The following is a 63,946-nucleotide window of genomic DNA, read 5'->3' as shown; positions in this document are numbered from 1 at the left end:
TTTTTCTCTAACATATGCAACATCAACGATTCAACATACAAATTATATGAAAATGGGATTTATTTTTTATGTCAATTAATCTCTATGACGACATGCCCAAAAACGTCCGAAAAGATTAGAGCATCCACTACGTTGTCCCCCCCACCGTCCTTTAACCGTCCCTTAAACTACTATTTGAGTGCCCCATTGTACTTTATTCCTCCATCCCTTAACTGCTCCGTCCCTTAACCGTCCCTTAAATTACTATTCATTCAATTTCATTTTTTATTTTTTTCCAACCCAATTCAATTAAAACAAGCACACTTTATTAAAAAACACACTTTATTAAAAAAAACACAACATAAAAAAAATACAACATAATTTAAAATACAAATCTGGAGAAAAAAAAAACTACTCCGCAGGCGAATCATCCTCCGGAGGCGGTCGAGGTGGAGGGGGAGTCGGAAGGCCAAGTCGTACTGCCATATGCAGGGGCGGACGCAGAAATAAACATTAGTAAGGGCTATATTTTCAAAATTTAGTTTGAAAATGTTTTTCTAGGTAATTTATGTGATTAATAAGGGCTTTAATATAAATATAAGTATAAAATAGGAATAAATTATAAAAACTTATTAAAAAAATGTCAAAAAAAAACAATTCATTAAGGGTTAAAGCCCCACCCTTTGTCTATGTGGGTCCGCCCATGGCCATATGCACAACTCCGTTCCACCAGGCCGCGTATTGGGAGGGCGAGTAGCGGGAAACGTCCGCCATTGTGGCGGTCATGTACACCGCCATAAGTGTGTCCGAGCCTCCCTGCGAGCCCGATCCCGAGGCCGCCTGGCTTGATTCGCCTCGCCCCTTCCTCGTTCTAGCCGCTTTCGCCGCCTTCGTCCCTTGCGGCCGACGGCGCCTACCTCCAGATCCTCCAGTATCGCCGACCGTACCCGCAAACTCCTGCGATTCAGTCTCATGTGGGCTGATGTCCTCTGCGGTGTTACCACCAGACGAGTATTTGCCACTCTCCGTATGCTTGGTGCGCTTCGAGTTTGAGCCCGAGCTGGAGCGGAGACCGCCGGCCCACCGTTCCTCATCCTTCACGGCCTGCCAAACATCAACAAATCTGAATTGTTGACGGGTGTCCTGGTAGTAGGCGCGCAAAGCGCACGTCAAAATGTCGGTTGCCGTGGCGCGGCTTTGGTAGCGCGCCGTTTCGGTCGAGTAGATGCCGCAGAATTTTTTGACCTGTCGGCCGACTCGGTCAAAGTGAGAGCGGAACATTTTATATTTGCGCTTGCGGAAGCCTTCCGGCTTTATCTGGTGGTAGACCTCGCAGACTTTTTCCCAGAAACACTTCCGGGGTTGTTGATTCCCGACGATGGGATCGTACGAGACGGTAATTCAGGCGTTGTACACCGCCAGCGTTTTGAGGTTGCTGTAAGGATGCCGACCTAGATCCTCTTCCTCTTCCTCCTCCTCGTCCTCGCCCGCCTGGGGTTGTACACGGCCTCGGCCACCTCCCGGCGTGGGATCAACGGGAAAATCCTCCCGGATCTGGGATAATCACTGCGAATACCGCGGGGCGGAGGGACGGGCATATGCATCAACGTCAAAATTGGGTGGTTGGTACCCACCCGGCGTCGCAGAACCCTGGGTCCCCGGCATTGACGAACTGGAACCTCCCAGTGTGTTGATCATGGTCTCCCAATCGCCGAAGGCGTTGAGATCCCACCCGCCGGAGCCGGAACCGCCGTAGTTGTCGTCGCCGGACATCTTGAGTTGTTATATGAAAATTTGAGAGGAAATTGAAATGATAGGAAGAATAGATGTATAGTTGTGTGTGAAATGAGGATGAGTTTAGGAGTATTTATAGAGTAAAAAAATTAATAAAAAAATAAAAAAAAATTTAAAAATAAAACAAAAAAACAAAAAAAATGATATTATTACCGTTAGATTTTTTTTCCATTTATTAATTTTTTTTAATTCGAATTTTGTAAAAAAATTATTTATTGCGTCTGCACGTGACGACGCCCACTCGCTGGCCGGCGAGTGGGCGTCACGCACGACGCCGGGGTGGCGCCACGTCGCCTAGGCGCGTGGCGAGACGGCCCGTCGCTTGTCTCGGCGACACGGGACGCGAGACGGGGCGCGGGACGGGACGGCGAGCTGCAACGCGTCGTGCGACGGACCCTTCTCTCCGGGAAGAAGAAGCCATGCTCTTAAAATACTCCCGGAAAGAAGAAGCCATGCTAGTATATTTATCAAAGGGATGCTTGTCATATAGTATACTTTTTTTGTTGACTAATGATCTATTCTGTGTGATTTATGAAATTGAAATATAAAATCATAGTACTTTTTAATTTTTTTTTAATTGTCTCACCATAGTAAAAAAATTGAAACTAATATGGAAATTCAAGTATGAAATGACATTCATGTTTCGGATATATAACATCTTTTAATTAATACTCAAAATATAACGATGCATAGTAATTTCTCTTAAAAATACTGTGTATATATATAATATATGTATGAACATGTAAGTCATAATTAAACTATAGATGTACATATTATATAATATGTAGAATAGACCACTGTCACATAACAGACGCGCATGAAACAAGTGTGTTGAGGCAAAAATAGATGATCTGCATGCATCATCAATGATCTTGTTTACTTTTTCTTTTTGGACGTAGTCCATCGTGCTTCACTACTTCATTCACATTTGCGATCATGCAATTTTCACTTTGCTCCTTTCATTTGTTTTCACTATAATATAGTACATGCATATATTCTAAATTAAACGTGTCAGAAGTACTAATTGGCCTGGTCAAATACATGGTTTTCTACTTTAGTACTACTATTACTGAGTACACATGTACATTGCTTTGACCCTTTCACGTTATTATTTTATAGCTTAAGTAAATAAAATTCTTAACCAACTTGCTTAAATTGAACGCACAAACTTATGTTACTTTTTATACATTTAGCCAAATATGAGATCTCATTACACAATCCATCCCCACCTCATCACATTACATAATTACACATTTTATTACCCCCAAAGTTCGTATCCAATTTTTGTTTTCATGTTGTTTACTTTATGTTATACCCAATATAGATTCCTCCAAATGTAGTACCGACCTTAATTTATGCTAGACATGTCAATTTTAATCGGAACAATGGTTGATCAACACTTTTGAACCATAACCATAACAAAAAATAAGATCGTCCTTTTCTAGTTCCAAAAAAATAATAGAACAATAAACCAATGGTTCTGCCACAGGTTAATTGCTAGTTCACCAAATATTTGACACAGAGGCAGGACCAGAGACGTAGCCAGGATTTGGATGCTAAGGGACTCAAACCACCCTTAACAGTTATGGGTACTTTTTTTGGAGTCGGCTTTACCGGAAGTAGCTCCAACATGGACGATAAGGAGCTTCGAAATAGATAGATGATGAGAGAGAAAGAATTAGAGGATTAGTGTTAAAAACTAGATATACATATGATGATGGTAGTTAATTAGAAGTAGCACCTACATTGAAAGAACTGGAACTGGAACTGGAACTGGAAGTGTAGGAAAACAACTGTAGCGTTGTCATAACTACTATAGGTGACACTCTTCCTTGACGACTAAGCATGACAACATCAAATAAATCATAGTATAATATCTTCCTATTTTCCACTTATCATAGTGATTCGAAATCCTATCGTATTGGGAGCATTATATATGTTTCTAAATATATCACAAACACTTCAGATTTTAATTAGAGTATTGACTATCCCTGACCCTGCCACCACAAGCCAACATGATGGCCACATCACGTACGATTTATTTGAAGTTTGATTTGGCATACATACATGTGTATTAGATGGACAATTATATAATCAATCATTTTCATATAGGAGTATATTGGATTATTGAGGCCCAAAACAGCCAAAACTGTACAGTTAGACAGTGAGTCCCCCCGTTTGGTGATGATGGCAAATATTAATTTAATCAAATGCTTAGGTACGCTTGATACAAAAATTGAGTGCCTCCAACTTTGACTTGTGTGCTTTCCACCATCACAACACTTATATATATACATGTCACAGTTTAGAAGACAAAATTCTTGTAAAGAAACAATATCCCATCTCTAACACAAGCTGAAGAGAGAGATCTAGAGATGGGAAGAGCTCCTTGCTGTGACAAGGCAAATGTCAAGAAAGGTCCATGGTCTCCTGAAGAAGATGCTAAGCTCAAAGAATACATCGACAAAAATGGCACCGGTGGCAACTGGATTGCTCTCCCTCACAAAGTTGGTATGCTTCTCCATCTCTTTGATCTCCTCTTTCTCTCTCTAACTTTACTAAATTGTTGGCTTCAAAATCATAGGGCTGAGAAGATGTGGAAAGAGCTGCAGACTGAGATGGCTAAACTACCTCAGACCCAACATCAAACACGGCGAATTCACCGATGACGAAGATCGAATCATCTGCTCTCTCTTCTCCACCATCGGAAGCAGGTACTTATACACACACACACACACATATATATATATATAGAGAGAGATCGAGGTAGAGAAAATGAAACTTAATTTTGTGTAAATGCATATTCAGGTGGTCGATAATTGCGGCTCAATTACCGGGGAGAACAGACAACGACATCAAAAACTACTGGAACACGAAGCTGAAGAAGAAGCTCATCAACATGGCTAACACTCACCACCGCCAACTCCTCCACCCGCTCCCAATCCCATCGCCATCACCATCACCAAACCCTCCATTCATTCAATACTACTCGGCGCCCTCTCCATTCCACGCACAAACACCCCCACTGTGTGACGCCTACACCAACCCCAATAATGTGTTGGCGTTTGATCAAGGCAGCTGCAGCTCCTCCGACGGCAGCCAGATCAGCCACCAGAGCTTCGCCTTCCAAGGAATTGACGATCACCACCAAAACCTCTTCTTCAACGACGCCGGCACCTCCTCTTCCTCCTCGAATTACGCCTGCTTCAACGATAATCCGCAGGATTACTACAGCAGCATCGAGGAGATCAAGGACCTCATCACGATCAACGACGGCAGCGACAATTTCAGCTTACTCATGGATGAAATCAAGGCGGAAGAGGAGGTTTGGTGCAATGATCTCATCGTTTTCAAGGTGTGAGTGAGTGATTGATTTCCAGATTTCTGAAATTAGGGTAATTAATTAGGCCTAAATTTATTTTTGTTTTCTTTTGCTATTTTGATATTGGGAGTTATTATTATTATTGATAATAATAGTATTTGATTTGATACCTGCTTCTTCCACAGGGAGTAATTTAATTTCTACATATATTTTTTTTGGGAAATTGACGTGCTTTGAATTACTGTCTTATTAATTAATTTACCTGCATTTTTCAGATGCGTGTTTTTATGGAAATTGGAGTACCACTTCCTCTGTGAAATCAAGAAAAATGCAATTATTTTCAAGTTTATAATTTAGTGTCGTTTTGGAAGTTTGCTTACAAATTAAGACATGAGTTAAATTGTGTAACACAGCCTAAATTAAGTAATGCAAATTGACAAACACAGCTACTAAATCTACGGAAACGGTGGATTAATTAATGATTATTGATTAGGAAGAAATGCCCAGAATTCGTCTTAACTAGAAACTATGTAGCAATCACTATCAGTTTATGTATGAATATGGATTCTGATTTTTTCTTTTTTCTGCTTTAGGAGTTTTTTAATTTTTTGTTATTTTTGAACATATATGAATATAGGCATCTTAATCCTAATCTTAGTCAGTTTTTTTTCTGACATTTAACACCACTATATTTATGTGATTGAGATGGCATGATTCTATAATTGATAAACTGTCCTTGTCCAAAGATCAAAGCAGATTTTCTTACTGAACAAAAAATTGCAAATAAGAAAAGAAAAGAGTTTTTTCACACGCAAGATAAATTTTCAGGCCCAGCAAAGCTGGCTAGCTGCGTTTGATTACGACATTTAATTAATTAAATCATTTTTTTACCGACCAAATTCAATTTTGCAATGAAACAAGATTTAATGGCGATCAATCATTAATGTAATCATTCATATATGTAGAGATACTTATCAAATTGAGATAGTAAAATTGGGATTTGAATTTAGTTATTTTATAGTAATGTTTAGTTTTTTTAATCTGAAACATATTTGAGTTCGAACAAACTTTCAAATAACCAATATATAATCAAATATCGATTTTTTTGAATCGGGTTATTGTAAAAAATGCTTATTTTAACTTTTGCACATGAGCTTTTGATTTCTCCAAATAAATTACCATTATTATTTTGTTTCTAATTTTTTCACAACTTAACAATTCAGCAAAATATTAATGTGTATATGTTTTATTTTTATTAAATGTTTTATGGCAAAAAAAGATATATACTATTATGGTCCAATAAGTGTAGTCGTGTAGACGTACCATGACTAAGGCGTCAGAAATGACCCATTGCTAAAGTTTACTTCATTTATATAAAGTGGGAACAAGCTTGACTGAAAATTGCAACAGTCAAATATAAAACTCCCCACTCGTAGAAAATTTTAAAAAGCAATAATTATGAAGTCATCTCAAATAATTAATGAAATACTACTACAATATAATGAAGATTCTTGCATCAACAAGAACAAGTCCAAAGCCTACAGAAAATCAAGAATTTTTTAAATGTGCTTTCTGCAATGATAGGACAAAACAACCAATTATTTACTTCCTTAAATTGATGATTTATAAAATTAATTAATCTATAGAAAAAAAAAATTAACCCATTGACCTCTTCACCATTTGTCCGCTCATGGATTTTTTTTTTGAAAATATCTCATATTAATAAATTATCTTTAGTGACAGCTGTTGCAAAAACAATAAAAAATTGATTTAATTTGATTTATAGTTTTTCATATTTTGTGGAGGAATGTGGTCCGGGAATGTCTGTTTTGGTATGATGCATATGATCTAGGAATGGACTGTAACAATTTCTGAAACAAGAAATGATGGAATTCTTTATTTATTTTATTTTGCTTTAATAATTAGTGTGTGACATAATATCCCTATTAATTATGTGGGATAATGTGAAATTGGAGTCATAAAAATTAGAAGTAGGCCAATAATTCAACTTTGGGAAATGGAAGTGGTATAAAGCAATCGTTGAATTAATCAAGCTTTCCCAAAGGCATAAAGAACCTCACTAGATAATTAGAGTACCCCAAACTTTTGGCAAATAATCCCACTTTCCTTTAATCTTTTGGGTAAAAGTATCTCTCCGATTTACAAGGATTACGTGCATTTACAGCCAGTGGCGGATCCAGGATTTTCAATATGGGGGTGCGAAAATAATTACAGCGACTTATTCGAATAAGCCTTTTTTTGTTCTCTTTGTCATTTTTTCTGAATTAGAATATTTATCTTTTATTTTTCATTAAACCCTTCATTGTAAATAAAAATAAATTATTTTCCTAGTGTTATTACTTAGATGATGTCTACTATTTAAAAAGGAGGTTCTTTATATTTTGAATAATTTAGTTTATGTTATCTTCATTTTATTTGAAATTAATGTGCTTAAATTTTTATGTATTATGAGAAATCTACTTCAACTCTGTTAGATTGTGTTATCTTTCAAAAGAATCATCTTTAAGTTCCGATCAATTTACTTTAAAAGTCCAATATTCTTAAACAATTAATTCAAATTGAATTCATCCATTATGAATGATAGATTCCGTAATTAGATTTTAATTTGTTTTTTCTTAATATTTTGTTTTAAAAGTATGAAAAAACATGTAAACTTTACTATTTATTAAATAATAGCTATATAAATAATAGTTAAAAACAAAAGTAATGAAACAAAATATAAATGAAAACAAAATTAAAGAAATTACACTTATTAATAATTTAGCTATATGAATATTTATCAATGAAAACAAATTCAAACCGAAAAAGGCAAATGAAATTAGTGTATGAATGAAAACAAACATAAATTTAAAAGGACAAGTCAAGTTATGTATCAATGAAAACAAATTTATATAAAAATTAGAGTACATAATAAAAATATAATTGAATTGAAAAGGATAAATGTGTATCAATGAAACATCGTGATGGGCCAATGAATTTTCACAAAAGTTAGAAGACATAATATTAAATATTGTTATCACAAAGAATCAAACTTGGAGCTGATGAAAAGAAGCTTTCAATCGCTAGGCTACTCATGCCAAATGTTACCTTGTCCATTAATACTACATTAAACCAAAATATTTTGGGGGTACAGTCGTATCCCCTTGTCCCAGTATGCATCCGCCACTGTTGCAGCTGCTAGTCTTCTTCAAGTTCCCGAGTGGGCAATGGTTTGACGAACACAATAAAACAACGCACGGATACAATAGCAACGGACAACGCACATTCTGACGTTATTTGTCAACATCTGACTTAATTCCAACAGTTTTTATTGAATGATTGGTGGACTTTCATTTGGGCTTGTCTATTTCCTTGGCCCATGTGATGATTGAATTGGGCTTGGCCCAATACTTACTCCTCATACTCCAGATGCCGCCATGTGTACTCCCACCCAGATCAAGGCTCTCAGCCGTTGGATGGCGATGTGTGCTTGTTATATGAGAGGTTAGACCTTTCGGTTCTGATCATTCACTCATTTACACTCTCTCACTTCTCTTGCGCTCTCTCTCGTTCTCCCCTTCTGCTTTCTTCTCCGACGGCTCTCCGTTGGTTCTTCTGATGATCTTGGACGGTTGAAAGTTCAAAGGATCTTGCTACAGTAACTAAGGAAGCAACCACTTCGGTTGCTGATGTGTTGGGCGAATTAGGGTTTCGTGTGTGAGGGTTTTCTGGTGAGATCGTTCTCAGAGGTGATAGATCTGGTGCTGTAGAGCCTGTTGTTGCTGGAATCTGGAGTGTGAGGTTAATCACCCAAGGATTCAGTTGTGCTCCCTTGGATCTGTGTACTTGAGAATAGGCTAGTGTTATCGGTGGGTGTCTGAGCCGAAGCAGTGTGTTTCAGTGTGTTTACTTGTGTAACCTTGTTAGATCCGTGAGGATCGGTTTCTTGTGTTACTGACTCGGTTGTTGAGTGTACAGGTGGAAGATACTGAAGCTTGAACAGGATTCGTATCTTGTGTAATAGTTAGACACCTATTCTGTATTCAATATTCAATTCCTTGTAATATCAGTCGCTTGGTTGGAGTTTGACTGAGCTCCCTCATAAAGAACAAAGAGGTCTTGGTAATTAGTGAATCCGATCTAAGTCTGATCCCTACAGTGGTATCAGAGCCACGGGGGGACTAGATCGGCACTCCAAGTCGCATAAGGAGGTGGGCAAGTGGAATCCTCCTTCGAGAGGGGATTCACTCTGGTAAATTGGCTGAAACCTGCTGGTATTTCTTTTCTGTTGTAGTGCCATTCATAGGCTTGGGATATTTGTTGCTGGTAGTTGGTTCTTGGCAAGAACTTAGGACTTAGCTGCTTTCTTGTGTTCTGTTGTTGCTTCTGCTGTTGTTTGGTGGTGCTCTGTGTTTCTGACCTCACTTCACTTGACCACCCAGCACTGATACTGCCAAAGTGACCCCCTGCGCCTTCCAAGAGTGAGTGATTACGAACTGGAATAGCCTTTGTCAGTGTGCTCGTGACAGTCATGGAATTGAGGCTGATTGTCTGTGAGAAAGTGTGTTCTGAGTACTTGTTGAATGTCTCTGTGCTTTAAGGTGTGTAAGGCTCTCTGTGTTTGTCTTGCTTCCTATGCTCTTGTGAAAATCTTTGCAAAAATGACTCAGCCTGTTGGCTTGATCCCTTTCAATGGTAAAAATGATTTTATGATCTAGAAATAGAAAATGAAATGTGTGTTGATTCAGCAAAAAGTGTTTAAGGTTGTGGATGGCTCTTTACCTGATGATACTGCCCAAGATAAAATTGATGAGATGAATGAGTTGGCTAGGGCCACCATTGTGTTAAACCTGTCTGATTCTGTGATTAGGAAAGTTGATCATATTGAATCTGCTTCTGAAATGTGGAAAAATCTTGACACTCTGTATACAGAAACCTCTATGTCTTCTAGGATGTATCTGCTTGAGAAATTGTTTAAATTTAAGCTTGACTTGACTAAAGATATAGATGATAACATTGATAGATTTCAGAAGCTTGTGCAAGACATTAAAAGATCTAGGGATAAAACCATAGATGAATACACAAGTATAGCTCTAATGAATGCCATACCTGACTCCTATAGTGATGTTAAAGCTGCCATTAAGTATGGCAGGGATTCTGCTCCTCTGGATTTAATTGTAAGCTCCTTAAAATCTAAAGAATTGGAGTTAAGGGAAAGGGCTGCTGATAAGAGTGCTTTTAATAGGGCTCTAAATGTAAGAGGAAGATCTCTAACTAGAGGAGGCAAAGACTCCAATAATGGATCAGGTCCCAACTCAAATTCAAAGAAAAAGCATAGATCTAGGTCCAATAGCAGGAATCCTAAATCTTTTAGAAAGTGTTTCAATTGTGGGGAAGTAGGGCACTATAAAAAGGAGTGCACTAAGCCTAAAAAGAAGAAAACCCCTAATAATGACACTCAGCTTGAAAATCTTGTCAATGTGGCCAAATATGATGCTGCTAATGAATGTGTTTTCATGGTACATGATCTGATGTATATTAATGCCTCTCCTGGGTGCCCCTTTACTTCAAATGATTGGCTTTGTGACTCAGGATGTACATATCATGTTAGTCCTTTTAAGGAGGTGTTCTCTGAGCTAAAACCTGTTATTAATACCTATGTGTCAATGGCTGATGACAAGAAATGTGAAATCCATGGAATTGGCAATGTATGTTTAAGATTTGACAATGGTTTTGTGCTCTGCCTGAAAAATGTGAGATATGTTCCTGATTTATGCTACAAATTGATGTCTTGCACTGCTTTAGAAGCTGCTGGCATGGGGGAAAATGGGGGGATGGATGCATGAAAATTTGCAGAGGATCTATGTGTCTCTTCAAGGCCAAAAAGAAGTGTGGCTTGTATGTTTGTAATGCTGTGCCTCTATCATGTGAAAATGCTTATGCCAATGTGGTTAAGAGTGATAAAACTATGATGTGGCATGAGAGACTAGGACACATGAGTGAAAAAGGCTTGAATATACTAAAAAAGCATGCTATGTTGACTGACTCTGATGTGCAAGGCAGTCTGCCTTTTTGTGACACCTGTGTGCTGGGTAAACAGCATAGGGTTTCTTTTCTTTCTCCTGTGCCTGTTAATGTGAGCAAATGTGTTCTTGAGTACTTGCATATGGATGTATGGGGTCCTGCCTCAGTATCTTCTCACTCTGGTTCTGTTTATTTTCTATCTATCATTGATGATTACTTTAGGAAAGTTTGGTGTTTCTCATGATTACTTTAGGAAAGTTTGAGAGATTAAAAACCTGGAAAATGTTGATAGAAACTCAGACATGTAAGAAGATTAAAGCTATCAGAACTGACAATGGCCTTGAGTTCTGCAATAAACAGATTGATGACTTGTGTGCTGCTCATGGTATTAAAAGACATAAAACTGTTCCTTACACACCCCAACAAAATGGAGTGGCTGAAAGGATGAATAGAACTTTGCTTGAAAAAGTGAGATGCATGCTTGCAAAATTTGGTTTGTCAAAAAAGTTTTGGGGTGAAGCTTTATTAACTTCTACTTATCTGATTAATAGATCCCCTTCTGTGCCTCTAAATGGTCAGTGTCCTGAGCATGTGTTTACTGGAAAAAACTTATCTCTTTCTCACTTAAGGGTGTTTGGCTGTACTGCTTTTGTGCACACTAAGTCTGATAAACTTGAGCCTAGATCTAGGAAAGGTGTTTTTCTTGGATATCCTGAGGGTGTTAAGGGTTATAGAGTCTGGCTGAGAGATGAACCAGGGTTCAAGGTCATTATAAGCAGGGATGTTATCTTTAATGAGACTGAATTCCCTTGCTTGAAATTGACCTCTGACTCATCTCTACCACCTGAGGACAGTGAACCTCTTATGGAGGAAGAGTCCTCAATACCACTCACTGATGTGGAGAATCAAGATGATACTCCAAGTGAGGTGGAGCAGCCTTCTGGCATACTTATCCAGATCTTACATCTGATGAGACACCCTAAGAAGGAGAGTTAATTGATAATGTACCCCAAAATGTGAATGACAATGATGTGCATGCTAGCCCTATTAGGCAGAACTCTCCTGCTCAGAATATTTTGCATAGTCCTGTTGGTGGTCAAAATGCTATTGATAATACTGACTTGAGCAATTATGTGTTAGCTAGAGATAGGACTAGAAGGCTTAATGTACACAAACCTGTTAGATTTGTTGGCTTGGTTGCTCTCATTAACTTGGCTTTTAATGTGTTTGAATCTGATGGGGATGAACCCCAGTCCTATAAGCAAGCTACAAAGTCTAAGTTCTGGAATAATTGGCATAAGGCAATGTTAGAGGAGATGCATTCTCTTAGAGTCAACTTTACCTGGATTCTTGTTCCTTTGCCTCCTGGTGCATCTGTGGTTGATTGCAGGTGGTTATACAAGCTAAAAAATGAGGTGGAGGGCCTTAGGTACAAGGCCAGACTAGTTGCAAAAGGGTTTACTCAATAAGAGGAGGTAGATTACACTGAAATCTTTGCTCCTGTTGTTAAATTTTACTACTGTCAGATTGATGCTTTCCTTGTGTGCTCACTTTAATTGGGAGTTAAAACAGATGGATGTTAAAACTGCTTTCTTGCATAGTGATTTAGATAAACCTATCTATATGAAGCAGCCTGAAGGCTTTGTTGATCCCAAGCTCCCCAATCATGTGTGTTTGCTAAAAAAGGCCTTGTATGGTTTGAAACAATCCCCTAGGCAGTGGAATATCAAGTTTAATAATTGCATGCATAAGTTGGGCTTTGTAAGAAGTACTTTTGATGCATGCTTGTATATTAAGAATCTTGAGTCTCATGTGCCTGTGTTCTTGTTGCTGTATGTTGATGACATGCTTATTATGGGACCCTGTTTAAAAACTATCAAATCTGTGCAGTCTGCTTTAAGTGAAAACTTTGACATGAAAGACTTAGGTGATGCTCAGAAAATCTCAGGGATAAATATTTTCAGAGATAGAAAGTGTTCTACCCTTGTGTTGCATCAAGAACCCTATGTGTGCAAAGTGCTTAAAAAATTTAACATGTTTGATGCAAAACCTACTTCAGTTCCCTTGGCTGCCCATTTTGTGTTGAGTAAAGATCAATGCCCTCAAACTCAATCTGAAATCGATGCTATGAAGAAGGTTCCCTATGCTAATGCTATTGGCTCAGTGATGTACTTAATGGTAAGCACTAGGCCAGACATTGCATATGCTGTGTCATGCCTAAGTAGGTACATGTCTAACCCTGGTCCTGTGCACTGGGAAGCCTTAAAGTGGCTTTCTTAGATATCTGAAACAGACTGCTAAATATGGCCTGTGTTATTCTAAATGTGATGAAGGTGTTACTTTAACTGGTTTTGTGGACTCTAACTATGCCAATGACAGGGATAAGAGGAAGTCAACTACCTCCTATGTGTTTACTGTCTGCAAGTCTTGTGTTAGTTGGAAGTCTCAGTTGCAGCATATAGTGGCTCTCTCCACTACTGAGTCAGAATATATTGCTATCACAGAAGCAATGAAGGAGGCAATCTGGCTGAAGGGAGTACTCTCTGAACTTAAGTTTGTGAAGTTATCTCCTAATGTGTTTTCTGATTCTCAGTCTGCAATTCAGTTATGTAAAAACCCTGTTTTCCATGATAGGACTAAACACATTGATGTTAGATTTCATTACATTAGAGACATTGTAGAAAAAGGTGAAGTATTTCTTCAAAAGGTTCACACTGATAAAAACCCTGCTGATATGGGGACAAAAAGCTTACCTGTAGAGAAACTCCTTTTCTGCATAAGGTTTTTGCATTTTGATTTAGGTTAGATGCATGTCCCGGGGATAAAAGTCCTCAGTCATTTACTTGCATTGGTAAAGCAGGTATATGGCTAGAGGCAGGAAGTCCTCCTAGACTAATGGGTTTAATCCCTCTGGTGTCTGGAGGCAGCATGGTGATTCCCTAAATGCCAGTGAACCTTGGTTGTGTTCTTTGAGGCTGAAAGGGGATTGCTTTATTGGCTGTGATGAGTTTCACTTTAGCTTGTAGCACTTGCTGGTTTCTCAGAATGAAGTCCAAGGTGGAGTATGTTGAATGATTGGTGGACTTTCATTTGGGCTTGTCTATTTCCTTGGCCCATGTGATGATTGAATTGGGCTTGGCCCAATACTTACTCCTCATACTCCAAATGCCGCCATGTGTACTCCCACCCGGATCAAGGCTCTCAGCCGTTGGATGGCGATGTGTGCTTGTTATGTGAGAGGTTAGACCTTTCGGTTCTGATCATTCACTCATTTACACTCTCTCACTTCTCTTGCGCTCTCTCTCGTTCTTCCCTTCTGCTTTCTTCTCCGGCGGCTCTCCGTTGGTTCTTCTGATGATCTTGGACGGTTGAAAGTTCAAAGGATCTTGCTACAGTAACTAAGGAAGCAACCACTTCGGTTGCTGATGTATTGGGCGAATTAGGGTTTCGTGTGTGAGGGTTTTCTGGTGAGATCGTTCTCAGAGGTGATAGATCTGGTGCTGTGGAGCCTGTTGGTGCTGGAATCTGGAGTGTGAGGTTAATCACCCAAGGATTCAGTTGTGCTCCCTTGGATCTGTGTTCTTGAGAATAGGCTAGTGCTATCGGCGGGTGTCTGAGCCGAAGCAGTGTGTTTCAGTGTGTTTACTTGTGTAACCTTGTTAGATCCGTGAGGATCGGTTTCTTGTGTTACTGACTCGGTTGTTGAGTGTACAGGTGGAAGATACTGAAGCTTGAACAGGATTCGTATCTTGTGTAATAGTTAGACACCTATTCTGTATTCAATATTCAATTCCTTGTAATATCAGTCGCTTGGTTGGAGTTTGACTGAGCTCCCTCATAAAGAACAAAGAGGTCGTGGTAATTAGTAAATCCGATCTAAGTCTGATCCCTTCAGTTTTGCATTCTTCTAAAACGCTGCTAGCCTTCTTTAAGGTTCGGTTCGCCCAACTTATTTTTTATTAAAAGATAATTGATTGACTAACAATATCTTGTTTTAATTAGAGTTTTACAAACAATGAAATCATGTTAAAAATCGTATTACATCATCCGTTACTAAACGTGGTCGATGAAAATTGAGATGTAGATAAAAGTCACGAGGACATGGGACATTTTCAACATCGGTGAAAAAGTCGTGCATATAATGATAGAAGCATTAGAAATAAATAGAAATATTTTCAATGTAGGTTAGGTATTAGTTTGAATCTGGGTAGACTTCTTATCCAAACATTATTGAGCTGTTATACATAATACACAGGTTTGCATTTCAGAAAACTAAATAACATAATTTAGTCAAATAATTTTGATATCAGTAGGTCATCCTCGTAATCTCATTAAGTAGGAAATTTATAAATATGTAACTGAATGAAGTTGATCCAGGCATGAATATCATCCAATAGACTTGGCCAAGTCTGTTGATCATTTGACAGTACGTATTATCATAATCAAAGATTCAAAATTACAACTAATTAAAGAGTGATTCTAAACAGAAGTACATTTTTTCATTAGATACCCTTCTTAAAAAGTTGACCAAAGTAATGTAGCATTTATCCATATAGGTCGTTCGATTGGCAAGATTATATCTCAAGATTAAACTTATAGTCTGTTTGGTTCAGGAGATTGTATCTCACAACTCAATCCAAAATGGATAATCACGTGCTAATTAGTCATAGGCAACCCCCTCCAACTAAAATAATTCCACAACTCAATCTAGATTATATCTTATAACTATTTTATCTAGAAAATCAAAAACCACCTTAACATATTAAGTCCATATGCTTGAAATAAATACACTATATACAAATACAGAATTGGATTAACGGCCCAAAAAAAAACAAAAGAGAGATCCATTTTAGATTGGGCTGGAGTGATGAGTGAGGGAATATGTCTTGATATTCGAAACATAGGATTACATGGAGATCAAATTAGGTGCAAATGTTTTTTAAAATAGTACTAGTAATGACTTTTATTTATTAATAATAATTTTATTAAGAACCATTCCCACTTTTGCAATAGTTGCATTTTTCGCAAGTGTTACTTTTTATTAACTGTTCACGGGAACATACTTTTTCGTAATGTCAAATACTTTGATTCATAACCATAATCATTTTAAATTATAAAAAAAAATTTTAGCACAAAAAATATTTAGAAAATTAGTACTCATGACGAGGGGCTCTCAGACAAGTTTTTATAACAACAATACAAGTCCAATATTAGGAATGATTCTTATGTCAATAAACCAAAATTACCAAATTTATGTTTATATCAAAGGGCAGTTTTAGAGAAAATATATTATTCAGTATATTTATAACTATACTACAAAAAATTACAATGATTTTATTCTCTCGAGAGCCAAAAAGAAATTATTATATGTACAATGTACTAGTACTTTTTGCAAGAAAACTTTTATTTATTCCTTTGTTTAGAAATAAGCTGGCCGAAGTGGGGCCTGTCTGGGAGACTTTGACAAAAAGAAAAGGTGGCCCATTTTCTCTCTTTGTTTTGTAAGAAAAACAAAACAGCATTTGATTAGTAGGGTTAATTTTTTGTTTCATTTGTTTATTTCTCTTATACATCTTTGATTATGACTACAATTATCAAATTGATCAATTAACCTAGAAATGAAACTCTAGAATTTAACTTCTTATTCATAGTTTATGAGGTAAATGAAAAAGAAAAATTCTAATGTGAATTACACTATTCATTCGAAATAATCTTTAATTTTAAATCAATGAAAATAAAAAGGAGAAAAGGGAGATGGGCCAAAAAGTTGTGACACGCACAAAAAGACGGATAAACAGAGGCATATATATGATGAACCTAACTCCAAATTTCACGCATGGATACCAACTTCCCCACTATGTCGCCAAATAAAATGAATTTATAATTAAATAGTTAAGAAAAGTTTTAATTGGTCGATTCATCATTAATTTTCAAATACTAATCAGACACTGTTTTTGTCACCTCGGTCTAATATCCGAAATTTTATAAATTTAAAAAGCCCACACGTCCCACCATGGCTGATAATTAGTGAACATTACTCCTAGTACGCAAATATTTGATGGGCATAGATTTTTAAAAAATACTGTACTACTATTAGATGATTTATTTTGATATAAAAAATTAAATTTTTACTATATAAAGTATTTAATAGGTCGAAATATAAAATAACGTATTGGATCATGTTTAAAATATATTTTATGGATACCAAATATAATAATTATTGCATACTATTTATAGAAATTATTTATAGTATATGCATTCGGAGGAGCCAAGGAAACGGGCACCTCGTTTAATAAGAGTCGATGTCATAATCCAAAATTGCCAATCATTATTCTTTTCTCTTTTAAGGAGAAAATCATGATTGTTACGCCACGGATAAAACTTTATTTTGTGCAAATATGAACCATACAAAAGATGTGAACTTATTAGTACTATTTGAGGAGCTATACATTAGTTGGATTTGAATTCATGACTTTAACATGTGTAGATATTGAGTTACATGTTAATAACCCCTTTTTTGTTGACTAAGCTTGCTCTCACATTAGTTGGTCGTAGAGTTAAAATCTAAACCATCAAAACTATTTAAAGGGTTTATGTGATTGATGCAAGGGATAATTTTATTTTTCAAGACCAAAGTTACACCATTTTTATATAGACCACAATTTTGCATATTCATTTTTTATTGTGCCACTATAATTAAGTCATTTTCTCTTTATAAAATACAACATACTCCTATATATAAACTTTCTTATTTGTTCTTTCTACATCTATCTACTTTATTTCACACTCCAATGAATCGTACCAAAATAATGGTTCATATATAGTGGTTGGGGGATTATTAATTTATTACGAAAACTTCAAGTTCAAAAAATCGGCCAAATTGGGTTTAGAAATTGATAATGTCACTTGATTTAATGATTCTAATTTAATACTACGTACTACTACTCAGTTTTGAGTCATATGTTTAATGTAATTCAGTTTCAAGATATTTGAAACTTAATAGTGGTAGTTAGGTTATGTATATAAATTAAAATATTTGGACGCATTTATTTTGCATTTATTTATTTAAAGTGTTGATTCATTACCTTAGTATCTAGAAAGGTTGCTATATATTATGAGGACAACCTTTCTGCATTTCCCCAATACATTGATTAGGATTATACCTATTTGGCAGACAGCAAAATAAAGTTCATATATCATAGTGCTCAATTTCTATATCTATAATATACATAATCATTGAGAAGACCATCAAAATAAAGATTTGTACCTACAATGCTAAACAAGTAGGGTTAAATTTCTCTGAGCTAGGAAAACTATAAGTATTATAAATGTGATAATACCCCACAAATCATCTATACCAAGTTACCAAATAATAACACTATAAAATTTTAGTGCACCAATTTAGCCCATTAATTAAACGCGAAGTCACTAATTTATAGTTTTTTTTTTCAAATAGCATAAAGTTTACAAACTTTATTATTTTGACATGAAATTTGGAACTTGGCAACCAGAACATCATTTTCATTAAGAGATAAGTATAGTTTATATAGTGTTAATTATGGTAGAGAGAAAATTTTACAAAAAAATAAAGAAGAAAGAGTTCGTTAAAGTATTTTTGTGCTAAGGTAGGTAGAGATTTATTTTTTGTGTAAACGCTTATTTCTAAGACCTTGAAAATGTTGATGTAAATTTTAAAAAATATGTGAAGTAATTTTCCGTATAAATATACGATTGTGATTCTCTAATTCTTCTAATATTTCATTCTTAACTATACATTACTTTTAATAACGATATTCTATTTTCGCACACATACACAATACGATATTACCGTGTGTGGATTGATGTAATAATTCTCAGTCAAAGTGATGCATCTAAGTCATTAATAAAGCAGGCTTGACCACAGTCAAGACAATGAATTAGCATAATGAATATCACATGCTAATCTCTCTTTAACAATAATTTTATGTATTTTTATCTGTTAACATGTTTGAGCTTGGTTTTAAATTCATTTCCCCTCCACATTCATAGTCAGAGTAGAGCTGCTTTTCAATAACCACTAATTATTACCCCCTCAATATATGTGTGTGTGTGTGAGTGTGTGTGTGTGTGTGTGTGTGTGTGAGAGAGAGAGAGAGAGAGAGAGAGAGAGCACTTTTTTTTTACTATTACAAAGTTTCCTAACCTAAGCTAGTATACTATACAAACTAATTTTAATGTCAAATGATGATTAAGTGCTAATCAATTCACCTTGTATAAGTTGGATTGGACCACTAGCTCTCTTTCCTTGGCACCTATCCTTCATGTATCCTGTATAATTTATTTATTGGCTATTGTTATAATTTGATTTCTTGAATTTATATATCATTCATCATGCACTGCCCAAAAAGTAATTAGTTAAAGAATCTCGATTCCCAATGGTTATTTCAAATCAAGTTGTGGTGATTGACTATTAATGCAATTGGTTGAATATCATATGATATTACGATAATGACAAAGAAATATTCCCCCATAGGAATCAAATTTGTATATAGGCAATCATAAAGCATAACTGCACAAGCTAAGGTATACAAAATGCATCAAGGTGCTTCTCTCCTTCATGCTTTAATTAATTAATACATTTTGTCTTTTCAAAAATCTTATAAATTATTTTTTTGACATTTATTATTTGTTCTGGTTAACAAGATTTCATTTATCTAGTTAATTACAAGTAATCAAGGCAACTGAAATGAATGACCCCCTTATAATAAGTTTTTCTCTTTCATGAAAAACTCATGTCATTTATTACCAAGACTATTTTTGTAGTTGGAACAGTAAATTATTGAGTATTAAATGGTTGTATATAGGAATGGAGTGTGATTTCCACAACTTAGGTGGGGATTTTGGAAGGATGTGAATGTGATGAAGTAAATGTTAAGAATGAGTATGCAAAGTGACAGTCTTCACATACACAGGTGATACCAATGGATCGCAGAATTGGGGAGTCAGAAATTGCTTTCGTTTTCATTATTAATTTATTTCCCTATTTAGAAGTAACTTACATATCTATTTAAAACGTCACATCCCAATCTATATCTCTCTTATTAACTCTCTTCAAAGAATTCGATTTCCAAAAACATTTTCACGGCAAGGTATGAAATCTAGTCCGCGGACTGTCGATAATAGTGAAATGTGGCTTCTATCCAAAACGTCACATTAATTTGATAATATTACATATTTATACAGGGGTATGATTATTTGCTAACAATTTAAGTTGATAACTATGTTATCTAGTGTATTAAAAATGTCAATACATAATTTGGTTGAACTTCAATATATTGTGTTGATATTATGTGTTGACATTTTTAATACCCTGCATCGATAAGTTAACAGAGTTAGCAACTTAAATACAATTATCAATATAACACATTCCTATTTATACATATTGAAATTTCAAATCATAATTTATTAGAAAAATATTTCACAATTCGCTTATATACTTAATCAAGTTTAGTGTGTATTTGTATTAGATCGATAAATAAGATTGTAGTATGGAGTAATTTATTGTTACTGAGATTTGACATCTAACATCTAAAGTTCTATACTACTAGGATCAATTCTTTTTTTAAAGGATTTTAATGGAATTCCATTTTAATGAAGAGCATTAGTCGTATTCCGCCTCAGGGAGTGACGCATAACTCTTATGCGTCACTAACAAAAAGACGCATAATCCTTATGCGTCGCCTATACATGAAAATGTGATGTATTGGCTAGGTGTATGGGGGTTCAGAGGCGTGGTTGAATGTGGAAGACCGATGAGGATGGACAATGAGCTAATAACTGCCTTGATCGAGCGCTGGAGGCCTGAGACACACTGTTTCCACCTTCCAGTTGGGGAAGTTACTGTTACCTTACAGGATGTGCAAAGCCTGTGGGGTTTGAGAGCAGACGGTCGTGCTTTCACTGGCCGTGACTACCCTGTTGGATTTGAAGATTGGTCCAGCAAGTGTAGAGATTTGTTGGGATGGATACCTGACTCAGAAACCGAAACGAAGCACGGTGGTTTGTTGATGACGTCTCTGATCCACCAAGCGACGATGCCGTTGGGTGATGGGCTGCCTGTGTATGCATACATTCAAAGAGCACGCATACATGCTCTGATCCTGTTAGGGGGGCTTATTTTACCGGACACCACAGGGTGCAAGGTCCCCTTTATGTGGTTAAATGCCTTAGACGATCCGGAAGATGTGGCTAATATCAGTTGGGGTAGTGCTGCGTTAGCATACCTGTATCATTATTTGTGCGAGGCTTCTGTAGGCAGACAGAGAAGAGATGTGGGTGGACCTATGGTTCTCTTGCAGCTGTGGGCCTGGGAAAGAATGCCTACATTGAGGCCAGCCTTCTTGATATCGCCTATGCACACGCCGTATACCCCGTGCGGAGCCAAGTAATGTTTTTGTTTAAATTAACTCACATAATTATGTGTTTTGTTGATAACTTTTGACATTAATATTATGTATAGGTGGCACGGAGTTACTGAAATTGGAAATGCGCCCCGACATTCAGTAGCTCATTATCGTGATCAGTTATCACTGATCCGTCCTGGCCAGGTGAAATTTATTTGTGTTGTCTTAATTAATGAATTTACTTACTATAGTATGAAATTAATTGTGTTTTTTATTTTATTTGTTTGTAGTTTCTGTGGACACCCTATGCAGACTGTATCCTCCCTGAGTACTGCATTGATTCGACTGCATCCTACTTGTGCGATACTTATTTGGTGTGCTGGTCATTTGTCGAGGCACACGAGGCTGGACGCGTTTGTCGACAATTTAACCGCTACCAGCGTATTCCTCAGTACTGTGATAGGATGCTACATAGCTCCGGCCATTTGAGTAAAAGTCATCGCCGTGGGAGGAAGGGCGCTGATTGGGCTAAGGTACATAAGTTCTTCATTGATGAATGGGACTTGCGCCACGACAGGTTCCAAGCAACTTTTGACCACGCAACGGCGACACTAGATGGTCGCATTAATCCGGGTTATATGGCGTGGTACAATAGGATCACCGTGTCGTACCTAGTTCAACCTGGGACACAGTCAACTGACGGGATGAACGAGGCAGCCTCTTCTAATTTATTGGCGGTATGTGATGTTTTTGTATATAAAAACGTCTTTAGTTTAAAGTTTGTATTGCTCCACGTGGTATGATGTCATTTGTATTTTTGTTATCTAGGTTGAGACCCTTCAGGGGATATGGCATTTGACCTCTGAGCATGACACAGACCCTCGGTTCAGGCAGATTCGAGACATGGCTGCTTCGGCACTTCGTGCGATGAACCATGCTGATGCGATGGAGTATCCATCTTCTCAACGGCAAAATGTGGTCGTGCCGCCACGCCCACCAACTTCTCTTCGTCATGGACTGCCGGGTGTCCGGACGTTATTGTAGCACTCCGACATGTTTGTGGTGGCCACCCCCCACCTAAGTCCACCATCGTAGCACAGTGACCAACATTCTTTTGTAATCCTATTCAGCATTCGAACCGCACCACTGTTGACATCATATAGTGCTCGACGTCTTCTGGCAAATTTACGTTCCTGAGAACTGACCCCCAACTTCCATATAATGGCCTTCACATTGGGGCCCTTGTGCTTCTTCAACACATTTGCCCTCACATGAAGCAAACAAAATTTGTGGTGTATCTGCGGGGCCCTAGTCATGATTTCAGACTCCATTGCATTCAAGAGTCCTTTATGCCTATCTGATATAATGCACACCTCCCTCTCGTATTTCACTACATGAGTTCTGACATGATCCAAAAACCACGACCAACTGTCATTGGTTTCTTCATCCACCACAGCATATGCAATAGGCAAGCATGTCTTGTTAGCATCAAAACCACAAGCAACAAGCAACTTACCTTTAAATCTTCCTCGAAGGTGAGTCCCGTCCACTGTTAACACCGGTGCGGCCTTCTGGAACGCATGTATTGCAGGCCCAAATGCCCAGAAAACATAGTTGAACACCATTGTACGCCTCTGACTCAACAGATCGTTATGCTTCCACTCAACAATTGTGCCCATATTCTGTGACTGGAGTTCAAACATGTAGCTTGGCAACTGCCTAAACGACTCCTCCCATCCACCGTATACAAACTCTATAGCCTTTCTCTTTGCATACCACGCCTTCTTATAACTGATTAACACACCAAATCTGTCTTGAATATCAGCTATTATTGAGAAGACCTTGAAATCGGCACATTGTCGCACATGATGTCGAATCAACAGAGCTATCATTGGGGCTGAAAAGTTAGCATGATCTCTATTAGCACGATGGCCTATACAGGTATGTCGATTCTTCCACTTCCTAACTTCCCACATATCGTCATGCGACCTTTGTGTAACTGAAACCTCCCACTTACATTCCCTCGCCTTTTCAGCGTCGGTGGTGCTGATGATGCCTGCCCCTGTGACTGTCGTTCCTGCTGGAAATTTGCATACATCATGCCACCTTCTTAATTTGCTCTCGACAACCTTAAACTGTTTTTCATTCCATAAACTCCACATAGTTATAGCAGTTTTCACGTGTAGCTTGGAATCAAATTTTGTTCCCAACACAATCCGATGCGGCTCATTCTCATTCCAATACAAAAGGCTGTGTTCATTACCTCCCACATCATCCGATACTCCAGAAGGACGACTTGGTAATTCACGAAAGAATCTAAACCCATTAGGATTGTATTCCGGAAGTGGTTGTTCACCTTGCATAACAGGTTTACATGGTACTATCTCATCATCAGAACTAGCACCGACATCATCAGCACCATCACCATCACTGAGATCGGGGTCTGGCTCTGTCTCGGATAGTGGCCTTGGCTCATCAAGATCATCTGCATCATCTACCTCATCATTCAATCCAACACCAACATCAGCAACATCTACAACATCTACAACATCTCTCTGCTCATTCATTTGGTCCACCCTCGCAGATGATCCAATACCACACTCAAAACTCATTTGTTCAAACCTCGCAGATGCTCCAATACCATAATCAACAACTGGTGGGATTTCTTCACTCCTCACAGGTGAATACTCAACAAATAATTCAATACACCCACTTGAATTTTGAGCATTGTTGAACATAAACATTACACTATCATCATTGCGAATCACAGAACATGTATAACTCATACCGGAACCATAGACTATACATTGTCTCCATAATAATTCAATTGTGTGTTGGTTCATATCTATTCCCATCGCATCACAAATCATTGCTACCAACTCATAATAGGAAACACCTGAATTTAATATAATGGAGCTCCTCGCACGAGGTGGGTCATAACCAATACCCATATGTGGTAGTTGAACTACTCTACCACCCCAATACAAACTCACAAATACTTGCATGATTTCTGCATCAAAAACATATAAACCAACGACAATTATGGACATTTTCCTACAAGCCCTAATTTGTATAAATTGGGTAAAACTAACAAATGAAAGCACAATAAACATGAATAATGATGAATGTAGCTAAATTGATGAACAAATTACCGGATCTTATGGAGAAATCGCCGAAAATCGCCAGAAAACGCCGGAAATCGCCGAGATAGAGGAATTGAAAGTGTATGAAGGTGCGTTCTGTGATCTGCGTGTGACTGGAGGCAGATAAAAGCCGCCTTAACGACGCATAACCAATGTGCGTCGTTCATGAGCGACGCACAACCCTTATGCGTCGTTAAGCGACGCATAATCCTTATGCGTCATTAATTAACGACGCATAATGATTATGCGTTTCATTAAGAACGACGCACAATCATTATGCGTCACTCCCTCAATTAGAATGAATCTATTCTCCTTCATTAAATTAGAATTCCATTACTCTTAGCACAAAAGAAGAAAGACCTCTATACTACTATATACCGGTTGAATTTGACAAGCAAAACAGATTATAAGAAAAGAAAATTAACTAAAGTTGGTAGAGATTCATAGTAATAGATTAAAGCCGTATTGTATTTTTGTGATCATATCATTACGTACGGTTTTCGATTTATATGGACCAGTTGTCAATTTTCTTGGTAAAAAAATGAATACGAAAACAAAATTATCTGTATTAAATCTCTTGTTAAAAATTTGGGAGTTCTATACTTCTATACAGAAAAGAAAAGGCTGGTGTAACACATACGAATAATAACTTTCAGTCTGATTAATTAAAATTAAATACTGCCATCTGCGCTGACAACACAGGTCAAGTAATTAACAATTCATTAGTATACTAATCTTTAGCTATAAACTGTTCACTCCTTTAGGTTTTTCACTTTAGGCCACCCGCAACGCGTCACGCGGGTGACCCGTATTCCGTCACGAAGCGACGAGACGGCGGCGTGATGCGTTGCAGCACCCCGTCTCGTCCCCAGCCCGTTCCGCGTTCCGTCCCGCCGTGACGAATGGCGAGACGTCTCGCCACGCGCCGAGGTGACGTGGCGCGCTCGGCGCCACGCGCGACGCCCACGAGTGGGCATCGTCACGCTGACGCAATAATTCATTTTTTTAAAAAAAATCAAATTAAATAAAAAAATAAGAAATGAAAAACGGTAATATTACCGTTTTTTCAAATTTTTTTTACTCTATAAATACTCATAATTCATCCTCATTTCACACACAAATACACATCTATTCTCCACAAATCATCTCCATTTCCTCTCCAAGTTTCATCTAACCTCTCATCACAAAATGTCCGGTGACGGAAACTCTGGCGGGTTCGGGCTCGGGGGTACCCTTGAACTTCCTTATGTCCATGTACATGACTGCCAGAATGGTGGACACTTCCCGCATGACGCCTCCCCAATACCAAGCCTATCTTGACGAAATTGCGTTTATGGCAGCACAACTTGGCATTCCGCCTCCTCACAGCTTCAGTGCACCTCCACCGCCTTCGGGGGATGATTCACCGGCGGAGTAGTTTTTTTATTTTCTTTAAAATTGTATTTTAAATTATGTCATTTTTATTTTTTAGGATTTTAATTAAGTGTTTTTTTATTTTTTTGAATTTTAAGTTGTATTTTTATTTTATGTTGTAATTTTATTTTATTTTATTTTTAATGAAATGTGTTTTTTTAATTGAATTTGGTTGGAAATAAAAATAAAAAATGAAATTGAATGAAAAGTAATTTAAGAGACGGTTAAAGGACGGATGATTGCAGGTTCCGTCCCTTAATTAAGAGATGGAGTAAAAAAGTACAGTAGATCTATGAATAGTAATTTAAGGGCCGGATAAATGACAGTGTACCTTAAAATTAAATATCTAAAGCACCTGATTAAAGCTGCGTGACACCTCGAATTTAAGTGAAAAAGCTGGTACAGTATTTTAAATTTTTATACACTTAACAAATTTACATTAGTATCCCTGTAGTTCAGTAAAAATAAATTGAAAAGAAATAAAAAACCTCATAATATTATGTTATTCTGTTATGTTTATTTGGTTACATTCCTAATATTAGACTATTGACGTTTCATACCATGCAACTTTTGAAATACAGATTTTTTTTATACAGTAACTTTAAAACTAATATATCATGGTGTCAATTAAACATCGATGACGACATATTAGAGCATTCATAATGGAGCGGACGATAGCGCGCCCGATCCGCCACTGTGGGTGCGCGGACGACGGACGATGCGTCGTCCGCGGCCAAAGCTTAGTCCGCGGACGAAGCGCGCACGATAGGGCATCGTCCGCCCACTGTGGGCGACGCGGACGATGGCGCGGACGATGCAACGCATTTTTCTTAAAAAATGCGTTTGCCGGGAGTCAAACCCGGGTGTATTGCTTGGAAGGGTGGTATCCTAACCATTGGACTACAAGCACTAGTTGAGTTATTTTGAAAACTAATTATTAAAAATGCTTAGTGTCTTACTAATTATTTGTTAGCTTGGTTAAAGTAGGCCCCTAAATAGTTTTAGATTTACATGAATTTATTCGCAATAAGGTTATATTTAATTAGTATGATTGGGAAAATGAATAAATAAAATTATGATTAAAAGGTAGAATTCGGTGAAACGAGAATTTGCTTCTTCGAGTTATTAAGATGATTAATTTTATAAATGAAATGAAAGTTTTTCCCAATTTTTGTAGTTATTTAAATATTCAAATAAAAGAAAATGCTTAGGGCGCCCTTTAGGGCGTGCCTTATGGTGCCCCACTGCAGGTGGAAGGGTGCATAGGGCGGGCTTTAGGGCGCCTCTTAAGGCGCCCCATCGTGGATGCTCTTATGGCTTAACGAAAGAGTGACATTCAATTGATGATGTTGAGGAGTGAGAGTGTCCACTATGGTATAGCCGCGGCTATAGCCCCCGCCGGGCCATCTCGGGGCGGTTATGGTGGAGGTGACGTCCGCCCCCGGGGCGGACGAGGAGTGTGGGCGTGGTAGGCGGTGGATGGGCATGCGGCGACTCCGGGGCAAGGACGCGGCGACTCCGGGGCAGACGCGGCGGATAGGCGGGGCTCCTATAGTGGAGCGGTGCCCGACGCGGCGGTAGGCGGCGATTTTTTTTAATTCAATTTAATTCACCTATAAATACACCCCATTCCATTCATTATTTTCACACCATTCCAACTCTTCATCACTCAAAATTTCTCTCACTGGAAATATGATAATAGAAGATGAAGGATTTGCAGTAGAGCGCTGGGCACCGGAAGAGGGCGCAAGTACAAGTCACGGTGTTGCCTCCGCGCCGATCCAGATGGGCGTACCACGGAGCAATGAATATTTGATCCAACGTTTCGCTGATATGCGCAGGACCACATCACATACCACACTCCAGGCCGATCTGATTGAAGAAGTGTGAGCTTGTAGGGGAGGTGGCGGCGCAGTGTGAACACCTTTGTGATTTGCACTAGATTAAATTTTCGTTGTATAATTTTTCCTGTACTTTAATACGACGAAAATTTGTACTTTAATTTTAATTTCTTCAAGTATAGTGGTTTTCTTCTAATTACGTATAGTCCGATAAATTTATTCATAATTGCTTGAAACATTAAAATAAAAATTTTGGGGCTATTGGTGTCCACCATAGTGGCGGAAATAAAAATTTAGTTCTGTGGACAAAAAAATTGGGGCTATGGACAAAAACTGGGACGGGGCTATTTGGGTGTCCGTCTTATAGTGGAGACCCTGAGTGACATTTAACTGATAATGATGCGATGAAGACACACGCATTGGAAACCAAGCAGCAATAGTGTTAGAGCATCTCCAATGGCGGACGTCCGGTCGGACATCCGCGACGGGCGACCGGGACGTCCGCCATTGTGGCGTTTCAACTCGGATACGGACGTCCCGTAAGGACGTCGGATGTCCTCAGACGTGCGGGCGACGGGCGGGCGGACGTCCGGGTCGGACGTCCGGTACATTAATTTTTTTTAAAACTCTATATATACGGCTCGTTGAACTTCATTTCATTCGCACCACTTGTGTTAACAAGTTTCTCTCTCTACATCTCTATTTTCAAGTATATCTACAATGGCTAGTGACAGTGATAGCGAGGATGAATTGGAGGTCGCTGTGGAAGGTGTGATAGATAGGCTGCTACACCAGAGGGAGCAGCGACGGCAGCAGGCGGCGGTACATCGGCCGATCCGTCGTCGAACTATAATACCCCGTGACCACATTGTTGCACATATTCGGTTGTATCAGGACTACTTCGCTCTGCAGCCGCGTTTTGGGGATTCCTTGTTCCGGCGACGTTTTAGGATACATCGTCTGCTGTTTATGCATATCGTGGGTGCTTTAGAGAGAAGATACCTGTATTTTAGGATCAGGGAGGATGCAGCTGGCAAACCCGGACTCACGCCCTTACAGAAGTGCACTGTCGCAATTAGACAACTGGCGTACGGAGGTGCGGCCGACATGTTCGACGAGTACCTCCACATTGGCGAGTCGACATCCGTCGAGTGTCTGCAGAATTTTTGCGCGGGCGTGAGAGCGATATTCGGTGAGCGGTATCTTCGGAGTCCGAGCCCCGAAGACTGCCAGAGTCTGATAGATATGCATGAGTCGGTGCACGGGTTCCCTAGGATGTTGGGCAGCATAGATTGTATGCATTGGGAGTGGAAGAACTGCCCCGCCGCCTGGAAGGGGATGTACACTACTGGCTTCAAAGCCAAGCATCCCACGATGATCCTTGAAGCTGTAGCTGACTACCGGCTGTGGATATGGCATGCTTATTTTGGAGTCGCCGGGTCGAACAACGACATCAACGTTCTCCAGTCGTCGCCCCTGTTCAATGCTCAGTGCAATGGCGTTGGTCTCGCCATCAGTTTCGTCGCCAACGGCAACCAGCACAATATGAGATACTATTTGGCGGATGGGATATACCCAAACTTGCCCGTCTTTGTGAAGACAATCAAGCATCCGCTCGGACAAAAGAAGTCATACTTTGCGAGCCGTCAGGAAGCAGTGCGCAAGGATGTGGAGCGGGCATTTGGTGTGCTCCAGAGTCGATGGGCGGTAGTCAAGGGTCCTGCACGGCAGTGGTATATTCCCAACATCGGCGATGTCATGTACGCATGTATCATAATGCACAACATGATTGTCGAAAATGAAGCTGCGGAACTGACTTAGTGGACCAATGAAGATGATACGGGTGCAAGTCCAAGTAACGGCGTGGCCACCGCGAATGTGAATATGGGGGTACCTCAAGGAGAGGTCGAGCGGATGCGTGCATTTACCGACATGCGGCAAACAGATGCCCATGTTCGACTTCAGAACGATATTATCGAAGAGGTTTGGACGCGGAAGGTTTGACGTTGATGTTAGTACTTTTTTTTTGTGTTTATTACTATGTAATTTTTTTTTCAAATCATGTATGTTTTTTTTAAATGAAGTTGTTAATTTTTCCCGTTCGTATTCGTGTTGAAATTTTATTTCCGTAAACGTAAATTGCTTTATTTGTGAATTTGTGATTTTTTTAATTGCGGGAAGTCCTAGTGGGAAAGGCGATGAGAAGGGCGGATTGTGAAGATGATGTCCTAGTGACGTGGCAGTGGAATGGGAAGTCCTAGTGACGTGACAGGAGGTGTTTTTAGGAAGTCCTAGTGGATGTCCGAGTGAGACATCCGCCCACTGGAGATGCTCTTAGCTGTGGCTTGACTACCCTCAACTTTGCCGCCCTGTCCATCACACCAACAACCTACGCCTCATTTCGGCTGGCTTACTTATTTTGTGAATGACCTATTTAAGTGATTAATCAATAAATAAATCATTTTACTACGGATTAAATTCCCAATTTATTTGATTAAGCAACTAAATTAATTTACCGTTGTTTACGAGTGTGGTGTGATATTTATACAAGTACCATAAATAATATTCTAGGCCACTTGGCAAGTCACTAGAAATACGGAATAACTTTGTATTTTTAAGAGAAATATATAGTATTTTATATCCCAATGTTCGTTTTTATCGAATCTGGAATAGAGTTGTAATTTAATCTTGAATACTAATGATAAGAATAGAGAAATATATAGTATTCTAGCGTTTTCAGTACAAGAGTTGGTCTTTCCATCATAGGAACTTTCTAAATACTATTGACAATTGTGAAGAATATACAGATTTTGAGGATGATTTTCTGACAACAAAAATAAATATAGTAGTATTGAATTAGATGTAGGTGTGCAAGGAATTCCCTGTCAATTTAGCCCGCAACCCGTGGACTGGCCCGAATAGCCCACCAAATTTATAGGGTTAGGGCTGAAAATTTTCAGCCCGATAAAATTACAGCCCGCACCCGATTAACCCGCAACCCGTTAGGGCCAGACCCGAAAACCCGATGGGCTGGCCCGAAAACCCGATAAAATTTATATTGTTCTATTTGTTTGACTCTAATTCGACACTTCATTGATTATTTTATAATATAGATTACTGAAAAAATAACTTTCCATTTTATATATTAAATATATAAATTATATATTATTAATATAATAATAGATAAATGAATTAGAAACTTCAAATTCACTAAAAAAATATATTTAAATTTCTAAACATGCTTTAAAATTTCTTGATGTTTATGTTTTATTTTGCATAAATCTCAAATATTAGTATTTGATCATATTTATGTTTGAGTTTAAGCATATATCTCAAATTTATCATAATTAAATATTTTACATTTTATAAATATAACTAATTTTCACCATTATTTATTGGATTGATCGCATGTTAATTTTATCGGTAGCAACCTTAGAGCATCCACAACCGTGCTCTTGCCAGCGGCACGGTTGTGGGCCCGGGCGGTACTATTCATGCCTGCTCTCTGGCAAGAGCACAACACCCACAACTGTGCTCTTCCGCAAGGACGAGCACAATTAATATAAAATTCAATTACACAACAACATTTTCATAATACTAAAATTCATTAAAAAAACCACAATAAAAATTACAAATTACAAATAAAATAAAAAGACATAATTAAAATCCTAAAAATTAAAAATTACATAATTAAAATACTAAAAATTAAAAATTACATAATTAAACTCCTAAAAATTAAAAATTACATAATTATTGGCTAATATAACCCGAGGAAGACTACGCATCCGGCGGCACCAACCCCAATTGTTTTTGGAGACCCAATATCATGGACTCGTGCGTTTGAAGTTGCGTGGGGGTCATAGTTGACCTATCGGCCATATTGAGTTGGGCCAAAAGGGCCCACAACGAGTTGTTCGGGGGTGGAGGTGGAACATAGGGTGCGGGTTCGGGAGCAGGGGCAGATGGAGTCGCGGCGCGACGTCGTTCGGCCGCCGCCTTCTTCCTACCTTGCGGTCGGCGTCGGGAACCGCTTGGTCCGGCATCGGGGCTACCCAAGTTAGCTCCGGCGAGTTGGCTAGCCACTTCTTCCGAGCCGGAGTCGGATAGTGCTACCGACCGTGAGCGTTTGGAGGAGCCGCTAGAGGAGGATGTTATGCCTCCCTTATACTTCGGGTGCGTCCGCGTCTCCTGCCAAACGTTAAGATATTTGAACGACTTACCGTTCATGGATTGGTAGGTGCTCAGCGAGGCGGTGATGATGTCGACCTCGCTTTGGCCGCTCCCGGCATTCCGGGACTCCTGGATGAAATAGCCGTTGAACTTGCCAATTTCTTCGTTGGCTCGGCCGATGCAGTTGCGCACCATACTCTCGTTGCGCTCGATCGTTCCCGGCGGCCGGTGTGCATTGTACCGGCTAGAGACGCGCCACCAAAAGTGATCGCCGGATTGGTTCGTTCCAACCACCGCATCTTCGGAGATTTCCAAGTACGCCTTGAACAATCTTTCCATCTCCGCCGGTGAGTACGGTGTGCGGACACCGGCGCGAGATGGAGGATTCGGCATTTGGGAAGGGGCGCGAGGCCTAGGCTCCGGTGTCCACCCGTAGCGCCCATCGGAGGCACCTTGATCGTCGATTGGGTATGGCCGGTAGCCACTCGGAACGCCCGAATCTTGGGTGAGAGGAGGGGCCGAATATTCCGTTTCCGGACTAGGAAACGGTTGCGAACCGAACCATTCGGGGTTCCAACCGTGAGAGCCGCTTGGGTTGTCGTCGTTACCGGACATAGTGGTGTTGTAGGGTGTGAGAGGAAGATGAAAATGGATATGAGAGATTGAAGATGAGAATGGAGATGAGAGAATGATGATGAGAATTGTGTAGTGAAAGTGTGAATTTTTGGGAGTGAAATTGGGGGTATTTATAGATGAAAGTGTGTATTTTTGGGGTAAAAAAATAAAAAAAAAATTAAAAAGTGGGGGAAAAACGGTTATAAACGGATATAATTTTTTGGGGAAGTGAAAATTTTTTTTTTTTATTTTTTATCGGTTTTTTTAATAAAAAACCGATTTTTTTTAAAAAAAATAAAAAATTATTTGAAACCAACGGCTATGCCGTTGGCGAATGGGAGAGTGACACGTGTGCGTCCGCTGGCACGGACGTGCTCGATACATCGAGCAGCGCCGTGCCAGCGGCGCGGTTGCAGCGGCGGCGGTTCTTCGCCTTGCCGCTGGCACGGACGGCGGTGGCGCCAACCGCCACCGCTGCGGATGCTCTTAATAACCCGATGGGCTAGCCCGAAACCCGAGCTTTTAGGGTTAGGGTTGAACTTTTATAACCCGGAAAAATCACAACCTGATTAGCCCGCACCCGATTGACCCGCAACCCGAATAGGGTTGGCCCGAAACCCGGTGGGCTGGCCGGATTGACATCCCTTGGCGTGCTTTTTTGGTTTAAACTTTATTTATGGTGGAAGTATGTGGTGTAAAATCTGACATAATTAGTTAAAGCTTAAAGATGAAGGGTACGCTATGGACAAATATTTAGTGGGATATTAATTGAACCTTAGTTGTTTTTATTCTTTGGCACATTAACTAGTGGAATTCAGCATCTGGATACATGTATTTTCCACACATCTTGTAAAAGAAACATCTACTTAATTAAATAAAGACAAAGAAATAGGTTTTGGGGGTTGCTTTTTCCTAAAAAATAAATAAATTGAAATTTGGTTGTTATACTATAATTATATATTTCATGACTCGGCATGTTAATAATTCTACAAGAGTATTTGAATTAAGGTATTACTAATTTACTATTATACATAGTGGTGGGTGTCTTGTGATGAAAACTGTACTTCTGATGCAGAATAAAGATAACATATATATTTATTGGATCCCAATATGGATGATTCGAATATTTCAAAAATGCGTTTCATTTTATATGTATTAAAATTAAAATTCTTTAGTACTAAAATTCTAGTATTAAATATTTGAGGGAACATCATTTTAGGTCAACGAACTTTGCCAAAGTATCATTTTAGGTCCGTGAACTTTGAAAATCTTATTTTAGGTCCGTGAACTTTGAGTTAGTATCATTTTAGGTCCTTTTTACTATTTCCAAGTTTTTTGGGACGAAAATACCCTCAATACCTTAAAAAATATATATTTTTAATAAATTTATCATATACTCATATTTTTTTATAAATATCTTTACAATATATTTTTGACAAATTTTCTAAATATAATTTGACCTTAAATATTATCACTTAATTTTATGACATGCAAGTAAAATTGCTTCTTCAATTTTTTATATTAATTTTTTTTAAAATTGAATAAAGAATTTTTCTTTAATAATAAAAAAATTGAATAAAGATCTTTTTATAAATATCTTTACAATATATTTTTGACAAATTTTCTAAATATAATTTGACCTTCAATATTATAATTTAATTTTGTGACATGCAAGAAAAGATCTTTATTCAATTTTTTTTTATTAGAGAAAAGTTATTTATTCAACATTAAAAAAAATAAGATAAAAAATTGAAGAAGCAATTTTACTTGCATGTCACAAAATTAAGTGATAACATTTAAGGTCAAATTATATTTAGAAAATTTGTCAAAAATATATTGTAAAGATATTTATAAAAAAAATATGAGTATATGATAAATTTATTAAAAATATATACATTTAAGGTATTGAGGGTATTTTCGTCCAAAAAAACTTGGAAATAGTAAAAAGGACCTAAAATGATACTAACTCAAAGTTCACGGACCTAAAATAAGATTTTCAAAGTTTACGGACCTAAAATGATACTTTGTCAAAGTTCGTAGACCTAAAATGATGTTCCCTCTAAATATTTAGGCAGAATTTGGTAATCATGCAAAGTAGCAGGTTAAGACTTTGTGATTGAGTATGATCTTATTAGTATATTTATAAGAGGGAATATCTTTTTTGGTCCACGAACTTTGCCAAAGTATCATTTTAGGTTCGTGAACTTTGAAAATATCATTTTAGGTCTGTGAACTTTGAGTTAGTATCATTTGAGGTACTTTTTACTATTTCCAAGTTTTTTGGACGAAAATACTCTCAATACCTTAAAGTGTATATATTTTTAATAAATTTATCATATACTCATATTTTTTATAAATATCTTTACAATATATTTTTGACAAATTTTCTAAATATAATTTGACCTTAAATATTATCACTTAATTTTGTGACATGCAAGTAAAATTGCTTCTTCAATTTTTTATATTAATTTTTTTTTAAAATTGAATAAAGAACTTTTCTTTAATAATAAAAAATTGAATAAAGATCTTTTATAAATATCTTTACAATATATTTTTGACAAATTTTCTAAATATAATTTGACCTTCAATATTATCATTTAATTTTGTGACATGCTAGAAAAGATTTTTATTCAATTTTTTTATTATTAAAGAAAAGTTCTTTATTCAATTTAAAAAAAAATTAATATAAAAAATTGAAGAAGCAATTTTACTTGCATGTCACAAAATTAAGTGATAATATTTAAGGTCAAATTATATTTAGAAAATTTGTCAAAAATATATTGAAAAGATATTTATAAAAAAAATATAAGTATATGATAAATTTATTAAAAATATATACACTTTAAGGTATTGAAGGTATTTTCGTTCAAAAAACTTAGAAATAGTAAAAAGTACCTCAAATGATACTAACTCAAAGTTCACGGACCTAAAATGATATTTTCAAAGTTTACGGACCTAAAATGATACTTTGGCAAAGTTCGTGAACCAAAAAAGATGATCCCTCTATTTATAATTTGAATTTTGGAGTTTGGATTTTGAAGCCTTGATATCGTTTGGATATTGAAAACATAGTGTGTTCATTTTATATATCAATAAATATTAAAAATTCTGCATTGAAATTTTGAATGCTCAATAAACTCAATTAATTATTTATATATATTATCATATGAATTATTATTAAACCATAAACCAAATCGAATTGTCTAAGTATATCGGTAAGGCATCACACCGCACAAGTTAGAGAGTCGAGACACTAACCTATCCATGTTCGGTCCCGGGTGAGGCAAATGCCCTCTTCAAATATGTTGAGTGTGGTAAAAGAGACTGAAACTCTCGAGCTGAAACAGTATTATTTGTGGGGTGCTAAACTTTGAATTGATTCCACCGTCACCCCTCTCATCACATTCACATCACGTCATGCCCCCCTCACTCTTCACTCATCTCTCCCCCCTCTTACTTACTCCACTTCGTTTTTGCTTGCACACAAATTCCTTTTTCTCAAAAACCTGCTTCTTCCTCTTTTCCTTTTTTTTTCCTTTTTCCCTTTTCCTTTTTCTGAACACGTGAAGGTTAAACTGTTTGCATTAGCAGAAATTAGATTGATGCTGTTATTGATCAAAAATTCCTTTCCTATTTAGATATTACTGTAACCAAAAAATAAACAGTGAGTGATGAAAGTGTAGACATTTGAAAAAGAAATGAGTGAGGAAACACCATTATTCCCATAATCGCAATCGAGTGAGTGCGTGTGTGTGTGTGTGTGTGAGAGAGAGAGAAAACAGAGTTTGGGTGATCATATCATATGCAAAGTGTAAGCGTGAAGCCAAACAGAAAAAAATGAGACAAGAAGATGGCGGGGAGATAAAGATGCAGGAGCAATGGAGATGGTCCGACCTCCAAGGCGTCGAGCTCGTCGTTTCATCCCACTCCGACACCTCGCCGCCGCCCAACCTCAACGACGCCTCATCCTCAGCTCCACAGATACCGCCGCCGCCCTCCATGGACCCGGAAAAACCTGTCCCTCCGCCGCCCTCCGTCGCGTTCCGGGAGCTCTTCCGGTTCGCCGACCGGCTCGATTACACGCTGATGACGATCGGCACAATTGGCGCGATTGTCCACGGCAGCTCCCTGCCTCTGTTTCTCAGATTCTTCGCCGATCTTGTTAATTCCTTCGGCTCCAATGCCAATAATGTCGATAAGATGTCGCAGGAGGTGCTCAAGGTCAGTTCATTCCACTAATTTTATGGATTAAGCTTGTTATTTTTTTGTTTTCTAGGTGGAGTTACAGTTTTGTTGTTGTGTGTTGATGGTTATTTGCAGTATGCATTTTACTTTCTTGTAGTTGGAGCTGCTATTTGGGCATCTTCATGGGCAGGTAAACAATTTTACTGCAACAATTTCTGAGGATTGAGTTTTCTTTTTTAAAATGAAAATTAAGGGTAGATTGAATTTTGTTGCAGAGATATCATGTTGGATGTGGAGTGGAGAGAGGCAATCAACAAAGATGAGGATCAGATACTTGGAGGCTGCTCTTAACCAAGACATTCAGTTTTTCGACACCGAGATTCGGACGTCCGACGTCGTTTTCGCCATCAACACTGATGCTGTGATGGTTCAAGATGCCATTAGTGAGAAGGTGGGAGATCCCATCTCAGAATTTATCAAAATTCTTCTGTGTTTTTTTTTTTTTTTTTTTGTGATTGACTTTGAGCTGATTTTCAGTTGGGGAATTTCTTGCATTACATGGCAACCTTTGTGTCTGGATTTGTGGTGGGATTCTCTGCAGTGTGGCAGCTAGCTCTGGTCACTCTTGCTGTAGTTCCTCTCATAGCTGTGATTGGAGCCATTCACACAATCACACTGGCTAAGCTCTCTGGCAAAAGCCAAGAAGCTCTGTCACAAGCTGGAAACATCGCTGAACAGGTATTGGAGATCATCATACTCTACAATGATCTTGTTTTCCTTTTGTTTGTAGCTCTAATGCCAGATTCTGGTTGCAGACGCTTGTCCAAATTCGGACGGTATTGGCATTCGTGGGTGAATCGAGGGCGTTGCAGGACTACTCAGCTGCCCTCAAGGTGTCCCAGAGGATCGGTTACAAGAGTGGATTTTCAAAGGGGATGGGATTAGGAGCTACTTATTTCACTGTGTTTTGTTGCTATGCTCTTCTCCTGTGGTATGGAGGGTATTTGGTTAGGCACCATTACACAAATGGAGGTCTAGCAATTGCGACAATGTTTGCAGTCATGATTGGTGGGCTGTATGTATAGTCGATCTTGAATTTGGTTTATTCTGTTAGAACCCCACTTTGCAAGATTTGATCGCGTGTTGGATGAATCTTGATTTTGGCTCAATTGATGTGCAGGGCTTTAGGCCAGTCTGCTCCAAGCATGGCTGCATTTGCCAAGGCAAGAGTTGCAGCTGCTAAAATCTTCCGTATGATCGACCACAAACCAGCTGTTGAAAGAAACAACGAATCCGGAGTTGAGTTGGAGTCTATAACAGGCCAGATGGAGCTTAGAAACGTCGATTTTGCCTACCCTTCACGGCCGGAGAATCTAGTCCTTAACAACTTCTCTCTAACTGTTCCGGCCGGGAAGACAATCGCCTTGGTCGGCAGCAGTGGATCCGGCAAGAGCACGGTGGTGTCCCTCATTGAGAGATTCTATGACCCTGCCTCCGGTGATGATCAGAAACTATAGTTACATACTTGAATCTTGTCATACTTGAATTTTGTTTAACTGAATATTTGGTTGGAACTACTTAATTAGGCCAAGTTGTGATTGATGGGCATGATATAAAGACATTGAAGTTGAGATGGTTGAGGCAACAGATTGGGCTGGTGAGCCAAGAACCGGCACTCTTTGCCACCACAATCAAAGAAAACATACTGTTGGGAAGGCCAGACGCTAGTTTAGTCGAAGTAGAAGAAGCTTCTAGAGTCGCTAACGCACATTCATTCATCGTCAAGCTTCCAGATGGCTACGACACTCAGGTCAGTATCAACCAGAGTGTATTTTTTAGCAACTCTGCATCACAAACTTATCATCACATGTATTGTAAAAATAAAACTGTCAGTAAAAGAGGGTGCCCTGAAGCAGTGGGCACGGAAGCCTCAATCCTGTGTGTTTTCTGGTCTACCATATTATTCAATTCATGGGAGGTGAATGTGGTCAAGGATCCCATATGTCCTATCTTTTATATTTTTATTAACCCAATGTTTGAATGAAATTAGTTGGTCAACAAAATAGTTAAAAACCTTTTCTTTAATCAAGTCAACACTGTGACAATGCATGTGCAGCAGTTGGTCCAATTTTGTCCACTCATGTCAAAACAATAGCATTTCTCTAGCTAATTATACACAAGACAAGAGTGTGAGTAATTTAATAACGATGGTTCCCATTAAATAAAAAATTGATGGAGGTTTTAGTCCTGGGTTTAGGGTGACAAGTTGTTATTTGATGTAAGCTTCTTGATGTTTGAGTGTGTTTGTGTGTTGTGATGATGACAGGTAGGGGAGAGGGGACTGCAGCTTTCTGGTGGACAGAAGCAGAGAATAGCTATAGCAAGGGCAATGCTCAAGAATCCAGCCATCCTTCTCTTGGATGAGGCAACTAGTGCATTGGATTCCGAATCGGAGAAGCTGGTACAAGAAGCGCTGGATCGTTTCATGATTGGGAGGACTACACTAGTGATCGCTCATCGCCTCTCCACCATCCGGAAAGCTGACCTTGTGGCCGTGCTGCAGCAGGGCAGCGTGTCTGAAATTGGGCCACATGACGAGCTCATCGCCAAAGGCGAAGAGGGTCTCTATGCAAAGCTCATCAGAATGCAAGAAGCAGCTCATGAAGCTGCTGTCAATAGTGCTAGAAAGAGTAGTGCCAGGTGCTTTGCTTTATCCCACATATTTTGTCACAGAATCTAAATATTAGTAATGCTAAAAAATTTCATTTGGATTTTGTGGGTTTCCTTGTTAGGCCTTCTAGTGCAAGAAACTCTGTGAGCTCACCTATCATCACTAGGAATTCGTCATACGGAAGATCGCCTTACTCACGAAGATTGTCGGACTTCTCTACCTCGGACTTAAGCATGTCGATTGATGCAGCATATCCCAGCTACAGGGCAGAGAAGCTTGCATTCAAAGAGCAAGCAAGCTCATTCTTGAGGCTAGCAAAGATGAATTCTCCTGAGTGGGGCTACGCCTTGGTTGGCTCGATTGGGTCTGTGGTCTGTGGCTCTCTGAGCGCACTGTTCGCATATGTGCTGAGCGCCGTGCTTAGCGTCTACTACAATCCGGATCATGCCTACATGATAAGGCAGATTGCAAAATACTGCTACCTTCTGATAGGGGTGTCATCTGCAGCACTGATCTTCAACACATTGCAGCATCTCTTCTGGGACGTGGTGGGGGAGAACTTGACCAAACGCGTTAGGGAGAAGATGCTGGCTGCCGTGCTAAAGAATGAGATTGCGTGGTTTGATGAGGAAGAGAATGAGAGCTCTAGAATTGCTGCACGGCTGGCTCTAGACGCCAACAATGTTAGATCAGCCATTGGTGACAGGATCTCTGTGATCATGCAGAACTCTGCCCTTATGCTTGTGGCCTGCACTGCTGGCTTTGTGCTGCAATGGCGCCTTGCCCTCATCCTCATTGCCGTCTTCCCCGTTGTGGTTGCAGCAACAGTGTTACAGGTTGCTTTTCTATTTGCTTCTCCAATATTTGTGACAAAATTTGAATGTTGAAGTAGTAGTATTAACTTGCATTATTTCAATACTGTCACAGAAAATGTTTATGACTGGATTTTCTGGAGATTTAGAGGCAGCTCATGCCAAGGCCACACAGCTAGCAGGGGAAGCAGTGAGCAATGTGAGAACTGTGGCTGCATTCAACTCAGAGATGAAGATGGTGGGCCTATTCATCAGCAGCCTCGAGCCGCCTCTGCGCCGCTGCTTCTGGAAGGGCCAGATAGCTGGCACTGGCTACGGGCTGGCCCAGTTCGCCCTCTATGCCTCCTACGCCCTCGGCCTCTGGTACGCATCATGGCTCGTCAAGCACGGAATCTCCGATTTCTCGAGCACCATCCGTGTCTTCATGGTGCTCATGGTCTCCGCCAACGGGGCCGCCGAGACTCTCACACTTGCCCCAGACTTCATCAAGGGTGGACGTGCAATGCGGTCCGTCTTCGCTCTCCTGGACCGCCGCACTCAAATTGAGCCGGATGATCCGGAGGGCGTCCCCACCCCGGACTCCATCCGGGGTGAGATCGAGCTGAAGCACGTGGACTTCTACTACCCTAGCCGGCCCCACGTCTCTGTCCTCGGGGAACTCAACCTCCGCGCCCGGGCAGGCAAGACTCTCGCCCTCGTCGGTCCCAGCGGCTCGGGTAAAAGCTCCATCCTCGCCCTCATCCTACGGTTCTACGAGCCTTCCTCAGGCCGCATCCTCGTCGACGGGAAGGACATCCGGAAGTACAACCTGAAGTCGCTGAGGCGCCACATTGCCCTGGTGCAGCAAGAGCCGTGCCTCTTCGCAACCACGATCTACGACAACATCGCCTACGGCCGGGAGCCGGCTCCCACGGAGTCGGAGGTGGTGGAGGCGGCCACATTGGCCAATGCGCACAGGTTCATATCAGCGCTGCCCGACGGCTACAAGACGCACGTCGGGGAGCGAGGGTGCCAGCTCTCGGGTGGGCAGAAGCAGCGGATCGCCATCGCACGAGCCTTCATCAGGAGGGCTGCGGTGATGCTGCTGGACGAGGCAACGAGCGCACTCGATGCTGAGTCGGAGAAGTGCGTGCAGGAGGCGCTCGGACGCGCCTGTGCGGGGAAGACAACGGTCGTCGTCGCTCATAGGCTTTCGACTATTAGAAATGCGCATGTGATCGCAGTTCTTGATGAGGGGAAGGTGGCTGAGCAAGGCTCGCATTCGCATATCTTGAAAAACTATGGAGATGGGATATATGCGCGGATGATACAGCTGCAGAGGCTCACCACTAATCCAACAACCTAGTACAATATCTCTTTCATTAACTATTGCTCTCTTTTTTTATTGGTTTACACTTTTTTGTGTAGTTTAGCTCGTGTATTATCTTATATAGTCTTTTCCTTTTTTCTTTCTGTGCCATTGGATCTATTTATGAATCTAGAATTTGCAATCCAAGATGAATATACAAGAAATTTGAAATGATTGATTGCTGGCAAGGGAATGATCAGTGGAGTATTAATTAGTGTGCTTGCATTGATTGATTATATATAGTCATGTGTAAAATTGTAGTTTATGTGTAAATTTGTAGCATTTAATCTTATGTATTACTATCAAACAAGACCTTATGTAGTAGAGATGATATGGTCTGCGAATAATTTGTTCTATTTCATAATTATATGGTGAAATGATAACAAAGTTAACATTTTATAAAGCAAAAAATATTTCACGAAACCATCAGATAAATTTTCCAAATTCCTTGGTACATGAGGTGGATACTTATTTTGAGAGAAAAAAGGATAGTCCTTTTAAATGGATTGGGGGCAATCTCCAATCCAAATAGTAAATGAAGAGGTAAAGAGAAGTAACTACCATATTTATCTTTTCTTCATAAAATTTCATGCTCCAATGAAAATATTTGAGGAGGTATTATACTTCTTTCATTTTGAGAATGTACCTTTACCTCTTCTTCGTGCAAAAGGTAAAATGTTAGTTATTAATTTTGTTTGCCTCTTTAATTTACTTTCTTTTTTTGGAGTTCATTATATTTTAAGAATGTATAATTACCTTTTTGAGATGGTAAATGATAAATATATCTTCTCAATTTACCTTTTTCTCTTGGAAATGCTCTAAGAAGTACATGTGCATATAATTATTTTTCATTTGAATTAAAGAAAAGGAGATGGAAAAGGAAGAGATGATGAGAATGCAAAAATAGGAAAAAGAGAAAGATGAAAGTGATGGTGTGGAGTATGTTATTAATGGGGATATTGGAAATAGGTACTAAAGTTGTAAAATATAAAATTGATGAATGGCCTCAAATTGATTAAAGGGTGTTGGAATCGTCAAAGACAAACATATCCACATGTCCTAAGATAATCTCTCTATTGAATTTCGGGTCACATTTCTATTGTTTAGTTTTATTCGTTGCATTTGAACTGTAGACTTCATTGTAAAAATCACAAGTTCACATTTAACATGCACTTCAATATCCAAAAAATATGCAATTTGAGTTCGGCACTGATTTTAATGCAAAATTAATAAAGTAAGAGAAATATTGAGAGAAAAAATAAATAAAATATTACTAATGGAGAATGAATCCCACCTTATTAAAGATAAAAGAGATTCCAAAATTAGAAAGTGCATATTATTGTGGAACAGACTAAAAAGAAAAGAATGCATATTATTATTGTGAGACCGATGAAGTACTATGCAAATTAGTATAAGTATACCAAATTATCCCACATGTACTGGGCATAAATTACCGACTCTATCACTTAAAACTTAAAAGTTTATAATTAAATTGCGTCAACTGGTTTATTTTATTTTATTTCCTTAGTACTTTGAAAAAAAAGTTTAGCTGTCGAATTTAACACACCATTCACCAATATTGCTAGTACAACGTGCGTTTTAAATGTCACAATTATATCACGGACTTCCGATTTAGTTTTTGAATTGAACACGTAGAGTCATTTTCTTCTTGTAAAAAATTTGATATTGTGATAATTGCAAAAGGTGGCGTTTTAAAAGTCACACTGAAATCACAAATTTGGAATATAGTGTTATTAACCAAAAACAAAATAGCCACGACTCCACAAGCATATTGGACTGGATTGCATTCTGGGCTGCGGACAGTTGTATTTACGTCTGAATGAAAAATCTGGCTACGAACGAATTTGAGTTGTGATGATTCGATAAAAATACAAAGATTTCGTGAATATCGTTTTCAATCAAAAAGAAAGAGGAGATGCATACATACATACATACATACAGGAAAAACAAAAAATCTACAGAAATCAGTGCAAGTTCATTATTCATCAAATACAGAGTTGAGTTTAATTTTGTTTATCACGGACATATTTGAGTTCGTTTCACTGAAAATTACTACTATATTTTAAGCTCAAATTGAAGTTAGTTGTAATCTAATGGAACAAAGTTCATGATATAAAAATTACTACCTCCGTCCCATATTAAATATCACATTTTACCATTTCGGTCTATCCCATAATAAGAGTCATATTTCATTTTTATCATAAATGATAAGTAGATTCCACATTTCACCAATCAATTTTACTCACATTTTATTATAAAACTAATATATATAAGTGAGATCCATAGTGCACTAATTTATTCAACTCATTTTTCTTTACATTTTTTAAAATCTGCTCCCACACTAAATATGACATTTAATATGGGACGGAGCTAGTATTAAATAGTTTTGCAATGGATGAGACCCAATCTTACTTTTAACCAAATTAATTAAGCTCAAATGAATGCAGAACTAGAAGCCAAATAAATAGGCTCAATCTATAACAACATTAATTTAGTCTAGTCAATAATATGTATATAAATAAATATCGAGAAGAATTCACACCACAGCACTGAATTATTTGAATATATTAGGGAAATATTAAAAAATACTGGAGTATAATTTTTCGTGAACTAAGTAATACCATAATGTTGGACATTAGAATTCACGTCAACCTGAAGAATTTATTATTTGGGGAGTAGGGGGAGAATACAGTAAAATGCGATAGTACCAATCTTTAGTAGTAGGACACAATATCACAACTAGCAACTCCATATCTAATCTCAAATTGCGACATATATTAATTATGTAACTTGTATGTCGACCAATGAATCTATGTGGCCTTTAATATATTTGATTTATATATTATTGTCTCTTAATTTAGGAACATAGGTGTTGGAAAAAGGAATCATAAATGACCGCCCTCATTTATTACAGTGGAGTTCCTAAATAGCCGCTCATATTCATTAGAGTGTAGAGTTCCTAGTGTGGTGTAGTTTCAATACGCATTTATTGTTGTACTCAAAGGGACTCAAATCTCCCTATAAATACTAGGGAGATGAGCATTTCATATCAACAAAAAAATCATACAAGAAACATATCTTTCTACCTTCTACTTTCAAAATGTCTTACCAATCTTTCCATACCTCTCTCGATTACCATATTTAAGATGGTATCAGAGCAGGAAATCAAAAAAACAAAACCTCAAATGGAGGTCAGGCAAATATACACCCTCGAGCTATTGATCGAGACAATTTCAAATCTAATTGATTTGTATAAAGCCAGCACAAATGAGAACCAAAATTCCTACCTTGTCATCAAGGCTGCCGATGCAGCAACAACCACGAGCAACAACCACGAGCCACTGCCGATGCAGAAATCCCCAAATATTGTTAGCAAAAAAATAAGGAAACCAATTATGTTAATGACTCCAACTCGACTCCCCGCGAAGAAAGTAGCGACTCAAAATTTGGGCGAGCGGCGAGGACCGATTAACCACCGCTGACAAGGGAGCCGAGAGGAGGAAGACCGGCGGCCAGTTTCTCATCGGAAATCACAAATTTGAAGCGGCTGCGGTTGAGTGGGAACGATGAGGGAGTTTTAACCTTCATCCAAAATTGCCAAATGCCCCCCCAATTCCAAGCCCCTCTAAAAATATACCCAACTCACCTCTCACTTTCCAAAATGGTCCCCAAACTCCCAGACATTCTCAAAATATACCACACTCACCTCTCACTTTCCGAAATGGTCCCCAAACTCCTAGACACACTAAAAAAACACCCCAGATGTCCCAAAAATATCATAAAAGCGCCCCCCAAGTGGTCAAAAATGCCTCCATCTTTCAAAAATTTGAAAATTCCGTGCATAAATTCTTTTCAACCTCTTGCGTACTCGTCATCCTCCCACATAGGACCTAAAGACTACCACTGGATTTTTGACTGTGGGGCAACCGATACCATGTCCTTTGATGCATCAGACTTCCTCGATATTTCTCAATCCACAAAAAATTTTGTCCAAACAGCCAGTGGGGAGTTAGCACAAGTAGAGGGGGCAGGAACTGTCACTATCTCACCAACCCTTCGCCTCTCGAACTGTCTTTATGTTCCTTCATTATCCCACAAACTTTTGTCTGGTAGTCATGTAACAAGAGATCTCAACTGCAAATTACTAATGCAGCCTCATTTGTGTATGTTATAGGATATCAAGACGGGGACGATAGTTGGGTGTGGCACTGAGCGACATGGATTGTACTACATGGATGAGATAGCCCAACAGAGTACTGCGATGCTAACTCGCGGACTAACTGACAGACAGATTTGGCTCTTGCATCGCCGGTTAGGGAACCCATCCATAAGTTATCTTCGCCTACTCTTTCCTGAGTTATTTTCTTGTATGCATGTTTTGAATTGTGAAACTTGTGTTTTAGCAAAAAGTCACAGACATTCATTCAAATTAAACAACACTAGAGATAAATCACCTTTTGCTTTGGTTCACTCTGAGGTGTGGGGCCCTGCTCCGATTACTGGAGGACAAGGTTTTCGATATTTTTTGTTGTTTATTGATGATTTTTCGCGTATGACTTGAGTTTATTTTTTGAAAACAAAATCAGAAGTTTTCGAGAAATTTACTGAGTTCTATCGTCTTGTCCAAACCCAAATATAACTCTAGAATTCAAATCCTTACATCTGATAATGGGAGGGAATACGTGAACTCTAAGATGACATCTTTCTTCACTGAAAATGGCCTTGTCCACCAAACTTCATGTGCCTATCACCAGAGCAAAATGGGGTAGCCGAGCGGAAAAATCGATATATCCTAGAAATCACTCGTGCCCTCCTCATTGAATCAAACATCCCAAAATCCTTCTGGCCAGGAGCCATCGCAACTTCCGTCTATCTCTTAAATCGTCTTCCCACATGGATCCTTAACTTTAAAACTCCTCTAGAGGTCTTCTCTTCCCAAAACTCGGTACCATCATCCCTCCATCTCGACCCCAAAATTTTTGGTTGTACCGTGTTTTTCCACATCCCCAAACATGACCGTGACAAATTCTCACCTTGTGCAGTCAAATGTGTCTTCTTGGGATATGGAAAAAATCAAAAAGGTTGTCGATGCTATGACCCTTCGACAGATCGTATGTACACAACTATGAACTGCGACTTTGTTGAAAGCGAATATTTCTATAGCCAATCTAGCGGTCAGGGGGGAGTAAGTTAGAAAACTCGAGTAGTGACGCACTAAATTGGCTACCTCTTTGGGGAGAAACCATTCAGGGGGAGGGAGAGAACAACCAAACAAATGAATCGGACCAAAATACTGTCACAGAAGTTGGTCCAATAGAGGAAGTTAGCAGTACCATCGGGCAGTCAAATCCCCAAGAACATAATGTGTCGCTTCAGGATCATACCGAGCTATCTGACCAGTCGTTGAATCCTGAGGTAAAAACATCTGATCCCAATATTGGTACCCTACTTGAAACCACTGACAGTGACATGGAAAACAGAAGTGATACAAATGAGCCATACTAAATACAGATGGTTCAATCGAGAGATACAAGGCAAGATTGGTTGCTAAGGGATACTCAGGTGTATGGAGTAGACTACGAACAAACTTTCTCCTCGGTGGCCATACTAAATACAGTAAGAGCACTTCTATCTGTAGCTGCATGTAAGGAATGACCATTATACCAGTTTGATGTTACAAATGCCTTCCTTCATGGAGAACTTGAGAAAGACAAAGAAGTCTACATGGAGGTCCCCCCAGGTTTTTGTGAAGAATTTGGAAAAGGACAGGTGTGCTGACTGGGGAAGACTCTTTATGGGTTGAAGCAATCCCCCAGAGTGTGGTTCGGAAGATTTTGCCAGGCAATGTTTAAACATGGCTTCAAACAAAGCCATTCAGATCACACACTATTCCTAAAGAAGAGGAATGGCAAAATGACGTGTCTAATAATCTATGTTGACTACATGATCATAACAAGAGATGATGCCGAGGAAATCAAAAATCTAAAGGAGAATCTTTTCAGGGAGTTTGAAATGAAGGACTTGGGAGCTTTAAAGTACTTCATAGGAATTGAAGTGTTGGGATCCAAGCACGGAATATTCCTAAGACAAAAGAAGTATGTTCTTGACATGCTAGCAGAAACGGGCCTACTGGACTGCAAACCTGCTGAAACGCCAATGGTACCCGACCATGGATTAAAGATTGTGGATGGAGCCAAGCCTACAGACTGTGAAAGATATCAACGGTTAGTAGGTAAACTTATCTATCTTTCTCATACAAAACCCGACATCACATATGCAGTTGGAGTTGTCAGTCAATTCATGCATCAGCCTCAGGAAGACCATATGGATGCTGTCATGGGAATTGTGAGATATCTAAAGGGAACAGTCGGTTATGGGGTATTCTTAGAAAACAAGGAAGACTTGGAAATTGATGGATACACCGATGCAGATTGGGCAAGCAATCCAGTCGATAGAAAATCCACTGGAGGATATTTTACCTTTGTTGGGGGAAACCTAGTCACTTGGAGAAGCAAGAAGCAAAAAGTTGTAGCATTATCAAGTGCAGAAGCAGAATTTCGAGGGATCAGAAGTGGCCTGATGGAGATACTTTGGCTTAGGAGGTTGTTAACAGAAATCGGCTTCCCCCCTTCACGGAAAAGTAAACTTTTCTGTGACAATAAATCGGCAATCAGCATTTCAGAGAACCCAGTACAACATGACAGAACGAAACTCGTCGAAGTCGATCGTCACTTCATCAAGGAAAAAATTGAAAGCGGCATCATCGAATTTCCATTCGTCCGATCTGAGGAACAACTTGCAGACATGCTAACCAAGGCATTGAGTCCTAAAGTCTTCAAAGAATTTCTGGGCAAGTTGAGTATCGGAGATACCGTTGCTCAACTTGAGGGGGAGTGTTGGAAAAAGGAATCATAAATGGCCGCCTTCATTCATTACAGTGGAGTTCCTAGATAGCCGCCCATATTCATTAGAGTGTAGAGTTCCTAGTGTGGTGTAGTTCCAATACGCATTTATTGTTGTACTCAAAGGGACTCAAATCTCCCTATAAATACTAGGGAGATGAGCATTTCATATCAACAAGAAAAACATACAAGAAACATATCTTTCTACCTTCTACTTTCAAAATATCTTACTAATCTTTCCATACCTCTCTCGATAACCATCTTTAAGAATAGGTATAAACATTTTATTAGCTTCGTAGATATTCATTCATGCTATATTACTTAGTGAGATTCGCCTTAAATTTACACAGTAACTTTAATGATAGATAATGAAGTTAGGTCATAGCCACTAAGTTTAATCCATATTACTAGTATGATTTTATTTTGTTGAATTTTGTAGAAAAAAAAAGAATTAGAGTCCGGATTGTGAGTTTTACAAGGCTGATGGTTTGCCGAGCTCGCGGTCCGAGCCATTTGCAGTCAAAGATCAAAAAGTTGTTCGCGGTCCGGGTGCTGCAAAGTTGCTGAAAGGATATGAGCTAGATTAGATTAATATGGATTAAATAATTATAGTTGGGCTACAATTATAATTAGTCCATAAGCCCAACAATCATGAAACCCTAATGACTCTTTGTCTATATAATGGTTATTTATTCTCCATTGTGGGAGATGAGAAATATCGTAACATTAGAGAGAAAATACGTAAAGCTTTGTAGAGAATTCCTAGCTTTCTCTATAGAGCGATTGTACCGAGGAATTGTTCCTGCATCGGATCAGAATACACGTGGACCTCGATAGTAGTGGATTCAACTTGCAGGACACAATCGTAGAAGAAAACACAACAACAAGTAAGATTTAGTTCCGTTGTGTATTACGTGCTCAACTTGCAATATGATTATGAATCTAGATCTGTTATTCTTGTCTGCAATTTCCGCTGCGCTCATTAGATGAATACAAGAATTCCTAACAGTTGCTACCAAATTTTTGTTAATTAGATAAAAATTCCGATTTGTTAAGACCATCCACAATAGGCGCCCAGCAACCGCCCAGCCGAGCGCCGGCGCTGGGCGGTCTATTGCAGCCGCCCAGCGGCTGAGTGGAGAGAGAAACCGCACAGCGCTGGGCGGTTATGTGGCGCTGGGCGGTCGGCTGGGCGGTCCGTTCGGCGCTATTGCAGCGCCCGGATCGCCCAGCGCACCGCCTAGCGCGAAAAAATAAATTTTTTTTTCGAAACACTATATATACGCGCTTTGTTAGTCATTTTCATTCGCACGACTTGTTTTAACGAGTACTCTCTCTATCTTAATTTCTGTTCAAGATCAACAACGCAAAATGAGTAATGCTGGTGGTAGTAGTGGTGGTAGCGGAGGGGATGCTGAGGAGTACGAACGTCGAATGGCCGAGGCGTTGGACGCTTATACGACCAACGCGATAAACCAATGGATGGAAAGGGCCTTGCAGCCGGCGATACCTCGACCTCCCCCAGTGGTCCACCGCCGCAGTGTGATTGATCGGGATCACGTAGCTGCACATCAGCGCCTATACGAAGACTACTTCGCACAGGAGCCTCGGTTCAACGCCAACCTTTTCAGGCGTCGTTTTAGGATGACCAGGAACCTGTTTATGCGTATTGTCAACGCTTTGGAGTCTCGATATCTGTATTTCCGCTTCAGACACGATGCGTCTGGCAGACCCGGCCACACACCTATTCAAAAGTGCACTGCGGCAATCCGGCAGTTGGCCTACGGAGGCGCGGCAGACATGTGGGACGAGTATCTCCATATCGGTGAGACGACTGCCTTGCAATGTCTGAAGAATTTCTGTCTGGGAGTGATAGAAGTATTCGGTGATCAGTATCTGCGAAAGCCTACCCCCGAAGACTGCCAAGATCTGTTGCGGATGCACGGGAGTCAGCATGGGTTCCCGGGTATGTTAGGTAGCATAGATTGTATGCATTGGGACTGGAAGAACTGTCCCGCAGGATTTAATTGAAGAGTTATGGGCACGGAGGATTGACCGCCATTAGTTTTTTTTAATTATGTAATTTTTTTTAATTAATGTACTTTTTATATTTTATTAATATTAGTGAATTTTCTCGTTTTTGTGTCGTAAATTTAATTCCGTATATTGTGTGATTTTTAATTATTTCATTTTGTATATATTTGTTAATAATGATGTGGATAGTATGTGGTTGGGCTATGGCTGGGCTATGACTGGGCTATTTGCTTGTTTTGATGATGTGGCAGGAGGATTTTTAGTGCTGATGATGTGGCAGTGGCTGGGCTATGGCTGGGCTATTGCTGGGCTATTGCTGGGCTATTCCTATTGTGGATGGCCTAAAGGACAATAATACAGTAGTAGACAATTGGTTTTTTTCCCAATAGGACAAAATTAGGAGGAAAAATGAAAAACATGTCATGGATTAGTCAAGATTAGCTGGATTTGAAATGAATTCCATGTCTAATCATGACTCGTGACTCTCATGCCCACTCACATCCATACATGATACATACATGCATCCGTATATTACTCCATCTGTTCCATAATAATAGAGTCATTTCCCTTGTTTAGTAAAGGTCAACACATTTCTCCACACCTATTTTACTCCCTCTTACATTATTCTCTCTTCATCTCTCTACTTTTTTTCATTTTCCACTTTATTCTCCATTTACTTAACTCACCTAACACATTTTTTCTTAATCTCCATGCAGAAAAGAAACGTCTCCATTATTGTGGAACGGAGGGATTAATATTTAGAGTGAACTACACAAATGGTACCTGATCTTTTATTTTCGCACATAAATGGTACCTGATTTTTATTTTATATCGTTTTTGGTACCTATAAATCACATTTTTTGTACCTGATGCAATTTCCACCCCAAAATACCCTCTAAACAAATACATTTTCCCATTTGTATCATTAGGGATGTTTTGGGCATACAAAAAATTACTACCAAAAGTGATATTATAATATCTTCTCTCAGTTTTCTTCACTCTTTATACTATTATTATTAATTAATATTATTATTGTTATGTTATAAATTAATAATTAATTTATTTTTAATATCATCCAAATATAATTTATTAAAATTATAGTCATAATTTTATTTAGTTATTATTATTATAATATTATTATCACAATACTAAAAGCTAGTACTATTAATTAATAAATAATTATAGTATAATTATTTAAATTATGAATCATATAATATTATATAATAAAAACTATTTTTGGTATTATTATTAATAATATTATTATTATTATTATTTTATATTAAATTAAATTAATAACTAATTAATATATTCGTAATAAAAATTTAAAATTGTGAATTGTATTCATAATGATATAAACAATTGAATATTTTTAGATAGGTGTTTCAACCCTTAAATGAGTATAAAATAATTTAATTAAAAATATTCAATTAATTTAAATAATTAATTTAATTAGGTTTTTTGTTCTGATTTATATTATAGATGCAATTAGATGTATGTATAAAATAATAGAAAGAAAGAAAATAAAGAAGAGAAAAGAAAAAAGATGAAACACAAACTAAGGATAAAAAAGAAAGAAGAAAGGAAGATAAAATAAAAAGAAAGAAGAAAATGAAAAAAAGAAAAAGAACAAAAGAAGAAAAAAGAAATTAAAAAGGAAGAAAAAAGAAATCACATGATTTGTACTATTTAATTGAAATTTCTAAAAATATCCTCCCTAACTAAAAAATTATATGTTTGGTACTTAGGGTTATTTTTGTCACAGGGTACCAAAAACGATACTCCCTCCGTCCCGGATAATTTGTCTCATTTTATCATTTTGGTCCGCCCCATATAATTTGTCTTATTTCATTTTTACCATTTTTTGTAGTGGACCACATATTTCACTAACTCATTCCCAGTCACATTTTATTATAAAACTAATTTATAAAAGTAGTACCCACAGTCCACTAACTTTTTCAACTCACTTTTCATTACATTTATTAAAACTCGTGCCCGGTCAAAGTGAGACGAATTATCCGGGACGGAGAGAGTATAAAATAAATATCAGGTACTATTCATGATGTATTTTGTTTTTCTAAAATATATCCTGGCCCCACATGACTTGTACAAAAACTCTGCTCTATATATCTCAGAGATTGCCACCCTTCCTCTCTTCAGACAAATATTTACTCCCAAAAAAACCAGAAAATCATAATTATTGCAGCAAATGGGCGAGGTAATTAATCTCCGATTATCCCTTAATTATCACAATCCTTAGCCTCCCGTTTTGTACTCATTGTGATGATGAGTGTGTGTTTTCAGAAGGTTGCAGAAAAGAATGAAGGAGAGAAAAGAGTGGGTCCCATCACGGTGGTGTTGAAGTTGGATCTACATTGCCAAGGCTGTGCCAAAAAAGTCAGACGCTCCGTTGCCCATTTACAAGGTACTACTAATTAATTATCAATACGTAAATCTTTAGTGTTAGTTGCACAAGATTTGCAGTGGAATAAAAATTAGGTGGCATAGTTTGTAATAAATATTACTCCTAGTGTGGTTGGTGAAATGTGATTTCGTTGATAAATGATAATACTAATTAATGGAAATTTAGTTAGCTTTTACCAACTCTATGCCACACGAACGCTTACAAATCATTATTTTCTAATTATTTCAGTATGTGCATGACGAGATTCATTCATGTATTTAGTAGATGCTATTAAAATAGAAAATGAGTGAATAAAAAGCAATATGTGAAATGGTGAAATCGGATTTCTGTATTTGTTCGTTACCAAAGTTGTTTCTATTTACCGTTGGTTTCAATTAATTGAAATTTAATTGAAAACAAAATAATAGTAAATGAAATTGGAGTTTAGCTAAAGTTACATAGCAGCAGACATGATAAGGCTGAAGGCGCAATCATGAGCCCCCATCTGTAGGGACCGTGGTAATAATTGCAGTCCAATTTGTGAAGGTGTGGAGACGGTGAAGGCAGACTGTGACGCAAAGAGATTGACTGTGACGGGAAATGTGGACCCCCTTTGGCTCCGGGAAAAGCTTGAAATCAAGACCAAGAAGAAGGTCGACCTTATCTCTCCTCACCCCAACAACGCCGCCGCTGTCGGAGCTAATCACAAGATACCCCACCCTGTTGATACTAACAGACCCAAAAAGGTATTAATTAGTCAATTAATTCTTTTTTATTTGTTTATTTTATGCTGGTTGTTATATAATTTCAGGCTGTTGTTAGCACCGTGACAATGAAAACCAAACTGCACTGTGACGAATGCGCGGATAAAATCAAACGGATTATAATTAAGAATTTTGATGGTGAGTTAGGTTCCTATCTACTTGCATTATTTTATTTTATTTTATTTTATTTTGTCCTACTATGCGCGCATATTTATTACTACTACTCCACTATTTAAAATAATAGAGTTGTGACATTGATAGGAGTGTTAATCCGTAGTATAAAATGTGAATTTCATAAAATAATACGTAGATGTCCCTAATCATTTTAATTAGTATAAAAATGTAGTCCATAATTTATTTTCACTAACAACTGATTCATGGTAAATTTCATTATGACAGGCATTGATTCACTAGCAACTGATTTGCAAAGGTCTTTAATAATAGTGATCGGAACGATGGACGTGAATGATTTGGTTACATATCTAAGAGAGAAGCTAAAAAGAGGAGTAGAGATTGTTACTCCAAAGAAGGCCGATGGCGAAGTTGCAGCCGTGGACGGAGAACAAGAAAACAAAGGCAAGAAAAGCGACATCGTTGGAGAAAGTGGTGCTAAGCAAAAAGAGGGTGGCGGCGCCGAATCAAAACTAGTGGTTGCCGGCGGAGGCCAAACTAAGGTGGAGAAGAGCAAGATGGAGTATCATAGTAGTTACAACCCACAAACGCACTATGCCATGCCGATGGTGATGCACAACCAAAATTATGGGCATCAAGATTATAGCAATATGTGATGAATCGGCGAATTTTTGATGGTGATGAATGCAGGAAGATGCAGATCACGACACAGAGATTTTACGTGGTTCGATTTACTGAGGTAAATCTACGTCCACGGGAAGAAATGAGGGCAGAGTTGTATTGCTTGATCTGTTTTCTTACAGCTTACAATACAGACTTGCTATTTTGTATTTTATCTCTAGAAAGCAAGAGAGTCTAACCCTATCTATCTGATCTAGGTTCTATTTATACATTAAACCAAGATCGTGGCATGCAGCCATTTACTAGGTAGTGGATGTCGTGGAGATCGTGGCGATCTTGCATGGGTCCACTATCCTGCATGAGTTAATGACTGCTTGACACCACTAAATAGATCGTGGGTGTAGTGGAGGTGGAAATCCTGCATGAGTCCACTATCTCCTAGTTCGGTCGAATACTGAGACCGAACTGCTGAATTATTGCCGAGCAGCTTTTGCCGATCTGAGAGTAGAGCTTGATGCCGACCTGAGAGCAGAGTTTGATTGGTTGGCTTTTACCGAGCTGTAGGCTGGGGCCGAACTCTTTGGTTGTGCCGAACTGAACTCTTTAGTCATGCCGGACTGATACTCTTTAGTCATGCCGAACTGATACTCTTTCTTGGGCTTTAGGCTGATGGGCTTTACTGCTGTTGGGCTTGTTTAGTACGTACTCCATCACTACCCCCCCCGGAAAGCGAAGTGAATTACTTCGGCATTCTGGATAAAGGTACGGGGTAAGTCGATGTTTGTCCTTGGTCTTATGAAGTGAACTCTTCTTTGACCGGACTCGTCTTTGGTCTGATGAAATAAACATCTTTGACCGGACTCGTCTTTGGTCTGATGAAATAAACATCTTTGCCCGGACTCGTCTTTTGGTCTGATGAAATAAACATCTTTGACCGGACTCGTCTTTGGTCTGATGAAATAAACATCTTTGACCGGACTAAGCTTGTGTCCTAATTTGGCGAGTTTTATCGCTCGGATCGGACTTTCCGTTGTCCTAATTTGGGGATCGGACTTTCCCTTGTCCTAATTCGGCGAGTTTTATCGCGTGGATCGGACTTTCCCTTGTCCTAATTCAGGCAAGTTTTATCGCGTGAATCGGACTTTTGTTGCAGTTCGTTTCAGACGAAGTGCTTGATTTTTAAGCCGAATTGTGGTCTTGTATCCTCTTTAGAAGCTTGGACTTCACAATCGTTGGCTTATTGCAGCTCGTTTCAGACGAACTGCTTGTTTAAGCTGAATTGTGGTCTTGTATCTTCTGTAGAAGCTTTGACTCACAATCGTTGGCTTGTTGCAGCTCGTTTCAGACGAACTGCTTGTTTAAGCTGAATTGTGGTCTTGTATCTTCTGTAGAAGCTTTGACTCACAATCGTTGGCTTGTATATGTTCTAAGAAGGGGATCAGCCTTCGAAGAACAAGATACCTCAGTAACATTTGTAAGAGACGACACGCACATAGACAGACAAAACGCATATAGACAAATAAAAAGCACATAGAGACAAACAAAAACCAAGTAAACCAAATAAAGCACATTGACCGAACAGGACTCAAGACTGACTGACCGGACTCTCTTACAAATGGAACTTTTTGAGGTTGGAAATGTGCCATGTTCGGGGTACCTGTTCTCCTGACATGTGAGCCAATTTGTAAGACCCTTTGCCGAGGACTTCTGACACCCGATACGGACCTTCCCATGTGGGTTCGAGCTTGCCCAGCTTTTCTGCTCGGCTTACTTCGTTGTTTCTCAAAACGAGATCTCCCACTTGAAATTGCAGCTTCTTCACCCTTTGGTTGTAATACCGGGCTACTTGCTCCTTGTACTTGGCTGCTTTTATGCATGCCAATTCTCTTCTTTCTTCGGCAAAATCTAGCTCGGCTCTCAGTCCGTCGTCATTCATTTCTGCTGAGAAATTTAGAGTTCGGGGACTGGGTACGCCGATCTCCACCGGAATTACGGCTTCAGTGCCGTACACCAGACTGTACGGAGTTTCACCGTTGGAGGTTGTGGGTGTAGTTCGGTAGGACCATAGGACTTGAGGGAGATTTTCTACCCATTGTCCTTTGGCTTGTTCTAACCGAGCTTTTAACCCTTTCACCAGGATACGATTTGTTACCTCCGTTTGTCCGTTTGCTTGTGGATGAGAGACCGAAGTGAACCGCTGTTGAATATTCAGCTCTTGGCACCAATTCTTGAACGTCTTGTCGGTGAACTGAGTCCCGTTATCCGAGATGAGGATGTGGGGTATGCCAAATCGGCACACTATGTTCTTCCAGACGAAATCCAATGCCTTCGAGCTCGTTATCGTAGCTAATGGTTCAGCTTCCACCCACTTCGTAAAGTGGTCCACGGCAACGATTAGGAATTTCATTTGCCGAGGAGCTTGAGGAAGTGGTCCCACTATGTCTATGCCCCATTGCATGAAAGGCCAAGGGCTTTGCATAGTGAATAGATCGGTCTGCGGCATCCTTGGGATATTTGCATGGATTTGGCACTTCGGGCATGTCTTGACGAGCTGCACTGCTTCTTGTACCAAGGTTGGCCAATAATATCCCCATCTTAGAACTTTTTTAGCTAAAGCTCTAGCTCCGATGTGGCTGCCGCACGATCCTTCATGAACTTCTCTGAGGATGTAGTCCGTCTCTTCTGGTCCTACGCACCGCAATAACGGCTGGAGGTAAGACTTTCTAAAGAGGACTCCTTCATGAAGTTCGTACCGAAGTGCTCGGCACGTGATCTTCCGAGCTTCTCTCTTATCCTCGGGCAATTGTCCTTGATCCAGATACTGCAAGATCGGCGTCATCCAGTTCGGCGAGCTGGACACTGAATGTACCTCGGCTTCATCAATGCTTCGATGCATTAATTCTTCCGCCTTTGAGCTCGGATCTGAGGCCAACTTACTTAAGGTATCTGCTCGGCTATTTTCCGCTCTGGGAACGCGGATTATCCGAAAATAGGAGAAACTTCGGCTGATGCTTTGCGCTTTGTCCAAATACTTCTTCATTCTCTCGTCACGAGCTTCACTTGTACCCAACATGTGATTTACTATGACTTGTGAATCACAATGGACTTTGAGAGATTTGACGAGCAGACTTTGCGCTAACTGGAGTCCGGCCAGGAGGGCTTCGTACTCGGCTTCATTATTAGTAGTGGGGAATAGGAACCGAAGTGAGTAGGTTACCTCGTGTCCGTCGGGAGCGACGAGTAAAATACCAGCTCCACTTCCCATCTTGTTTGAAGCTCCATCTACGAATCCGCTCCAGCAGTCTGGCGGCTCTACTTCGGATTCCAAGGGCTGTGCTAGTTCGGCATTGGTAGAATTTTTCTGTTCGGCAATGACAGGGATTGCTTGATCGAACTTGGCCTCTGCAAGAAAATCTGCCAAGGCTTGTCCCTTGATGGCTTTTCGAGGTAGGTACTCGATTGAGTGTTCTCCCAGCTCTATGGCCCATTTGGCGATTCTGCCTGATGCTTCTGGCTTGGTCAAAACTTGCCGAAGAGGCAGATCGGTTAAGACGCATACCTTGTGAGCATAGAAGTATGGCCGCAGTCTCCTTGCTGCATTTACTAACGCCAGAGCAATTTTTTCCAGAGGTTGATACCTGGTTTCTGGACCTCTTAATGCTCGGCTTGTAAAGTAGATGGGAAACTGCTTTAGGCCTTCTTCTCGTACAAGCACCGCGCTAATGGTTTGATCGGATGCCGCTAAGTATAAGAAAATTACTTCGGCTTCGGTTGGAGCAGAGAGAATAGGAAGCTCGGCTAGATAACTTTTGAGCTCGTCAAAAGCCTTTTTCTGCTCTATGATTTCAGAGACGATTTAGTCTTCTCGGCAGGGAGAGCGTCAATAGTTAGGATTACTCCATCATATTGCGGCTCGTTATCGTCTTCGGGATCCCGTTGCCTTTTCGGATCCTGAGGAGCGCAGTTCGCACCTCCCTGCTTTTTGTTCCTTTTCGGCTGCTTGCTTTGGTATTTTTTTAACGTCCCTGCTTTCACAAGGGCATCAATACCTGCAGCCAAATGTTGGCACTCCTCGGTATCGTGACCGTAGTCTTGATGGAAGGAGCAATATTGATCCTGAGGTCGGCGCGCGGCCGATTTCGTCATCCGCCTTGGCTTTTCGAACATATCGGAATGTAGTTCGAAAATTTCCGCTCTTGACTTGTTTAAGGGTACGAACTGAGCGGGCGGCTTCTCAGGATTGAGACGTGGTCCCAATCTGCCTTGTACCGGTGCCCTTTGAATTCTTTCAAAAGGAGTTCGGCGAGGAAGCCTCTGATCGCCATGATCGGGCTTCCTTCTGTCTCCTCGGGACGATGAGCTGTCTAACGACCGTTTGCGACGGTCTGCCTCATCGGCCCGGGAGTACTGGTCCGCAATGTCCCACATCTCTTGAGCTGTTTGCGGACTGCATTCCACGAGCTTTCTGTAGAGAGCTCCGGGCAGGATTCCATTTTGGAATGCCGAAATGACAAGTAGATCATTGAGATCATCTACTTGTAGGCATTCCTTGTGGAATCTCGTCAAAAAGTCGCTGATCTTTTCGTCGTGACCTTGACGAATAGAAAGCAGCTGAGCCGAAGTGATCCGGGCTTCCGCTTTCTGAAAGAACCTCCTGTGGAAAGCATCCATTAGATCTCGGTAGGATCTAATGCTGCCTTGAGGAAGGCTGTCGAACCACCTTCTGGCGTTCCCGATGAGCAGCTCGGGGAACAGCTTGCACATATGGACCTCATTGAGACCCTGGTTCGCCATATTATACTGATAGCGTCCCAAGAAGTCATGAGGATCCACTAGCCCGTCATAAGTCATTGACGGTGTCCGGTAGTTCCGCGGCAAAGGAGTTCGGGTGATATCGTCCGAGAACGGAGTCTTTAATGCTCCGTACATGGCGAACCCGATATTTCTTCGGTACGGAGGAGATGGAGTTCTCCTGTGGTTCCGGTACCGAGGAGGAACAGGAACATGTCGGGGTTGAGGATTCTTTCTCCTGGAAGACACGTCACTACTGCGGTAGTGACTTTCATGTCTGGATGAGGAGGGAGAATCCGCCGTTGTCTTCTCCGGCTGTTGGCTCTTCTGCAGGAAGGTTAAGAACTCCTCCTGCTTCTCGGCCAAGAACAGCTTGACAGCTTCATTTAAATCGGGCTGCTGGGAAGACTCGGTGCGATGACTCCTGGAGTGGCTTGTTCCTCCTTCGTGAGAACCGGAGGTAGATGTCTCCCGAGGCCGTTTTTCAGACCTGCGAGCTGGACTAGCTTCCTCACGGTGATCACGAACGGTATTACGGGTGGTATGTGATCTGGTATGCATTTTTTTGGGGTGGAAAAAGGGTCAAAAATTCGCTTTATCACAAATTTGGTTCTCTGTTTCCCACAGACGGCGCCAGTGATGAATCGGCGAATTTTTGATGGTGATGAATGCAGGAAGATGCAGATCACGACACAGAGATTTTACGTGGTTCGATTTACTGAGGTAAATCTACGTCCACGGGAAGAAATGAGGGCAGAGTTGTATTGCTTGATCTGTTTTCATACAGCTTACAATACAGACTTGCTATTTTGTATTTTATCTCTAGAAAACAAGAGAGTCTAACCCTATCTATCTGATCTAGGTTCTATTTATACATTAAACCAAGATCGTGGTATGCAGCCATTTACTAGGTAGTGGATGTCGTGGAGATCGTGGCGATCTTGCATGGGTCCACTATCCTGCATGAGTTAATGACTGCTTGACACCACTAAATAGATCGTGGGTGCAGTGGAGGTGGAAATCCTGCATGAGTCCACTATCTCCTAGTTCGGTCGAATACTGAGACCGAACTGCTGAATTATTGCCGAGCAGCTTTTGCCGATCTGAGAGTAGAGCTTGATGCCGACCTGAGAGCAGAGTTTGATTGGTTGGCTTTTACCGAGCTGTAGGCTGGGGCCGAACTCTTTGATTGTGCCGAACTGAACTCTTTAGTCATGCCGGACTGATACTCTTTAGTCATGCCGAACTGATACTCTTTCTTGGGCTTTAGGCTGATGGGCTTTGCTGCTGTTGGGCTTGTTTAGTACGTACTCCATCACTACCCCCCCCGAAAAGTGAAGTGAATCACTTCGGCATTCTGGATAAAGGTACGGGGTAAGTTGATGTTTGTCCTCGGTCTGATGAAGTGAACTCTTCTTTGACCGGACTTGGTTTGCGTCCTAATTTGGCGAGTTTTATCGCTCGGATCGAACTTTCTGTTGTCCTAATTTGGGGATCGGACTTTCCCTTGTCCTAATTCGGCGAGTTTTATCGCGTGGATCGGACTTTCCCTTGTCCTAATTCAGGCAAGTTTTATCGCGTGAATCGGACTTTTGTTGCAGTTCGTTTCAGACGAAGTGCTTGATTTTTAAGCCGAATTGTGGTCTTGTATCCTCTTTAGAAGCTTGGACTTCACAATCGTTGGCTTATTGCAGCTCGTTTCAGACGAACTGCTTGTTTAAGCTGAATTGTGGTCTTGTATCTTCTGTAGAAGCTTTGACTCACAATCGTTGGCTTGTATATGTTCTAAGAAGGGGATCAGCCTTCGAAGAACAAGATACCTCAGTAACATTTGTAAGAGACGACACGCACATAGACAGACAAAACGCATATAGACAAATAAAAAGCACATAGAGACGAACAAAAAACAAGCAAACCAAATAAAGCACATTGACCGAACAGGACTCAAGACTGACTGACCGGACTGTCTCTTACAAATGGAACTTTTTGAGGTTGGAAATGTGCCATGTTCGGGGTACCTGTTCTCCTGACATGTGAGCCAATTTGTAAGACCCTTTGCCGAGGACTTCTGACACCCGATACGGACCTTCCCATGTGGGTTCGAGCTTGCCCAGCTTTTCTGCTCGGCTTACTTCGTTGTTTCTCAAAACGAGATCTCCCACTTGAAATTGCAGCTTCTTCACCCTTTGGTTGTAATACCGGGCTACTTGCTCCTTGTACTTGGCTGCTTTTATGCATGCCAATTCTCTTCTTTCTTCGGCAAGATCTAGCTCGGCTCTCAGTCCGTCGTCATTCATTTCTGCTGAGAAATTTAGAGTTCGGGGACTGGGTACGCCGATCTCCACCGGAATTACGGCTTCAGTGCCGTACACCAGACTGTACGGAGTTTCACCGTTGGAGGTTGTGGGTGTAGTTCGGTAGGACCATAGGACTTGAGGGAGATTTTCTACCCATTGTCCTTTGGCTTGTTCTAACCGAGCTTTTAACCCTTTCACCAGGATACGATTTGTTATCTCCGTTTGTCCGTTTGCTTGTGGATGAGAGACCGAAGTGAACCGCTGTTGAATATTCAGCTCTTGGCACCAATTCTTGAACGTCTTGTCGGTGAACTGAGTCCCGTTATCCGAGATGAGGATGTGGGGTATGCCAAATCGGCACACTATGTTCTTCCAGACGAAATCCAATGCCTTCGAGCTCGTTATCGTAGCTAATGGTTCAGCTTCCACCCACTTCGTAAAGTGGTCCACGGCAACGATTAGGAATTTCATTTGCCGAGGAGCTTGAGGAAGTGGTCCCACTATGTCTATGCCCCATTGCATGAAAGGCCAAGGGCTTTGCATAGTGAATAGATCGGTCTGCGGCATCCTTGGGATATTTGCATGGATTTGGCACTTCGGGCATGTCTTGACGAGCTGCACTGCTTCTTGTACCAAGGTTGGCCAATAATATCCCCATCTTAGAACTTTTTTAGCTAAAGCTCTAGCTCCGATGTGGCTGCCGCACGATCCTTCATGAACTTCTCTGAGGATGTAGTCCGTCTCTTCTGGTCCTACGCACCGCAATAACGGCTGGAGGTAAGACTTTCTAAAGAGGACTCCTTCATGAAGTTCGTACCGAAGTGCTCGGCACGTGATCTTCCGAGCTTCTCTCTTATCCTCGGGCAATTGTCCTTGATCCAGATACTGCAAGATCGGCGTCATCCAGTTCGGCGAGCTGGACACTGAATGTACCTCGGCTTCATCAATGCTTCGATGCATTAATTCTTCCGCCTTTGAGCTCGGATCTGAGGCCAACTTACTTAAGGTATCTGCTCGGCTATTTTCCGCTCTGGGAATGCGGATTATCCGAAAATAGGAGAAACTTCGGCTGATGCTTTGCGCTTTGTCCAGATACTTCTTCATTCTCTCGTCACGAGCTTCACTTGTACCCAACATGTGATTTACTATGACTTGTGAATCACAATGGACTTTGAGAGATTTGACGAGCAGACTTTGCGCTAGCTGGAGTCCGGCAAGGAGGGCTTCGTATTCGGCTTCGTTATTAGTAGTTGGGAATAAGAAACGAAGTGAATAAGTTACCTCGTCTCCGTCGGGAGCGATAAGCAGAATACCAGCTCTACTTCCCGTTTTATTCGAAGCTCCATCTACGAATCCGCTCCAGCAGTCCGGCGGCTCTTCTTCGGATTCCAAGGGCTGTGCTAGTTCGGCATTTTCAGAATTCTTCTGTTCGGCAATAACAGGAATTGCTTGATCGAACTTTGCTTCTGCAAGAAAATCTGCCAAGGCTTGTCCCTTGATGGCTTTCCGAGGTAGGTACTCGATTGAGTGTTCTCCCAGCTCTATGGCCCATTTGGAGATTCTGCCTGATGCTTCTGGTTTGGTCAACACTTGCCGAAGAGGCAGATCGGTTAAGACGCATACCTTGTGAGCATAGAAGTATGGCCGCAGTCTCCTTGCTGCATTTACTAACGCCAGAGCAATTTTTTCCAGAGGTTGATACCTTGTTTCTGGACCTCTTAATGCTCGGCTTGTAAAGTAGATGGGAAACTGCTTTAGGCCTTCTTCTCGTACAAGCACCGCGCTAATGGTTTGATCGGATGCCGCTAAGTATAAGAAAATCACTTCGGCATCTGTTGGAGCAGAGAGAATTGGAAGCTCGGCTAAATAACTTTTGAGCTCGTCAAAAGCCTTTTTCTGCTCTATGACTTCAGAGACGATTTAGTCTTCTCGGCAGGGAGAGCGTCAATAGTTAGGATTACTCCATCATATTGCGGCTCGTTATCGTCTTCGGGATCCTGTTGCCTTTTCGGATCCTGAGGAGCGCAGTTCGCACTTCCCTGCTTTTTGTTTCTTTTCGGCTGCTTGCTTTGGTATTTTTTTAATGTCCCTGCTTTCACAAGGGCGTCAATACCTGCAGCCAAATGTCGGCACTCCTCGGTATCGTGACCGTAGTCTTGATGGAAGGAGCAATATTGATCCTGAGGTCGGCGCGCGGCCGATTTCGTCATCCGCCTTGGTTTTTCGAACATATCGGAATGTAGTTCGAAAATTTCCGCTCTTGACTTGTTTAAGGGTACGAACT

At 39.8% G+C, this 63,946-nt stretch overlaps 4 protein-coding genes across 6 annotated transcripts; all 4 read left to right on the top strand.

Annotated features, from left to right (window-relative positions):
- Positions 1-4,073: 4,073 nt before the first annotated feature.
- Positions 4,074-5,264, top strand: LOC121763719 (transcription factor RAX2-like). Its single transcript, XM_042159783.1, has 3 exons — positions 4,074-4,284; positions 4,358-4,487; positions 4,582-5,264. The coding sequence occupies exons 1-3, from the start codon at positions 4,149-4,151 to the stop codon at positions 5,132-5,134; spliced, it is 819 nt and encodes a 272-aa protein (XP_042015717.1). The 5' UTR covers positions 4,074-4,148; the 3' UTR covers positions 5,135-5,264.
- A 16,244-nt stretch (positions 5,265-21,508) lies between these two features.
- LOC121764378 (serine/threonine-protein phosphatase 7 long form homolog) lies at positions 21,509-22,545 on the top strand. Its single transcript, XM_042160413.1, has 4 exons — positions 21,509-21,542; positions 21,618-21,705; positions 21,792-22,238; positions 22,330-22,545. Exons 1-4 carry the CDS (start codon positions 21,511-21,513, stop codon positions 22,543-22,545), a joined length of 783 nt encoding a protein of 260 aa, XP_042016347.1. The 5' UTR covers positions 21,509-21,510.
- Positions 22,546-36,150: 13,605 nt separating this feature from the next.
- On the top strand, positions 36,151-41,873 carry LOC121765326 (ABC transporter B family member 1-like). The gene is made up of 10 exons (XM_042161424.1): positions 36,151-36,904; positions 37,004-37,058; positions 37,144-37,319; positions 37,406-37,606; positions 37,684-37,943; positions 38,049-38,365; positions 38,455-38,678; positions 39,195-39,568; positions 39,661-40,375; positions 40,467-41,873. Exons 1-10 carry the CDS (start codon positions 36,521-36,523, stop codon positions 41,694-41,696), a joined length of 3,936 nt encoding a protein of 1,311 aa, XP_042017358.1. The 5' UTR covers positions 36,151-36,520; the 3' UTR covers positions 41,697-41,873.
- A 10,910-nt stretch (positions 41,874-52,783) lies between these two features.
- On the top strand, positions 52,784-54,846 carry LOC121763828 (heavy metal-associated isoprenylated plant protein 5-like). 3 transcript variants are annotated; one of them, XR_006042506.1, is made up of 6 exons: positions 52,784-52,871; positions 52,958-53,078; positions 53,604-53,803; positions 53,869-53,959; positions 54,221-54,692; positions 54,832-54,846. XR_006042506.1 is itself a non-coding variant. In XM_042159911.1 (5 exons), the coding sequence occupies exons 1-5, from the start codon at positions 52,863-52,865 to the stop codon at positions 54,607-54,609; spliced, it is 810 nt and encodes a 269-aa protein (XP_042015845.1). In that variant the 5' UTR covers positions 52,784-52,862; the 3' UTR covers positions 54,610-54,732. The 3 variants fall into 3 exon arrangements, 2 of the variants coding, with proteins under 2 accessions (XP_042015845.1, XP_042015846.1); XM_042159911.1 differs by lacking the exon at positions 54,832-54,846 and having other exon boundaries at positions 54,221-54,732; XM_042159912.1 differs by lacking the exon at positions 54,832-54,846 and having other exon boundaries at positions 52,829-52,871; positions 52,961-53,078; positions 54,221-54,732.
- Positions 54,847-63,946: the final 9,100 nt, after the last annotated feature.

This window comes from Salvia splendens, chromosome 14 (assembly GCF_004379255.2).
Source record: "Salvia splendens isolate huo1 chromosome 14, SspV2, whole genome shotgun sequence".
NCBI lineage: Eukaryota > Viridiplantae > Streptophyta > Magnoliopsida > Lamiales > Lamiaceae > Salvia > Salvia splendens.
This window is presented reverse-complemented; position numbering and strand designations above follow the sequence as displayed.

What these genes read in the sequence shown, in the direction of transcription:
- LOC121763719 (XM_042159783.1), top strand. Translation starts at nt 4,149, where the DNA reads ATGGGAAGAGCTCCTTGCTGTGACAAGGCAAATGTCAAGAAAGGTCCA. An exon ending in TGCTCTCCCTCACAAAGTTG is followed by an intron (nt 4,285 to 4,357) that starts GTATGCTTCTCC and finishes TCAAAATCATAG; the next exon opens with GGCTGAGAAGATGTGGAAAG. An exon ending in TTCTCCACCATCGGAAGCAG is followed by an intron (nt 4,488 to 4,581) that starts GTACTTATACAC and finishes ATGCATATTCAG; the next exon opens with GTGGTCGATAATTGCGGCTC.
- LOC121764378 (XM_042160413.1), top strand. Translation starts at nt 21,511, where the DNA reads ATGCACACGCCGTATACCCCGTGCGGAGCCAA. An exon ending in TATACCCCGTGCGGAGCCAA is followed by an intron (nt 21,543 to 21,617) that starts GTAATGTTTTTG and finishes TATTATGTATAG; the next exon opens with GTGGCACGGAGTTACTGAAA. An exon ending in CCTCTTCTAATTTATTGGCG is followed by an intron (nt 22,239 to 22,329) that starts GTATGTGATGTT and finishes TTTGTTATCTAG; the next exon opens with GTTGAGACCCTTCAGGGGAT.
- LOC121765326 (XM_042161424.1), top strand. Translation starts at nt 36,521, where the DNA reads ATGAGACAAGAAGATGGCGGGGAGATAAAGATGCAGGAGCAATGGAGA. An exon ending in AAGATGCCATTAGTGAGAAG is followed by an intron (nt 37,320 to 37,405) that starts GTGGGAGATCCC and finishes GCTGATTTTCAG; the next exon opens with TTGGGGAATTTCTTGCATTA. An exon ending in TTGCAGCAACAGTGTTACAG is followed by an intron (nt 40,376 to 40,466) that starts GTTGCTTTTCTA and finishes ATACTGTCACAG; the next exon opens with AAAATGTTTATGACTGGATT.
- LOC121763828 (XM_042159911.1), top strand. An exon ending in CTCCGTTGCCCATTTACAAG is followed by an intron (nt 53,079 to 53,603) that starts GTACTACTAATT and finishes CAATTTGTGAAG; the next exon opens with GTGTGGAGACGGTGAAGGCA. An exon ending in TATAATTAAGAATTTTGATG is followed by an intron (nt 53,960 to 54,220) that starts GTGAGTTAGGTT and finishes TCATTATGACAG; the next exon opens with GCATTGATTCACTAGCAACT.